The following is a 72,089-nucleotide window of genomic DNA, read 5'->3' on the forward strand; positions in this document are numbered from 1 at the left end:
CCCACCTCAGCCCTGGCTGGCCTGTCCTCCCCACGCATATCCAACTGGCTCTCTTTAACTTCATCCCAGTCTCTGCACCACACCATGGAGGTGTTCTCCGACTACATAGAACAGCACCTCTCTCATCTGTGTCCCCAGCTCTGTTTATTTTTCTCTTCAGCACGCATCTCCACCTGACACATTTTATATTATTTATTTTAGTGTCGTTCTCCCGTTACCAAAGGTAAGCTCTATCAGGACAAAGGCTTTGTCTCATGTGTTCACTGTTAAATCCCCAGAGCCTAAAAGAGTGCCTGGCATTTTAAAAAGTCCCTTGGTGTGATGGAGGTGTCAGCTAACATAGTGACATAAAAGAGAAAAGCACTAATGTCTTTCCTATGTCACCCAAATTCCTCAGTCACCTATAAAACAACCCGCTGTGGATTTCTGCATCATATGAGGTATTTAAAACACCAATTACCTAATTATTTGACTCCTAATGAACTCATTAGTGAGTGTGTTTGTAGCAGTATGCTGGCATACTGAAAGAATGACATTTTCCCTCTACCTGGACAGGAACTATATACTGTAATGTAAATAAACAACAAAATGATTTGTTAAAGACATAAACTCAGTGCAAATATAATTACCTAAATAAAATAAATATATTTTTTAATGTTTGCTTACCGAATGAAGAGTTACCTGAGTGAGAGATGGAAGCCAGTGCTACTGTGTGGTTGTGGGGAAAAAGAAGTCAAGGGAGCTGGGGAAGGAGGAAGACCAGTGATTACCCAAAGCACATCCATTTCCTAACCTGGGAATTCATAGGCGGCCTTCTCTTCTTGGCATTCAGTAACCTGGAAGTGGGTTAGTGACTATGGATCATCATTCAAAGTCATAAATGAGCCCATAATGTTAAAACACACACGGGACACTTGAGTGGCTCAGTCAGTTAAGCATCTAACTCTTGGTTTCAGCTCAGGTCATGATCTCAAGGTTGTGAGATCGAGTCCCCCCTCGGGCTCCATGCTGGATGTGGAGCCTGCTTGAGATTCTCTCCCTTTCTCCCTCTGCCTCTCCCAACCCTCTCACTCACACTCTCTCTCTTTAAAAGAAAAATACACACACAAAGTCAAAATAGACATCTGTTTTAACTATATAACTATATAATTTTTGAAAGTGAGAGACAAATAAAAGTATGAATTTTAAAGTATGCATTTATAGATTGCCTATTTTTTTTTAAGATTTTCCTTATTTGAGAAAGCATGAGCAGGGGGAGGAGCAGAGGGAGAGGGAGAAGCAGACTCCTTGCAGGGAACCTGACTCAGAACTCAATCCCAAGACCCTGAGATCATGACCTGAGCTGAAGGCAGGCATTTAATTCACTGAGCCACCCAGGAGCCCCAGATTGACAAGTTTTTTATTTTATTATAAAAGTAGGTTATAAAATAGTCCTAGTTAAAAATTATTTTCATAAATAAAGTCATTTCAAGCAAAACACAATGCACAGGAAAGCAAAAATTTCTAATTATTTAGACTGATTTGTCTGAACAGTTATAAAGAGCAAAAGCAGAGTATTATTCTCAGTTCGTAAACACTGTAATCCATCATAGAGTCATATCTATATCTAATACCATGTCACAGGTGTCTCTCTAAAGAATATATTTTTAGTATTTTTTAAATTTTTAAGTAAAAATGCCTGCTATCTTTTCAAAGTTGCATTTTATGGTTTACAAATTTGAAATTGTTGACGCCTTCGATTGACTTCTCAGTTAACCACAGTATCTTTAATTAAGAAAATATTCCTCCTAGAGGTAAGTGAAGAACTGGTAAATGAAGAAAAATTCTGATAAATGGAAAATATTCTCAATTCTAATTCTTTCCTTATTGAAATGTGTTAATATCTAAGTCCAAATCTTTTCACAGGTACCTTTTTTTTTTTTTTGTCATTCAGAGAAACATTCTTTGACCAATTTTTTATGAGATAAAATTCATCAAATATGTTCTCTGTGATTCTTTTCAATGTTGTGCCAAATTTAGATGCTGCAAGGTCATGAGATATTTTGAAACATAATTATTTACTCTCAAATTCAAATTATTTAATCTGTTCAATATTTCCTTTGGTTTTGTAGGTATGAATGTTGTTCTCAATGATTGCATTTTACGAAAAGCTTCCAGAACCAAAATCTTTTGGCAGATTGTTCCACAAATACTTGATTCAAGATTACCAACTGACTCTGAACAAAATGCAAACAAAATTTAGAGGACTTATTTGTTCACGGGGGAGGGGGGGACATCAGTATATATTGTAGTATGTTTGAGTTGATTCACAAAAGTAGCCCGTTAGAGGCTCAAACATTGTTAAAATTTAGGAACTTACAGAAAAGAAAAAGCTTGTTCTGTCAGGCTGAAGCACTTTTCCGCTTTGACATCAGCTCCATTACAAATATTTTGTAGTTTTGCTTCTCTGTGTGTAAATAAAAATATTTATGTCTGTCAACTATGGCTTCTATTTTGTTGGTAGACTAGCACAGCTTGTTTGGATGCAATTATGAACTATGAACGCACTACATCTAATTCCAAATACATTTCTGCTCCACGGATTTCTTAATTTAGTAATGACACTATTTCTCTCATGATGCTCAGCTCCACCAAAAACTGGATTTGTAGTACTACCACCATCTCCCATTGTTGGATCATTATTAAGTGAAGTGATAAACTACAATAGTGGCAGATGCTATATCTTTGACAGAATGAACTTCCAGAAGCTTTACTTTGAGTCCATGAACTGAGTGAGAAAAACAATCAAACCATTATTTATATTAACTGGTTTTCTCTTGAAGAAACAGATATAAAACCACATCATTTTAACCATTTGTGACGTTCTTCTTCTGCTACTGGAGCCATCCCACCAATAATTATCACTTTGTACACATGAAAAAGCGAAATCGACTTAGAAGAATAATCATCTTACCTAAACTGAAAAGTCATGCTTTCCAACATGATCCAGACACACAACAGCACATGTGACATCATCATCATTAGGCATAACTATCTTAAAATAGCTACTCATTTTTTAATTAGATGGTGATGTTTTTTTATAAGATTTCATTTTCTGGGTTTAACTATGGCCGGTGATGTTACTACAGTTCCCGGGTTTGGTGGCAAATGTCAACAAGCACTGTGCAGGTTTCACATTCATCACCAACATTCTCGAGCAAAGGATATTCAGTACTTAATTTTTCATTAAACTTGCACCCTTTGTTTTTTTAGCTCAATGCTGCAAGGGGAGAAAAACAGTATTCTTACACAATAAGGTAAAACCATAGATTGTGGGTTTATCTTATAACTCTGAGGTAAGGGCTACACGTGTGTTCAGACCATTTTGTCTACCTTCCTCTGTGGGACTAACTACTCAAACTCTGTGTATCCACCGAACCAACACACCTCATGTTTCCTTCTGACTGAATGACTCCATCCTGACGACCCCAGGGTCTGTCACAAGCTGAGACTCCTAGCCCAAGCTTCCAGCAGGGGCAGCAACAATTGGATACTCCTATCATTCAACACTTAGAGAGAACCATCCCTGGCCACTGATGTCCAAAGGGAACAGGCTCTCCCTCAGAGCCCTCCAGAAGGAATCAGTGTCATGGACACCTTGTCTGGCCTCCAGAACTGTGAGAGAATACATTTCTGCTGTAGAAGCCACCACCTGTGGCAACTGTTATGGTGGCCCCAGGAAACCAGTATGCTGCCTTCACCCTTGAAAGGTGCTTCTGAATATCATCAAAATCCAGTCTTGTTTGCATGTGGAGAGCCATATTTTTCCGGTGTGACAAGTTGGCTCTTGCCATTCTTGAAGCTTCTGGACTGTTCTGGAACCAACCTGACATAGGAACAGTTTCCACATTTTCTCTCATGGCACCCTAGGACTTTAGCATCCACTCCTCCAAGGGGAGGTGAAGAGGATGCATTGAGTCTGGATGATGAAGGCAATAGAATGACGTTGAACACAGCAAAGTTTCTGGGTGACATCAAGTTCATTACACAAAGCTATGTGGGCCTGCCTCCAAATCCAATAGCCCCCTGAGATCCTACCTTACCTTAATTCTTGGATAAAATAGCTTTGCTAGACATCCTCGGATTCATAAAACACCCAGGGTTTGCATTTTCCAGGTCACTTTTTATTCCAAACTCTTGTCTTCATTCCAGGGGCCATCCTTTATTATTTCCTCAGCATATTTCATACGAAAAGGAAAAGTTTATGGAAGGTTTGGGAAGAATGGAGAAGATGGCAAAGCAGAGAACGAGAAACAAAACTGAATATAAGGCATGCTTCTCAGGATGACCTTGGACATCCTCTTGCTGTTGGGGAACGTCACACGCACCATCCTCCTCTCCTTGTCTCTGGCTGGCACTCCTTCTAGTGCTCTTTTCTCTCTGTGCTCCTTGGAGGCAATGTTCCTTCGGGACACACGAGCTTTTCAAATAGTCTCCCAGGTTCAATTCCCACCTCTGATATCTCCTCTTTGTGTGATCTTGGAAGCATCACATGCACTTTCTGTGCCTCCGTATCTTCATTTGAAAAGCAAGTATAACATTATTCAGCCATAAAAAGAAGTAAGTATTAATGTATGCTATAACCTGAATGAACCTCAAAAGCATTGTGCTATGTGAAAGAAGCTGGACATGAAAGTTCACATATTGTAGGATTTCATTTATATGAAATGTCCACGGTAAGTAAATCCATAGTAACAGGAAGCAGATCGGTGGTTGCCAGGGGCTGGGATGGGGAGCATGGCAAAAGAAATGACAAATCAGTCCTTAATGCATATTATGAGTTAAATCATGTTCCCCTAAAAAGATATATCGAAGTCTTAACCCCAAGTACCTCAGAATGTAACCCTATTTGGAAATACCAAATACCTTTTACAGAGGTACTCAATGTAAAACAAGATGATCAGGATGGCACTTAATCCAATATAGGACTGGTGTCCTTGTAAAAAGGGGGAATTTGGGGGCACCTGGGTGGCTCAGTGGTTGAGCATCTGCCTTTGGCTCAGGTCGTGATCCCAGGGCCCTAGGATAGAGCCCTGCATCAGGATCCCCACAGGGAGCCTACATCTCCCTCTGCCTGTGTCTCTGCTTCTCTCTCTGTGTCTCTCATGAATAAATAAAATAAAATCCTTTTTAGAAAATAATAAATAATAAAACAAAAAAGGCGGGAATTCTGGTAGAGACACAGATAGGGAAAGGAAGGACAATGTGAAGAACAGCCTCTGAAGGTGGAGGCAGAGAATACCTGAGGTACCTGGAAGCTGTGGATCACCAGAAGCCATAGCAGAAACTGGAAGAGGCAAGGGGGGATCCTACTTAGAGTCTCAGAAAGAACATAGCCCTACAGACACTTTGATTTCAGACTTCTAACCTGCGGGAAGGTGAGACAATACATTTCTTTTCTTTTTTTTTTTTTTTTTTAAGCCACTGCCCACCCAAGTTTGTGGTACTTTGTTACCAAAGCCCTAGAAAACTAATACGAATGAATACAGGATTTTCTTTCAAGGGAACCAAGACGTTCTGGAACTAGACCAAAGCTGAGGTTGCACAACCTTATGAACGTATTGAATGTCACTGAACTGTCTACTTTCAAAAGGTTCATTTCATGTTATGTGAAATTCCCCTCCATTTACACCCGTGTAACACAGATAATAACACCTACCTGCCACGATTGTGAGCATTCGGTGAACCAACACACAGGAAACACGGAGAGCAGCCCCTGAGACATAGTAATCACTCAGGAAAGTATTGAGTAAAGAAATGTAAATAAGTAGAGATAATATTACTATCCAACAGTCTCTTCAAAATTCTTGCTTTTTACCATCAAATAAGGAGGGGCAACTAATTATCCATGACTGTTTTCTCTTTATGCAGAGCATCTTAGCACTCTCCTGCCAGACCACACTGTGCAAGTACTGAGTCTGAAATGTCTTCCTTTTTTTCTATAAACTGTCCCAGCAAGTCCTTTCCCCCAGAATTTCTCACCCACGAGACGAATTGAATTGTCCCCACCACCGAGCATTCAAAAATTAGCAGTGGACAGATTTATGAAAATTGCAATTATCTGGGGCACCTGGCTCGGTTAGTTGTCTACCTTCAGCTCAGGTCAGGATTTCAGGGTCCAAGGATTAAGTCCCGCATCAGGCTCCCTCCCTGCTCAGCAGAATCTGCTTCTCTCTTTCCCTCTGCCTCTACCCCGACTTGTGCTCGCTCTTTTTTTCTCTCTCTCAAATAAATAAAAATATTTTTTTAAATCGCAATTATTTCCATCCTATCCCACCAACAGCTGCATAAAAAAATCAACCCATTTCACTTCCACTTAAGGACAAGCACTCTTCAGGGATCCTTTCTAGGGGATGGAAGTGACACATAGGGAGAGATGATTTTATGAGACCCACTTACACTCTTGCCTCCTGCTCCTGACCAGAGTCTCTCTAGGCTGTGATGGCTGAAGCCAGCAAGGCCAATTGCCCCACATGGAAATCAGACACCTAACCTAGGATTCTGGGCAATAACCAGGTGGATTTATTGTCCTCTGCTCAGTTCATCGCATGAGGAGAAAGCCCAAGTGGATGGGCTGTCAATGTATTCAAATGGTGCAAGATCCAGAAATACTAAGAATTTAGGTCTTTTGTTTTTTTATGAAGGTCTTGATTCTAGAGGATTAAAACACCCACACACAGAAAAATCACTCACTGACTTTAAAGTCTTCTTGTTTTGTACCCTTCCCCCTAGAATACAGAATAGAAAGAGGGAAAGTTCTCCAAGTATTAGGAAACCAGCCTGTGAGAGATTTGATGCTCTGTGCAAATGGGAAATTGATCACAGAAGGAAAGGCAAGGAAAAAAATTGTGCAAGTGAACTGGAGCAATGAAAGGAAAAATTTGAGGAGACACGTCTGACCACAGCAGCCGATCTGAATCAAGCATGCCATAGATTTGGGGCAGGCTTTTTTGAAAATATATGCCTCAAATTACATTTCACAGAATTGCTGTTAATGCCCTACAACTTGTCATAACACGCTGCATCCTCAGGAAGGCCTTTTTTATTATTAATATTTTATTGTTTTTAGAGTAGGCATCATAGGAGAGAATATGTGGGAGTAAAAATGTACCAGCAAGCTCTCAGCCATGCATCCAGGTGGCAGTGCAAAGCACCAGTTTGAACAACTCTATTATAAGCTAGATACATATTTATGTCTGAGATGCTTTCTTCTTCATAAATATTTTCTCTGGTGTCTCTGTGTACCTCCTTATCCATTTAGAGATCAGTTAACCTCATAATCAAACACTACTGGGCAAGCCATGGAAACAGACAGCTGTTTCCCAAACAATTACAAAAGGAGGAGAAATACATCAAACCTGCAATTCTTATCACAATTAACTGTTGTGGGAAAGACTATCCCCTCCCTTTCATCTGTTGAGATAATCAGAAAAATAGAGGCTACGTTTAGAAAGAAAAGGAAAACAATCCTTACTAGAGGATAGAGCAAGTGAGACATTTTATAAGTCAAGCAAATAATAACGATGATAAGAATAATTATTGAAATAATGGCAGCCAACATTCATGAAGCACACAGGCCAGGTCTTGTGCTGAGTGGTCTACATGATTTATCTCATTGAAGTCCTCCGGCCACCCCCACGGGGTAAATGTCATTATACCCATTTCACAGATGAAGCCACTGAGACTCAGAAAACATTGCCAAGTTCATAAGCTATTAAGTAGAGCCAACCCTCAATTTAGGTTAATCTGATTCTGAAACCCATGGTTTTAATAACAATGCTTCTTGCCAATATGAGAGCTCTCACGGACCCAAGGAGAAGGCTACTAGACCTCTCAAGTGGGTCCTTATTCTGTTTGTCAAAGGATACAATTTCGTGACTGCAAATAATCTGCAGCCTCCATGGCTGCTGTTGCCCCTGTGGCCAGGTCTTCTGCTCTGACATAACTAGAGGTCATTTTCCTCTTGTGACCAAGGTAAGCAAAGCACACTGAATCTTTGGGATTTAAAAGAAAAAAAAAAAAAAAAAGCCGAGATAGAAACAGGTGAATATAGTTATTGTGAAGACAAACAATAAAAATGAAGCCCCTGAATGGAAATATGAGTGCCCTGCAGTCAAGACATAATTGCTAGAGAGTTAAAGAGAACAGAAGGAGGGAGGGAAAAATGGGGAAAGCCAAGAGACCCTCTCCAAGCACAAGATGAAGGCAAGGAAAAGTAAATGCTTTTCTTGGATAATTAAAACTGGGATCGCACGAGATATGAGGTTAGATACTTGGTGAATTATATATTTCTAATTCCTCTACCAAAGCGCCATAGGCTAGAGACAGCCTCCCAGGTATTAATGAAAAGGCCTCAGCATGGTGCTCTGAATTCACTGCGGTGTTCCCAACCCAACAAAACGAAGCCCAGAAAACCCGCAAAAAAGGCAAGAGTCAATTCCTTTGATCAGTTGATTTATCTTAATGGTAACTGTTTGCTAACTGGCCGCCTCCCACCATCCCACATACACACATGTACACACACACACACACACACACACACAGAAGGGAAGACAACTCTAAGAATATTTTCTGGATGGGCTGCCTTGCTTTTGAAACCTGTTTCATTATTCTTCAGTCGAATGTAAGACAATAACATCGTCCTGCTGATGAATGGAGGCCTGAGGACTGGCCACACTGAGCAAGAAGGGGGTTGTCGGGACCCTCAGATGGTGGAGGTGCAGCCTGAGACAATAGAATTCCACTTCTTCAGGCAGCTTTGGCTTCTTTCCCCAAAGTGGGTGAAAGGCCAGCCCCCCGAACACTTTGAAGTAGGCAACTCACTGCTTCCCGGTGCTGTCTCCCCCCTCAGAATCCTCCAATCTCTGCGCGCCCCTCCTCCAAAACCTCCTGCCCGACATCTAAGGCCTGCTCAGATCCTGCCGGTGGGGATGTAGTTGGTACCATTTTCGCAGCAAGCCGTTTGGCAGTGTGCATCAAAAATCTCCGTAATATCCTTCTCCGCGAACTAGGCAAAAATACAACCCAGACAAAAGATTTGTGCACCAAAATGTTAATCACAGAATCACTTGACAGAGAAAGGGAAAAATAGAGTGCCCAATTATGGGGGAGTGTTGGGGTAAACGATGATCCTCTCCTGTACAGAAGGCTATTTTTATCATAAAAATAATTATAAGATGGTAAAAGTAAAAAATAGTTATAAAGTCACGTACAGTATAAGCTCAGCAGTATGAAAACACCACCCACAGGATGAGGGAAAATGCTACGGGTAGTTACCTCTAAGCAGTAGAATTATGTTTATATATAACATAATCAAATATTTTTTTGTCTCTTAGCTACATTTTGTTTTGATTGTCTGAGTTTTCTACAAAGAGTGTTAATGTTTTAAAGGCAGGAAAATATAGTGGTTAAGAGCAGCCTCTAATCAGAAGACCTAGCTTTACATGCCAGATCCCCGATCTACCACTTACAAGCTGCATGACTCCAGGCAGGTTACTTAATATCCTTGAACTTTGCTTCTCCGATCGATAAAATGAGGATAATTTTATTGTCAGGAGGATGAAATGGATTGCCAGATGCTGGGTGCTTAAGTCAGTGGCACAGAGTAAATGCTCAGTAAATATTACCCATAGTATTAAACACATACTGAGTGCTTGTTGGGTGCAGGTTGAATGTCAATACGATGGATAAAAGGAGGGCTAGGACTGGCTCCTTGTTCTTGAGGGAAAACAGATATGTAAATAGACGTTCACAATTCAGTGGGGTTGGTTCTACAAACAAGATAGGAAAGACATGAGACACTGTGGAAGCAAAGAAGAGAGTCCCTGCTTTGCCAGGGCAAGAATTTCACTGCCCCTGGAATTAGAATCCCTCTAATAGCTCCAGATCCTAATATTACTTCATCTTCATATATTTTAGCAACTCACTGGGAAGTGAGTATCTACAGGGTAATTGGCCCCATTAAGGAGGAGATACCTGGCATCTTAAGTCTGGAGAGCATTTGATAATGTCCAGACTGCTCTCACCTGCACCATCTCACTGGCTCCCTATAAGGCTATAGGGACACCTATAAGGACACTTATAAGGCTGGCTATTTTTTAGCCGAGCTTAGATGGGTGAGGGGTCTGGCTAAGGCTCCTCAGCAAGGAAGGGCAAAGATGAGACACAAACCCAAGTGCTCCAGGAGAGAATCTGTCATGGCAGAGAGGTCACAGAAAGGCTTCTCTGTCAGAAGAAGCTCATGTTTTATTCATTACCTTTCTGTGTGATGAGTGAGTCTCCCACACCACAATGGCGGCATAGGGGTTTGGTGGACCAGTGAGCTCATGGACACTTGGGAAAGACTAGGCATGAGCCCCTAGTCAGAGGTTCAGACAAGCTACCACCAAGAGCTCACACTTTGTATAGGAATTCTAGAATGAGATGCAAACTATTTGTTGACCCAAAAATGGTCGATCCTCTTCTTCGTGCCTGATAATCTGACGTAGGCTTACATCTGCTGACGTCGGACAAGCCAATCATCCGGCATTAAGTGTTCATCCGCATACCCAGCTGCCGAGAAGCAGTGTAGTCTAACAAAGGTAGCAATGAGCTCAGGGACCAGTGGCCTGATTTTAGGTCTTCAGCCATTTATTCATTGTATGACTTTAGCAAATGACTTTAACCTCTCTGAGCCTTAGCACCCTTCTTTATAATATCGAGGTAATAATAATACCCACCTCTTAAGATGGTGTGGAGATTTACTGAAATATATTATGTATTTTGGGAACATTCAGCAAAATGGTTTGGCTCATAAATATCATTTATTCTTCTGAATAATGAATTCTTCGTGATTGGCAACCACGTCATCAGCATCATAGCTTAGACATGTTCCGTGAGTCACATGGCCCTGACTACTCAGCAATAATGCCCATCAGACCCTTGCTAAGTCAGCAACAGAAACTTTTTCCACTCAAATTGGAGCCACCCCTCTGACTCACATAAAAGGAAGAGTATCTTTGTTATCCAACTCCCACAGCCTTTCCCTAAGTAGGTGGGTTATCCACTGTTTTTGGACATCTAGGTCAATATTCTTTATTGTTGTCATAAAAAATCAAGAACTGCTATAGGATAAAATAAATGTCTACCAGGACCTACGTTTCTGTATGGAATCTGCAATCTTATGAATTGCTCTTGATCAACACACTTCCCATTGCCAAAACGGGCCTTCCTCATACAGTAACAGCCATGCAGACGCTCAGCGATTTCACCAACCATAACTCTATGCAGCGATTGTCAGGAATGATGAAATATGATTAGCAAATTACAGCTTTGGTGTTTTATTTTAAGGGAACTTAAGGAAAATGAATGGACTGAGCTATTTTGCATTTTTCAGTAGAATTGTTTCAAAGGAGCGGGTAATAGGGAACTTGAGCGCCATGGCCAAAAGAAAAGGCACAAATAATGTTACCACTTCATAACCTATCAGCATAATTTATCCTTGCTTCCTGCCCTGAACAGTGGTGCAATGTTGTACGTGGCTACACAGCCTACTATGTGTTGCTGACCCCTTTAGTCTAATACTGGGTACAATGACCTGAATTGTTTCTTTATTTTATAACCGAATGTGTAAAAAAGACATAAGATCCTCATCATAAAATCTCATTGTGCTTTCTTTGTAAGTTAGGTCACTTATAACAATATCCCTGGGACTTGAGTCATGAATGAGAGTCTTTTGTAGATACAGGGTGTTGCCTGTCTTATATTGCCTCCACTTTACAATGAACTGTATGGTGATAAAGTTCAGGGTCCTTGGAAATCTCCTTAGAAATAAAGGTGCTTTTCTACTTTTCCATATCTTACTTTGATAACAATAGTGCTATGACATTGCTAACTTTTTCCCATCTTCAAGTTCTAGGCTTATAATTTTTTTATCCCTCCCATGGAGTTGGCAGTAGAGCAAAATTCCATACTGCCTCTTTTATTTCCCCACTGATATCATTATAAAATTAGAGGTACATTTCTATGGAAATAATTTGGCCCTGAAATATAATCAGAAACACACTTAAGAATGCAGCACATATTTTAAGCATAAAGAGTGAAGATAACCTTTATTGAATAATATTCAAAATAGCCATTAAAATAAGGGGGAAAGCACTGAACTTGGATTTGAATCCAAGCTCTGCGACTTACCAGCCATGGGATTTGGGGGTAATATTTTTTTAATTGGACTGAAAACTCTTATACATCATAGGGTCATTGTAAGAATTAAGAGGAGAGCGTCTGGGTGGCTCAGTCGGTTAAGTATCTGACTTTTGATTTTGGCTCAGGTCATGATCTCAGGGTTGTAGATAGGGCCCCAAGTTGGGCTCTGTGCTCAGTGGGGAGTCTTCTTGAAATTCTCTCTTCCTCTCCCTCTGCCTTCCCACTATCTTGCTCTGTAAAAAAAAAAAAAAAAAAAAAAAGAAGAAGAAGAAGAATTAAGGGAAACAGTAATATAATATCTGATGTACAAAATGGGTTTAATAAATATTCCTCAAACTGAATGAACAACTGAAAATAAGCTATAAAAGTAGAAGGCTTAGGGATGGCTGGGTGGCTCAGTCTGTTAAGCATCTGCCTTTGGCTTGGGTCGAGATCCCAGGGTCCTGGGATTGAATCCTGCACTGGGTTCCTTGCTCAGTGGGGAGTCTACTTCTCCCACTGCCTCTTCCTGTCGCTCCCCACGCTGTGCTTGCGCTCTCTCTCTCTCTGACAAATAAATAAAATCTTAAAAAAAAAAAAAGAAAGTAGAAGGCTTAAACTGCCAACAACTGGCACTTTGCTTCAAGAAGTGGTAGCACTGGGGCGCTAACTGCCTGGGTGGCTCAGTTAGTTAAACATCTGATTTAAGCTCAGGTCATGACCCAGGGTCCTGGGATCAAGCCCCACATCGTCAGGCTTCCTGTTCGGTGGGGACCCTGCTTCTCCCTTTCCTCCCTGCCTGTGCTCTCTGTCGCTATCTCTGTCTCTCTGTCTCCCTCTCTCTCAAATAAATAAATGAAATCTTAAAAAAAAAAAAAAAGAAGTGGTAGCACTGATTAAAAACCAAAATGGTTTTAGTTTCTAAATGTTTTTAAAGCACAAGTGTCACATTATCCATATTTTTTAAATCTTTACTGACTTTTTAAAAACTGCACATGTCATAAGAAACCAGACAAAAATGAAACATTTTAGAAAAACATGATATAATGAAAGTATCTCATAATTAATGTATCTAGGGGTTCCTGGGTGGCGCAGCGGTTTGGCGCCTGCCTTTGGCCCAGGGCGCGATCCTGGAGACCCGGGATCGAATCCCACGTTGGGCTCCCAGTCCATGGAGCCTGCTTCTCCCTCTACCTGTGTCTCTGCCTCTCTCTCTCTCTTTCTCTCTGTGACTATCATACATAAATAAATAATAATAATAATAATAATAATAATAATAATAATAATTAATGTATCTAGAACTTTAGAGCCTGGATTCAAACCCAAGTCCCATCAGGGCAACCTTGCCTGACACTGCCAGCATATGCCTCTCATTCTGGCATAACTATTAACATTGAGCCTTTCACTTTCAAACTGTCCCCATACAGATAATAAATATGTGGCCTCTCACCCCATAACCTGCCTCCCAAAAAGAACATACCATCAACAGTTGGATGCTATGTTTCTCATCTCTCTCTCTTCCTCTTCATTATTACTTACCCTTAAAAAGCATTATTTGCTTGTTTTCCACAACTTATTTCAACTTTTCCTGTATTTTATTGATTGAATTTTTGTAGAAACAAAGTTTTCCATACATGTTCATTTTCCTTCTTGAAATTGGACTGCATAATTTTGTTTTAAATGAATTTCCTATTGCCCAGAATGCATGCTGGTGAGTAAAAATGACACCTAAAAATAATTGATGCTAACTTTTTAAAAATTCCATGAAAAAAACCTATTTTATCTGAGGTCTGCTGTGTATGTCTCATCCAAGTGAACACAGATGCAGGTGGGATACAGTAAAATCTCACCAGTTTGGAATCCAGCATTTTAGAATTTGAGATCATTTGGATAGGATCTAAATTGAAGCTCCCCATTGCTTAAGGAGTCATTCCTCTATGACAATGAAAATGATTATTTTTTTCAAAAAGATTTTAGAGTCAATTGTTCAAGAGATCAAATAGAATGTTCTAAGAGGGTTATAAAAGAGAAACATGTGATTTAGCTTGGTTTGACTAATAGCATGAGGTTGAAAGTTATTTGATGATCTGTTACACCATTCTGCAAGTCAACCGTTCCTTAAGGAAGGTCCATTGAGATGCTAAGACAAACACCATTGATGAGCTGCTCAGCTACTATAGCCAACTTCCTTCCTCCTTAAAACCCAAATATATTCTCAGCCTGTTTTACAACCAGGAGTGACACTGTCCCAGCCAAGTCCCTGGAGGGTAGAGGGAGAAGGGAAAGGCACAGGGTCCTTTAAGAATAATTGGCTTCCTGATAATGGCAGACATGGTTGGTGTCACCTGTTCTCCATGTCACCTGCCTTGAACATTTGGAGTTAAGACTGTCCTATGGCAACCATGGAAGAAAGACCAAAAGCATGCAGACTCCGACTTGGATGATGTTAAGCAGGTAAACCAACTGCAGCTGCCTCGCTCCAGACTTCTTGCTGCACAGGGGAAAAATAAACCCTTATTTGAATCAGGTACTGTGAGCTGGATTTTGCGCTACTTGGGGCCAAATGCATTCCTAACCAACACAATGGCTTAGGGGGCTGAGATAAGCCTATTTTACTTTAAACTCATGTTTTGCATCCTCCCAAGAAGTGATGTGGTTTCTTTCCAGCAGTAAAATAAGAAAGAGATCCCCCCTGAATCACGTTAGCCTTTTTATCTTATTTCAATTTGAATTCCACTTTTTTTATTTCGAAGTAAATATTCTCAGAACAGCATATATTTAAATCTAAGTGTTAAACCTATTGCAGATACAATGTTCTTAACAACTAACTGCCATTCCTTGGAGTTGCGATTATGAACACAGGCTCTAGAGTTGGAATGCCTGGTTACCAGTCCCAGATCTTCCACATACACATCCTATGAACTCACACTTGAACTTCCATGCCTTAGTTTTCTCATCATAAAAATGGGGAGAAATAGAGTATATGCCCAACAGAGTAACTGCGATGAATAATTGAGATGTGCAATGTGTAAAACAGTGCGTGGAGTCAGCACTCAACAGATATCAGGCTTTTTGTGGGGATTTTAAAGTTGATTCTACATCACATAGACAAATACATATAAACCACGTATATATGTATCTGGACATAAATCGGTATGTGCATGTACAGTTGTTCGTGTTTCACTTTGTATTCTCAAATAAAACATGGAATGAAATGAAAGTCTGATCATCCAATCCTTTAGACACCCCAAATATAAATCCAGAGAAGCCCCAGTGAATAGACTATCCTTAATCTCTTTTGCTTCTATTTTTTAGGTTTTGAGTCTAAGCCCATTTGGTCAAATTTGTATAATGGAACTGTCAAACTCGTTCACTCTTATTTCCACAAATACTTGAAAGAATATGGCCACTTCTTGAAAAGTCTTCTTGAGCCAGTCTTCCTGAGCATCAAATGTTGCTATTTCTCACCAACAATTGGCAACCGTATCTTTTGATTTGGGGTTGGTTGATTTTTGTCTTTTTTTTTTTTTTTTTTTTTGCCTTCTTCATTGTAAAATTGTTGTCCTATCCTCTGTGCTATCTCACTATCTCCATTTGTGCCTGAAAAGCCTTTCCGTGTGAATGCCTAAAGGCACGCACTGCTCTTTCATCCCTCTATGCCACTTGCTCTTCTAGATGCTTTACACAGCATTGCTTGAACTTTAGATGTCGAAGAATACATATCTTAACCAAGTGGGTCACCCCTGCAGTTCTGACTTTTTCTTTTCTTTCGTGATGAAATTTCTCTCCCTCTTTGCAACAGCTTTTCAAATGACCAGCATCCCTCCTGTCCTCTACTTCCCGGAATCATCATTCATACCCTGCTCCCTCCAGTGTCCTGGGCTTATGGAAGCCTGCTCTCTCCTTCCTCGCTCCCCAGCATTTAGATCCTGTGTGTTGCCACGGTGTGATCCCTATCTTCCAAATTGCCTTCCAAGCTGCGACTGCCACCATTCCTCTGCCGTGGCCAGAGTCGGGCCTAAAAGAACTGTCCCCTCGCTGGCTTCCCTATTTCCCACAATAAAAAGTTGTCATCGTCGTATTTCACTTGTCAGCAACATGATGCACAAATCAGATATTTCTTTTTTACTCTTTCATCTTTACTGCATACAAGAATTAGTGTCTAATGACACAGAGGCGAAAAGTTAATGGAAATTTAATTGAAAAAAACTACCATCCCAGCAGGAATTGAACCTGTTGGCCTGAACACAGGAGGTAGATATTTCATCCACGAGGCTTTGGGGTTTGGTTTAGCATGCTAGGATATAGATGATATCACTTTGGTAAACAGATCATTCCCATATTTTCCCAGTATTACTTTGGTCAACAGAAAGAAGAAAGGAGTGGATTCCAATTTAAATGTCAGGGCTATCCACTCTAAGGAGGGGAGTTATGATAAAAATAGGATTTAATTTCCTATAAATGTTTGAGTTCTTCAACCCTCATATATAGAAATAATGAATATTTATACATGTAAATACACCGTCCTCTCAGTTAAATCAGCATTTTCTCAAACTCATACCGAAAAGGAGTCGGGAAGAATGTTTTTAGGAATTATGAGTCCCATCTCAGATTTTTCCAAAGGAAATAAAATTATCTGAAGACTTTTTTCTCGACCTTTTTTCATATCTTCCTCCAGAAGCCTAGGCCATATAAAGAAATGGGCAAGGAGGGAGGGGCACCTGGGTGGCTCCACTGGTTAAGCATCTGCCTACAGCTCAGGTCATGATCCTGGGGTCCTGGCTCAGCAAGGAGCCTGTTTCTCCCTCTCCCTCTGCCCCTTCCCCTGCTTGTGCTCACTCTCAAATAAATAAATAAATAAAATCTTTTAAAAAAAGAGGGGTGCCTGGGTGGATCAGTTACTTAAGTGTCTGCCTTTGGCTCAGTCATGATCTCAGAGTCCTGAGATCAAGCCCCACATCGGGCATCCTGCTTGGTGCAGGGTCTGCTTCTCCCTCTCTCTCTGTTCTCTCTCTCTCCCTCACATGAATAAATAAATATTTTTTAAAAATGGGCAAGGTATACAGTTTTGATGATTGATGGTTATAGAATCCTGGAGTAATTCAGACCATCAGGATATTATTGTGTGTTTTTATTTCAAAACAAGCTAATTAAGCTTAACAAATATATCATATCCAGATTAACCAAGGTTTGTTACCTAATCTGCAACATTCAGGATCAGTGAGGCTTTCTGAGAAGGTTGAGAGCAGTATCTCTCCTCAGCTTTTTGCTCCCTTTCAACATTTAGAGCATTTAGCTATTTTCTTGTGCCTAACTATGTGACAGAGTCTGTATTCATTACAGTATGTGATTTTGACTAAATTGACCCTTAAGTCACTGAAAAAGCTGTAGAAGGGATGCCTGGGTGGCTCAGTGGTTGAGCGTCTGCCTTTGGCTCAGGTCATGATCCCAGGGTCCTAGGATCAAGTTCCACATCAGGCTCCCCATAGGGAGCCTGCTTCTCCCTCTGCCTAGGTCTCTGCCTTTCTCTGTGTCTCTCATGAATAAATAAATACAAGAAAGAAAGAAAAAAAGAAAGAAAGAAAGAAAGAAAGAAAGAAAGAAAGAAAGAAAGAAAGAAGAAAAAGAAAGAAAGAAAGAAAGAAAGAAAGAAAGAAAGAAAGAAAGAAAGAAAGAAAGAAAGAAAAGAAAAAGCTGTAGAAACCTCAGATTGGAAATCCTACAAATAACACAAACCCAAGCAAGCAGTGAGAAAATAACACAGCCAGTACTTCTCCCTCACCTGGACAAGCTCTTCATCAGTCCTGTTACAAGGTGAAAAACATAGATTTCATTTCCAAAAAGTCAACCAATAAAAAACCCTAAAATTGTTTTTTAATTGATTTAAAATAAGGAGGTATACCCACAATCATTAATGGTGAACCTTGCACTAAGCATCTATGATACCTTAGGTTATTACTTAGTGATGATATAAAATCAGCATGTGCACAAGACATTAAAAGAAAAGCATGCAGAACTAAAAACCAAACACAATGTTTTTAACTAGGTTTCAGGTTATGTGAAACCCAGTCACGATTTATAAAACATTACTAAGCCTAATGATAATTTTTTTTAAGATTTTATTTTTAAGTACTCTCTACACCCATCATGGAGCTCAAACTCACAACTCTGAGATCAAGAGTCGCATACTTTACTGACTGAGCCAGCCAGGTGCTCCAATAATAAATATTTAAAAGCTTTTTTCTGAAGGCAAAAAAAATGGCTTTGTAAACTGCTAATAAATAAAAATTATGTTTCTGAAGGATTTTTTTCTTTACCTCATCCTTGTTAAATTTATTTGTATAAAACACACAATATATTAAAACCACAGCACAAACATACACACACAAATTATTAAACCTGTGTGAGCCTCAGTTTCCCTATCTGCAAGAAATACCCATATCCATCTCATTTTTTTCAGACAAAGCACATAAAATAGCACAGAGGTTGGTACATAGGTAGGAGTCCATTAAATATTAGCCATGATTGTTGCTGTTACCAAAATTGTTATTATCCCTCCTAAAGGCACAATGTTTTTGAGTAATGCTGAACCACTCACTGTCTCCTTACTTGCTTTTTTTTTTTAAGAGTTTTTATTTATTCATTTGAGAGAGAGACACAAGGAGAGAGAGAGAGAGCACAAGTGGGGGGGGCGGCAAAGTAAGAGGGAGAAGCAGACTCTGCTGAGCAGGGACCCTGACATGGGGCTTGGTTCCAGGACCTCAAAACCACGACCTGAGCTGAAGGCAGATGCTCAACTGAATGAGCCACCCAGGTGCCCCTCCTTACTTGCTTCCAATCACTCCTGAATAATTCCCCAAGCTCTATGTAGTCAAATATTATCTGTGCTTTTCAGTCTATTTTAAATACTATCTGTTACATTAACGCTGCCCAGGCAGAAGCAACTTTCTCTCTTCTCCACATCAAAAAATACTCTATTTGCATCCCTCTTATGAAACTTATAGCTTTCTATTCTGTGTAGACATACAAGACATATATTACAGACACATGAATCATTGGTATACATATCATACTCCTTCGAGAGAGTGAGTTTCTTGAGGATGGGGGTCATCTCCTATTCATGTGAGTCTTTCTCAAAGCATTCAGCATTGACCCCTGCCCTTAGTGACAATCAATACATATGAGTTAAATTAACTAATTAATATTTCTGTCCACTCAGTGCAAAATGTCTACTTGAAAGCAAAAGCTGGGCAATGAGGAGGATCGTCAGGTAGTAGGTGTTTCAATCTCTATGTCCTGTCACATGTTACAATTAATAAGGTGATACAAAGCTTATCTAGACATGAATGTGAACCTTCCTTCCCCTCCTCACTTCCCACCATTAAGTTGGTGATCTTGGGGAAGTAATTAACTAGGTGTTGGTGCTCTCCCTGGTGAAAATAGGGAGTTGTTTTAAATATCTGAGGAGTCTTCTGGTTGTAAATCCAGGGTACCACATTTCAGACATCTTGTGCCAGCAAAGATAGAGGTATGGAGGAGGGAGTTAAAGCGTAAAAACCAAGCATCAAGATTGAGGCCAGAGAGACATAGTCCCCTCCGGGTGGCTCAGTCAGTTAAATGTCTGACTCTTGACTTCAGCTCAGGTCATGATCTCAGGGTCGTAAGCTTGAGCCCCATGTCAGGCTCCATGCTCAGAGGGGAGTCTGCTTGAGATTCTCTCTCCTCTCCCTTTGCCCCTCCCCCCACTTCCATGCATGCTCGCTCTCTCTCTCTCTCTCTCAAATAAATCAATGAATCTTAAAAAAAAAAAGAAAATAAATAAGGCCAAAAAACAATACTAAGATAAATGTGAGACACCACGGGCTGATTAAATTTAAGGTCAGGCTAAGGGCAAACCATGAGTTTGAGAACAAATCAAAAATGGAGGCTAGAGCACGGGTCAGCATTTCTCAGGGTCTGTGAGAGCAAGCAAACCTAACACAACAATGAAAACAGTCTAATCAGGTAGCTCAACATAGAAATGTGAATATGGGGATCTTGTCACAAAGATGTTGGAAGAGCTAAAAGGAAAAACCCAAGAAATGTTGGAAGAGCTAAAAAGAAAACCCAAAATGGGTGGTGAGGCGACCCAGGGATTGGCAGCAGCAGGAAGCCATGACCCTTTCCAAGGCTGAGGAAATAAAGGGAGAAGTGGTATTACTGGTATCCAAGGCTGGAGAGGTCCAGCAGGAGTTGTAAAGAATTACAACTGCACGTGAGACCCAGGGAGAATACACCGAATACACCACCCCAGGGAGAAAATGAGACAGAAAGACCTCAGCTTCTATCTTCCTCCTATCTTCTGATGACTCTAATTGGCCAAACCTGACTCTATGACACTTGGCAGGAGAGTCTGAGAACATAGTCTATAGGGGTCAGCCCATGCAATATCAAACAGAGCAGAAGAAAATGAGAAAAGGAGATGAGAGCAAACAGACAATTAACCAACCCAGATGGTCTTGGAGCTAGCTTCAGAGATGATTTTTCCAGAATAAGCTCTCTCTTGGTCTGTGACTTCTTTCAAATTCTCCACCCCGCCTGCTGCCATCACACTTTGCGGTAAAGTATTGCTGCTTCGGAGGAGCTAAGGGGAAAGCTACTGACACATGATCGGATAAAACGATGCATAGAAGTAAAGACCGTGTCATTCAACACTCAGTTGTATATGTTCCAGAATTCTTCTCTGGATGCTTCCTAACGTGTGCTACATTTGCTCATAAGCAGGGCTTTCCTGGTGTAACGCATCCCTGAATACAGCACTAGCTGTGTTTTTTCCAAAAGGACATTGATTTGGTTGGCTTAAACAATGTAGCATCCCCATGTAAACTACTAGGCTAACATAAACTATAAGCCCATACTCGGATGAGAGTCTGATCCTTCCAACAAAAACATAAAATCTGTCAGTGTGGTTTCCTGCTAATGAACTAGGAAGCAGCAAACTTTCCTTTTTCTTATATTTCACAGTGACATTCACTGACCTCCAACTGGCATTTGTGCCACATTACATGCATATTTACCTTATATGAAGTCAACTCTATCCATTTAGGGGGGAAGAATAGAGGGAGACCCACAGGGTGGGGGTAAGGAGAGAGAGGGAGATTTTCCAGTAATGCGGGCAATTTTACTTACCATTTCCCACCGCGAGCAAATGCTCTGGAATGAGCCGAGATGAGAGATGTGTATCTACTCTGCCCTAAATCAATCTTCGCTCCTGCTTATCTCTCAAAGCCTCTTGCCGGGATGCTAATGTGTAAAGATTTGGCACTGAAAAATTAAATGTTGCTTACATAGTCTTAGCTGTATTTTTATATATACTCTGCATACTTATACTGTAAACTACATGTACTACACAAAATAGGCAAATGAAGACTTTTTTAAGGGTGGATTTTTAAAAATATAATAACTTCTCACTTTCCCTGCTGATGTTAGAATCTGGGCTTTCCAATGTGAATGCATGGGACTTGAAAATTCAGTTGAGGGGCACCTGGGTGGCTCAGCCAGTTAAGCATCCACCTTCGGCTCAGGTCATGATCTCAGGGTCTTGGGATTGAGCCCTATGTCAGGCTCCCTGCTCAGAAGGGAGTCTACTTCTCCTTCTCCTTCTGCCTCTCCCTGGCTCATGCTCCCTCTGCCTCTCTCTCTCTCTCTCTCTCTCTCTCATGCTCATTCTCTGTCGAATAAATAAATAAAATCTTTAAAAAGGAAGGAAGGAAGGAAGGAAGGAAGGAAGGAAGGAAGGAAGGAAGGAAGGAAGGAAGGAAAGAAGGGAGGGAGGGAGGGAGGGAGGAAGGGAGGGAGGGAGGAAGAAAATCCAGTTGAGAGGCTGGCAGTAGTGCAGGAACCAGGAGAAGTTTTGCACCTACCAAAACAGAGTAATAACCTTAGCTTCAAAAAGGGAGCAAAGGAAGGGAAGACAGTCCTGGAAATCAGTTAGAGCTGCAGGATTTATCTTCACAGTCTGTCTCCCCTGGATGCCCAGATACTGCTCTGAGAGTTCATCGTATGACTAAACTAGTGACTTCCTTTGCTCCACTCCAGCCATCCACCTCGAGAGATGGGGGCAAAATATCTGCTTCCTGCTTATTGTCACAAAAGAATACAATCTAATTCCTAATTTGATTCCAAAAGAATTCAATCTAATTCCTAAGTAACCCATTCTCCAACGCAGAAGTGGCTAAGAGTCCAAGAAGACAACCAAATTTGGATCGGAATAATCCATCCCGGGGGCACCTGGGTGGCTTAGTGTTGAGTATCTGCCTTTGGCTCAGGGCGTGATCCCAGGGTCCTGGAATCAAGTCCCACATCGGACTCCCCGCAGGGAGCCTGCTTCTCCCTCTGCCTATGTTTCTGCCTCTCTCTCTCTCTGTTGCTCATGAATAAATAAAATCTTTTTAAAAAAAAAAAAAGGAATAATCCATCCTGGTTCTGTTCACATCACAGGTGGCCAAACATTGGGGTGTCACTTTGCACAACAAACATCACAGTGATGTTCTTACTTAATCCAAGGTACCAGAAGAAAGTTTATCCCCACCTTCACCCCAATCTAAATGGCTTTGTTTGAAGTCCTTTAGATTCCTAATCTCAACTGTGTAATATCCAGAATACATAAACAACCAACCAACCAAACCGGGAAAATCTTCTCTGAGCTCCTGCAGCCTGAAAAGCTGCCATCAGTAATAAGCCTTCCCTCACTCACCCTGCCCTGAACCCTGGGCCCCTGCTGTGTTCCACAGCACAGCTCTCTCTAACATGCCAGGTTAATGCTGAAAAGGAACTTAAACCACAAAGGACCAAAAAGCAAATATTTTTGCCCAAAGCTAATGTAGCAAATTACATGCAAGATCTAAACTCCAAGAACCTTTTAAATGGCGCAAGTCTACACAAACACATGGCATCTAGCTTGCCAAGACTTAAAAACTAAATTAAATCTAAATCATGTCCCACTGGGGGATTTATAGAACCCAGTTAAAAGACCAGGGTTCAGGTCTTGGCAGGACCACTGCTTTACACTGTCCCCCAGGTAACTAATTTCTCTCACTGGGCTTCTGTTTGCCTGGGAAGCATATATCCTGCCCTGAGTGCATAAAAATGGCAAGGTGAGAGGGTGTAGGCAGGGAGCTCAGAGCTCCAGGCAAGAAAGGTGTCTCGGGGTGATCAGAAATTCACCCTGAGTGTTGCCAGCCAAGCGCTCTATTGCCCCTAACTGGGCTGCTGTGGATGACTATGTAGTGTGTGATGTGCAAAGGGCCCTAGCGGAGCTAAGGTCAAGTCCTCTCTCTGCTTTGAGCAGGGCTTCCCCCAACCAGAGGAAACCACCTTGCCTTCATACATGGTGCTAGCTGTCTCCAGGCCCAGAAGCCTCATCAGCTCAGAGGTACTGACTTGTTCTAATTCCCTTAAAGATACCCCCATAAACAGTGACTTGAGCCCTAACTAGAGCCAGAGCAACTCTCAGAATCAACATTGTTTTGCACAAAGCCATGTGAGGGAAATGTTTTCAAAAGAGCTGCTTTGGGGGAGTCATATCCACAGTGTACATCTGCAGTCAGAGGGCTGGAAACAAATGGAGCCACCTTAGCAGCATGGCCACACTACCTAGCATTTGGCCAGATACTCCATGTCCTGCCTTCACTTATGGCTGTGGCCCGAAGAAGCAATGCGGATGAAACTGGGAAAGCTCATTTAAAATCGGTGCAGTTGGGAGACTGGCCCTGGCAGCGTTGCATAAGAAAGCCAGGAAGTTAATGGACTGCATCTGGCTTTGTTTTGCTCACATACTCAGTTGGACACCAGACAGCAGTGGTGGTTATTTTTTGAGCACTTGGGGGAAAATGTATTTTTTTAGGTCAATGGGTGCTATCAATTCTGCATCGCTTTCATCCCTGAATTTCTTTGTGTGTAGGTTTCAAACTGTATTTCAACAAGATGTTTTTGACCTTGCCTATCAGTAGGGAAATGAATTACTGCCAATGATTGATCGTACACTTTCACAGATCCTGTGGCTACAAATGTCACCCTGAAAAACCTGCCTAGCAGACTGTCCTGCAGTGCCTGAGAAGAGAAATGAGACACCAATCACCAAGGAAAGGTCCAGTGGCCTAATTCAGACTCAAGTGCAAAAGGCTAGCACCTACAGAAAAAAATCTACACAGTCCATGCCGGCCAGATCCAAAGAGTCATCCAAGCCAACATGGAGATCTATCAACAAACTGTTTTTTAGATATGCCTATGGATTTGGAATGTTCTGAACTGAGGAGAATGAGAAGCAAAGGAAGGATATTCTTCACCCCTTGCCATAAAGCCATTCTTAGGAAGTGAGCGTTCAGAATTATGCCTCTGTCAGTGAGCCATTTCATCTTTTATCTCTAGTCTTCTCTGTGAATTCCTAATTTTCTACAGTAAATAAGTGGTTTCTAGAAAGTAAGAAGTGGGAGAAGCACCCCTTGTTATCTAAATTTATTTGACTCCTAGGTTCAGAGAGCAACTGTTTGGATAGTGAGTTTAGAGAGTAAGAAGTCTATCTGGTGCCAGAGCTTCAGAAAATAAGAACTGACATTTCAGAGAGTGATGGATTTATCTGAATCAGTTTGCTGGTTGAGTTCCAAGAAGGAAAATCTGGATGGCCAGAGGTCAAATAGCAAGAGACATCTACATTGAACTTTTGATAAACAACCTCTCCCCGTGCCCCTTTATACACATAAGTACCAAAATTATACTCTGATGGGCAATTTTTTCAATGCCTGTCTCTGGAAAAGTTTTATACCTCAGTACTTTCATATGACAAAACGTCATATTCATTTGGGTTGTTTCTTAAAGTAAGGAGGTTTCCAGGGTGAGTCATAGAAGCAAAGAAATTGAGGACAACACAGGTGAGTTGGGCATCTTTGTCAAATTCACACAATGGAAATACTTGAGCAAGGATTATGTTTTAATGTAATCCTGTGTTCTTTCAACTAGTCTCTCAATGAGCTAAGAATCTGAGATCTATAGGCAATAAGTGTTAGGCAAACATGAAGAATGATTTCTTGGCCTCAGCCCACAAAGTCTTCACTTGTACTTTAGACAAATTAAATTAGAGAAAACAAAATCCTGGCCAAACCCATGACTATTACAGACTTTCTGTGCCAAGGAAGTAGAACTCATCAAAGAATACGAACTAGAACTTCAGCCTACATACTGCACTCAAAAAGAAATACCATGATTGTCAAATGAACACAGTATTGCTAATATACTTCAAGCAAAGATGTAACCAGAGAACCAAATGTTTTCCATAAAAAGTGAAAGGTGAGATCAGACCCCTTGGAGAATTATTTTCCCTTTCTTTAATATCTTCCAAATACACTTGAACCTGTTTCCTTCTTGGACTCATTTAATTTTCCCTGATATACTTCACAGATGTGAGTTACACTGGGAAACACCACTCAGAGACTATGTGGTTTTTGACCCATATGTTGGGCTCGTGGAGCTCCTCCACGGTTTCCCACAACACCAGCATCACTCTCTCTCAGAGGCCTTGCAAGGGCTGCCCACTTCTGTCCCAGCAAAGAGCCACATTACTCAGCACACAGTGACCTCTGACTCAGTCACTTTAGGAGGAGACTGCCACCAGAGCCTGGGAGAGGTGTGAGCCTAGGAGAGGTGTGAGTCTAGGAGAGGAAGATCCCAACTGGCCTATGAAGACTGGGGATTTGCCAAGCAGCCCTGACCCACAAGGCTCATTCCTTCTTCTTTTTCTTCTTTCCTGATCCTGCTTAAAAGTGGCATCGTTTGCAACTTATTTTTAAAAAGAAAAGAAAATACTGGCTTACTTCCAGTTACCTATTCCAAATCACAAATGTAAGTAGACGTGTTTACTGAGTGAGTGAGGCGTAAAAGAGAGAGAGAAAGGAGACATGGAAGTGAAAAGGAGCAGGGATGAACAGCAACCCACACTGAAATAAACCCCTCTGAAAGTCTAATGGTAAAATAACAACAGTCCCCATTTGTGGGAACCCAAAATTTATCCTCACAGCAGCCCTGAGGGAAAGTATTAGAGTTCCATTTTACAGGTGAGAAAACCAAGAGCAGAAGGTTGGGTAAGTTGCCCAAGATTTCACGGTTAGGAAATGAGAGAGCTGAGTTTCCAAACTAAGTGAAATCCTCTTTCCTCCTCTAACATCTGCCAGATATATTAACCAAAGGGTGTTTCATAAAATAAGTCTGGGTAGAAAACAAAGAAAATCTAAAGAAATTTGGAGAACGGTTTCTTCAAAGATCTTTGAAGTTAGTTCTCATTGTCATGTTATACACGCCACTATTGACAACCTCCTAATTCAACCCAACTTCCTTTATGTAGAGAAGTGTTAGAGAAAACACATATGCTCTGCTTTCTTCTTAAAGAATCTTCTCCTGGATTCCCTTCTTCTTCCTCTCTGCTCATTGCTATCTTGGCCAGCAAGGTCTCCCCAGGTCCTCATCAGCACAAGGCTGCCTCTGCCTCCACACTGGCCTAAACCAGCAGGGTCTCCTCCCATTCCCCAGAATCCCACCACCACCACCACCACCACCACCACCACCACCACCACCACCTGCAGCAGCAGGCTCACCAAACCTTGTACTCTGCTGAATAAATGCTACTTCCTTTAGCGACTGAGATTGGAGTCTCTCAGATCCTCCCTTGGAGTCAGCCCCCACCTACTCCCAATCCTGACCTTTTGAATCACAAAACATGACTGGAGAGGGGCCCATAACCCCCTCTGGCCCACCATAGGCTCACACCATCCAAATATAGCTTGGCCCTGGTAAGTGCTTAGTAATCCTGGTATTTGTCCTTCATTCACTCCCTGGCTTCATTCCCCCAGGATAATAGTCACAGACCTTCTTGTCGTGTCTGAAGACCCCAATCCTGGTCCAATACCTATCTCCTTCTTCACCAAGTAGCTGGAGACCTTCTGAAATCAGCTTTGTGCTGTTTCATCCACTGTACACACTTTTCTCCTGCCTCTCCTCCTTCCTAAGATCTATTAGGGGTCTGATGTTCCTCTACAAAGCCTACCCTGCGTGTTTCCTCCCTCCCCTGGAGTCCGGAAGCACACCCGTTCATACCTCTTATTTGGCTTTTAAGGTCCAGTTGCCAAGTATTTCTTATCTTTTTCCCTTTGAATCTTCTTTTAATATTTTAAATTGCACAAACAATCTGACTTATCTTTCTTCATGCACGTATCCTGTCTATCCAACCAGATTGGGTGTCCTCCAATGCTTTGTCCTTTCCCATCTGCTCATCTTCCTTTCTAATAACTCCCTTGGAGAGAGCTCATCGACTTGCGAAACGCCGTGGATGCTACATGTGTTCGTGCCATGAAGCTCCAGCTCAGACTACCCCTGGTCTTAGGGTCCTTTCTCCTTCTCCCTGTCAATCCAAATCCACACTCTTTGCTCAAGGCCACTTTAAATTCCAAGAAGCCTTCTCCACCAAACATAGATCCACAGTTACCTGTTCTTTCTCTGAGTATCTATAGCACTCCTGTCTATAAACACATTTTCTTGCTTAAGTATATTTTTGTTTTACTGTGTCTATGAGTGTATGTACCGTCCACCTCCCTACCACTTCTGGAGTCTCCTCAGAACAGTAACCAAGTCTCTGGTTTTCTACTCCCCCATAGTACCCGGCACAGTGTGATATATTCTAAGTATTTATTAATTACATCCTGCATGCATCCTACATTTCAAAAGTTAGAATACAATTCAGATATTTTTGTTGCCAATATGGTATAGTAAAGTAAGGCTGGGGTGGTGCTAAACTGAGCTAAACCCCTGAGGTGAGGGGGTCTATGTATTTTAAGAACCTCTTTTCAGAGGACACCGAGTGCAATGACGGTGTAGATAGTACTCAAGCTTCACAGAGTTGTCTTGTTTACTTACCCAAACTCAGAAATATAACACCTTGAAAGAGTCTGGCTGAATCAAGGATTCAGAGCTCATTTGCCCAAGTGGAAAGTTGCATGTGGCCAAGCAAAGCTGACCTGATGAAAGCCAGCGTGTTCAGCTTCCTTTCAAATCAGCAACCATAATTGCCACTACCATTTAACATGGCACCACTCATACCTGTGTTCTGAGGCCAAGAACAGTGGCCAGCTCAGCACCTTCTGAAACACGGGTGGCTGAAATCCAAGGCAAACAAGACCAAACAGATGAATCACAGCAGCAAGAACCCAGCAGCTGCCATTGTAATCCAGGGAGCTTACCCACAATCCAGCAGGGCAGGGTATAGCCTGTAATGTGCTGGATATGGGGTTGAGTCGACCTTCAGCCCTAGGAAGCTGGGTCTCGACTAGCTGCCGATGTTAAGAAATTCTCTTGCCTCTTCTTGGCCAGAAAATGCAGTTAGCCCTCCTGGATTAGGGATCCGGGCCTCATTTTAGAAGTAAGGTGTGGCAGTCCAGAGCCGACCCACTCACAGACACACAGATGACAACAGAAAGCCAATAACCTACAAGCTAGGCTCTTTCATTATGAACTAAGCTCAAAGGAAGCCAGTAACTACTTAGAATGTTCTATAAAGTCCTCAGAATAGGGGCACATGCATGGCTCAGTCGGTTAAGTGTCTTTCCAAAAAAAAAAAAAAAAAAAAAAAAGTTCTCAGGATGGTATTATGGAAATACACCCCCCCCCACCATGTCCATCAGTTCGAAAGCCAGTCAAAATGGAAACTGAGGGTAACGTTTAGTCTTGGGAACTTCTAAATTTTGTTACAGCTTTCCTGCCTCCCTGCCCCCCCCCCCCCCCCCCAGTGCTAGCAATAGCAATTGGGAGAAACAAGAGAAAAAAATACAACTCACTTTTCAAAAATACATCCCAAGCCCATGCACACCGGAGTGCTGACACTGCCAATCCTGCCCACCCCACCTCACTCGTCCTTGGCAAAAGCACCTATATTCATTTTCCTACAAAGCCAGCATCCTGTCTGGGATTCACTCTGATGCATGAGAACAGTGCCACCTGAGCTTGGGGCACCTTAGTCCTGAAAGTCAAGAATTCCAATTCATTTATTCATTCAACAAATACTTATGGAAGTATTTAGTACAACAAATACTTATGAAGCATTCAGTATGTGTGAGGCATGTGTTCTAAAGTCTGGAAGGTAGCAGGGGCTCCTGTGTGGCTCAGCCAGTTGAGCATCCAACTCTTGATATGGGCTCAGGTCTCAGGGTGGTGAGATCAAGCCCTGCGTTGGGCTTCTTGCTCTGAGGGGAGTGTGCTTGTCCCTCTCCCTCTGCCCCTCCCCTCACTCATGTGCTCGCTCACTCACTCACACATGCTGTCTCTCTCTTCTCTCTCTCTCAAATAAATAAGTAAATCTTTTAAATAAATAAAATAAAGTCTGGAAGATAGTCCTCATTAAAAAAGGAAAAGTCTCTGCCCATCTTGATCTTATATTCTGTTGGCAAGGGATAGGTAATTACCAAATAAATGTGTAAATATATACAGGCTACAGACTATCAGATGGTTGTGGGTGCTCAGGGGGAAACCAAGCAGATCAAGAAGGATGGGAATCACCCAGGGGTGGGGAATGTGGATCACACAGGATGGTCAGGGAAGAACTCACTGAAGAGGAGACATTTCAGGGATCCTAAGGAGGTGAAGGAGAAGCTACGTGGAATGGTAGGGAGAGATCTTCAGGCAAAGGTATCAGAGAAGGCGAAGACCCAGAGGCAGGAGAAAGGGTTAGTGTGTCTGCAGAATAGCAAGGGGCCAGCGGAGCTAGAAGAGCAGAAGCAAAGCAGAGCAAGGTGGAATGGAGCTGAGACTGGGGAGGTGGCAGGAAGCTAGTTCATGGAAGACCTTACAAGCTGCTTTAAGGACTTTGGCTCTGACTCTGAGCAGGGCCCAGTCAGGAGGCAGAGGCCACATCAGTTATTTCCACAGAGCTAATTTAATATAAAGACATGGTAATGAGGAATAAAGTCATTAACCAGGTCACGGACAGGGTAAAAGAGAGAGCAAATGCAGGAAGCTGGCTCCACCCCTAGGGCTGGGGTTGTGAAGAATGAGTTACTAAAATTCAGAATCTCAGACGAGGGTCCCATGGGGCAGGAGCCCAGACCATTGAAGAGGGGATCATGGCAGCGGGTTCCAGCAACCCAGAGGAAGCACAGTGAGATTGGCTGTTGAGCGTGGGTTCAAGTTGCCAAATGGATTTAACTGTCTACAGGACGGATCTCCCACTGCTGGGTGAGGTGGTGGGGCCGGGGTGCCACTCAGAGGGCTGCAACCTGACAGGAAACCCACAGAAAACAAAACAGGAAAAAGTGAGTCCCCTCTCGCTCCTCCAGGGGTGCGGCCTCCTGCCAGTGCCCCCTCCTGGCCGATCCCAACAGGGAGCAGGGGGACCCAGGAGAAAGGTGTTTTTCAGGGGCCCAGCCCCAGGAACATAAAATCCAGTATAGAGGGATGAGTTTATAGAGTCGAGTAGCAATAACTTAATAACTGCCACCCTCTGAACAAGACAGGAGGGCATCAGGGAATTTTGAGCAAGAGAGTCACATACGCTGACTCACTCTGATGGCTGTGTTGAGAGAAGATGGTGGGAGCGTGGTAGCAGCAGAGGTGGGAAGAAGTGGTTGGCTTCTGGGTACTGCAAGTCCCATGGGATTTGCTGATTACTTGCATGTGGGCTGTGAAAGAAAGTGAGGAGTCAAGGTGACTCCCACATCCTGACCTGAGTAACTGGAGCTCTGAGTGGAGTGAGTTCGGGTAGAGGCACCTGTTAGAAGTCCAAGTGATGATGCTGTAGGCAGTTGGATACCCAAGTCTGGGTCTAAGTCAAGATGTAAAGTTGAGGTTCACTCACCACAGAGATGGATTTTTTAAAAAGATTTATTCATTTATTTAAGGGGGAGAGATTGAGAGCAAGCAGGGGTAGGGACAGAGGAAGAAGGAGACAAACAGGCTCCAGGCTCAGAGCTGGACCCTGGGATCATGACCCCAGCTGAAGGCAGATGCTTAACCAACTGAGCCACGCAGGTGCCCCACATAGATGGATCTTAAAGTCACGTGCTTGGATGAGATCAGTAGTGACATGTCAGCATGGCTCACTGCACGTGATGGCTAAGAATAAGATTTGGAGTCAGAACACCGTAGACTTGAAGCCAACTCTACCACTGCTGGATATTCTCAGGCAGCTCCTCATCATTCCAAGCCTCGATTCAACGTCTGTAAAATGGGGATGACACTAATCACACTGATGGCATCTGTCCCATGTGAAGATTAAGCACCGGTGAAGTAAGTAAAGCCCTTACACCAGTGCCTCGCACCCATTGAAAGCTGGAGAATTGGGGTAGCAGTAAAGCCTACCCCCCCTTCAGTGAGGAAATTAAGGACAAAGGAGGTCAAAAGGGGAATGTGAGTACCTTCTGAGGTGTGTGGAAACTAAGGTGGATGGATTCTTCCTCTTACTTGGGAAGAACTGACCAGGGAGTAAGAGGAGATGCCAGACGACCATCAGACAGAAACAAAGAGAGGAGACAGATTCACAAAAGGATTCTAAATAATAAAATAATAAATAAAATAAAATAAAATAAAATAAAATAAAATAAAATGAAATGAAATGAAGTAAAATAATAAAATAATAAAATAAATAAAATAAATAGCAATTCTTTAATACGCCAAAACTGAGCTTACAGGGCAACGCCAACATAGCAACAGAATCCTTGCTGCAGGATGAACTACTGAGACATCCACGGGTGCCTGTCGTGAGCTGGGTGAGCCGTGGATGAGTCAGGACAAGCCCTGCATCACCGTGACTCTCGGGCCCACACACCACCGTCACCACTGGCTCCAAGTCCGCCTGGGAACGGAGCCCCATCTTCCCATCCGCTCTTCACCTCTCATCAAGCGTGTTCACATGAGGCAAGTCGCTTCTTTCCAAGAGCTCAAATGCAGGGTTATGTAAGGTTGTACCGTGGTTGTCGCCCAGGAGCCAAGGCCAGCTGCCTGCACCGGGCACTCCCTTCCTAGGGTGTAGGTCAATCCAGGAAACCAAACCACAGATTTCAAGGCTTGTAAAAGAAGCTGACTGTCCTCGGCGGTGGCTCTCCTCGGGTGCAGTAAGCACCCTGCCCATTCTGGAGCCCACCAGGTGCAATCAGAGCTCTCCACCCCCAAGGACTCTGGGAAGGACCTTTGTCACAGAGTTTCTCCATGGCCCCCTCATTTGGTATCAAAAGCTCATCACATCGCTCCGCTTACGGCAGCCTTTTTTCCACTCAACTTCCCAACACTTTCACAATGTAAACCACTCTACTGTCCAGGGATTATATTCCAAACAGCTGTTCCTGGATGCTAGGAAGGATCCATTGGAAACATGGATTCTTGACCTCAGCTGCAATTCTTCAGGGGGTGGGGTGGGGGGAGACATGAAAAAGTCCTGCTGCCTACGCTCTACACGGGCCAATCGGCAGGAGCTGCATGTTGTTATCCCTAAAACTGTAGCTCCCAGTACTTCAGAATGTGACTGCCTTTGAGGTGAGGTCTTTGAAGAGGTAATGAAGGGAACATGAGGTCATTAGGATGGGCCTGAATCCCAAACGACTGGTGTCCTTATAAGAAGAGGAGATGAGGACACAGACGAGGACGGAAGGGAGACCACATGAGGACACAGGGAGCAGCCTGCCATCTACAAACCCAGGAGAGGGGCTTCAGAAGAAACCCACCCTGCCCACACCTTGATCTCTGGCTTCTAGCCTGCAGACCTGAGAGACAAGGACAGGCTTGAGTTTCTCAGGCTGTGGGCTTCTTGTTAGGGTTGCCTTAGGAAACTAAGATACCCATTGAATCAGAATCTCTGGGAATGAGACCGAGGCATCAGTATTTATTAAAGGTTTCTTGGTGTTTTAACTACAGTTGTGTTTTAGGACTCAGTCTTCTGATTGTAAATGCTCTTCGGTCTGCTAAAACCAGTGCTGACTCTTAAGATGACTTCCTTGGGAATCTATCGTGTGTGATACCTGGTGTAAGTTCCCTTCCTTCCTCCCTCTCTCCCTCCCTCCCTTCCTTCCTTTCTTCCTTGACCACAATGAACAGGACAGGCCACCACCTCACCTCAGCCTCAAGCTCAGCAGAAACAAAGTTAAGTCCCATCCAACAGCCTTCTATTAAAATCTGAACCACTGAGCAGCCCCTGGGAAAACCTCTAATAAAGCCAAGGACCTAGAAAAAGGCTCTAATCTGATGAAAGCCTCCAAGGGAGGAAGAGACCCAGCTATAAAAGCTAGCCGGGAATGCCAAGTCAATGCCTTCCCTCTCTGGGCATGCCTCTGTCAGGCAAAATATTATTTTTTAAAAAATTTGTGTCTCATTCAGCTTTCTAAATGGTCCATTGTCTGCAGCAGCATCTTCCTGTTAGCAGCCATCCAGCTACTACAAGTGCAGGAGGAAACAGAGCCACAGATCTGTGGGAATGGCCAGACCTCCTTTTCCTGCCAATGGTTCGTTCAAAAGAAGCCACCAGTGGTGACCTGGTCACTGCGGGTCTTCTTTTTCTTTTTTAAGATTTTATTTATTTATCCATGAGAGACACACAGAGAGAAGCAGAGACACAGGCAGAGAGAGAAGCAGGCTCCCTGCGGGGAGCCCGATGCAGGTCTCAATCCCAGGACCCTGGGATCACGACCACTGAACCATCCAGGTGCCCCATATTGCATGTCTTTAAATGATGATAGCAAGGTGGACTCGCGAGTTTGCAAGCCCCATCCCCTTCCCTGGGCCTGTTTCCCCCACGTGTCTCACAGACACGGGACATGCAGACACATGAGCACCACTCCGGACCAGGTGACACGGTGCAGTTCTAACCATCCTCCCCATCAGCCTCCGGACCTATCCACATGTTTCCTGGGCTTGTGCTTGCCATCCCTTCCCCCTCCTTTTTTTATTCATCCCTGAAAGCTTCTATTATCAATCACTGCATGGGGTAAATTTTCAAATCAGCAGTCAGAGTTTTTAAGCTGCATGACTTCTATTACAGCCAAAGGAGGCAGGTGACCAACACCAATGCTGTCTCAAAAATCCACTCAGCGGCGTCCTTGCTTGTGTTCATTCACTCGTTTTCATGGCGTGTATCCAGGTTGGGTTTTAACAAAGCCTTCTAGGAGGATGGGTCTGTATTTCCCAGAGGGTTCAGGGGAAGAGGGAAGCGGAGACGCTGAACCAGAAGAGAGAAAGCCTTGCAGAGTGTTTCTCTTAGGCATTTGGGCACATTTACCAGATCTGGCTGTGCTGGGAAGGGACAGGTGTTACGAGGGGTGTCTGAGGCTTGGTCACCATTCCAGCTTCCCTTTCCCAATCATGAAACTGTCCCTAACCAGTGCCTTCCATCCAATGGCCCAGGCCATCCCTATACAAAAGATTCTGGCCCCCATTCCTACAGCTCGGAGCCCTCCGGGCACTGTGTCTGTCCACCCTCTGTGGAGGCACCATCTTGGCCTCCACTCCCTTGGCCTCTTGGTTTTTCTTCCCACTTGGCCATTTGGACGAAACATTCATTCGCATTGTGTCTCTGGTGTCTGACCCCATCTTTACAGCCAGACCCTGCCTTATATATGATATGTATAGGTCAGTAATACCTCCCCATCCCTCGGAGATACGGGCAACCCCTAGCCCCTCCAATTCCAGCCTACCCAATGTCCAAAGTCTTTCCAGCAATATTAGCCTTTGTTTCTGGCCCCCACACCTTCACAGACTGTTTCTGGGCTGTGTCACACTGTGGCCTGTCACCTTGGGTCCAACAGCACTGGTGCACAATAATGACTATAGACAGGGGTGCAAGAGGAAAGAGGTACCAGGCACAAAATAAGAATCCATGATACATGTTCTCAAGCTCCTCTTGGCAACGTCGCAGTCTGGGGGAATCCTCCTCAGACCCAGCACCCAGCTTCTGTGCCTCTCCAGAATTTCACCCAGAAAGTCTAGTCTTCTTCCCTCCTTTATGTAAAGACATTCAGCACACACAGAGACACAAGGGCCTAGCACAAAGGTCTCCTCTTTCCAATGGCCCACAGCCTTCCTCTGAGGCAGGGGCTCACCTGGGCTAGCGCCTGTTCAAAGGTCACCAGTGTCTCACCAGGTTCTGCTTCCATCCCCTCTGATGAGGAGCAGCACCGGAGTCAAACAGGAGCCAGCTGGTGGCCTCTCACGAGGTGGGGCAGGAATACTGCCAGAAGGGGAGCCTCCACACTGTGTAGAAACCAATCAGGCCCCAGTAGATCTCGGCTCAGGAGGCTGGATGTTGGGAGTCAGACATGGCCAAGAGCAGCAGCCGGAGCAGCTGGTGCAGCAGCAAGGAATCCAGGAGGCTTCACCAGAAGGAGCTGGTGAACAGAAGCCAGGAAGGCACACAGAAGCAAAAAGGGTGAGGTGGAAACAAGAGGCCAGAAAGCTTGCGGTAGACAGCGGCAGGTGAGGCAGTGAAGTAGAGGGAGAACCCTACGTGTCCAGCCGAGGCCCTTTGGAATGGAAGGAGGCATCGTTTTCCCCACCTGGCCTCAGCTACCAGCTGCAGACTTGGGGTCTCCTGCTTGCTCACTTCCCTGTGTATGCAGGTGGTGAGTCCCCATTGGCTCAAGTACTTAGAGGCTCCTCTGCTCCTTACACCCTAAAACAACAGGTTGGCAGCCCCCATTCTGTGCACATGCTTCATGTCGATCTCAGAGCACGTACGGGGCCCACCCAACTTGCCCTGTGGGTCAGGGAGTCTTACTCAGATTCGTGACCTCATGTTCATAACTGCTAGCACAGCGCCAACGCTCAAGGCTGATTTCCTTCAGCTCAGCCCTCTCCATTACACTCGTGACATTAGCCTCCCTCATTTCTTTAATGCCTCCTACATCGTTAGGCAAAAATCAACACTCTATAAAAATATAGGCCCACTGTCAGGTTCTCCTGCGTTCAGATAAACTGTGGGAGGGTCAAGCTTGAAAGTCCTCAAGTTAAGTACAAATGGCCCAGTTCTACTTCCACCGTCGCGAGTCTCCACAAAAACAAAAAGATCTACAGAGGAGTTGATTCTGTAAAACTCAGAGAGCCGCAGAGCAAATCAATTGAAAGCTATGGAGTGAGGAAAAGAAGCTGCTGCGGTGACCCTTTCTGCTGCATGTGGCTGATGCCAGAGAAAAAATGCCAGCCTTTGGTGCATGTATCAAAAGGAGAGATTTTTATCTCTTTTTTTCTGAAGAAGGACTTTCTTCTCTATTTTCTTGCTGAAAATCTGTGACTCAGATGATAACCAATGTCTGAATACAGCTTGTGTTGGTTCACTTTATGGGGCATTTATATACATAATAATAGTCTCAAAGGAATCTCCACCTATGAAACTCCAATTAGTGGGGATTAAAGTATAGAGACCCCATACTCTATCTCCATGCTCCTTCCCTACTCACCAGTAACTGGAGTGGTCTAGTGGGTCTGTCTCCAATGGAAACCAACCACATCCCCTGCAGGCATGAGTAGTGGAGGCCTGACCTGTCACGGCAAACCTCTATGTTTCTTCTGACCCAGTTCACAACCCAGATTATATTCACACCAACATGGCCCCATGAGCATGCCCATGTGCCCATGCCCTCTATCCATTTCTCTCCCACTTGGAAAATTATATCAGAATGCAAGAGCCTAAAAACAGCACCCTCATGGGGGCTCTCTCTGGTATGCCTTGTAATTTATCAACAAAGCAAATTATTTGAAACTTTGATATTTCAATTCATTAATTATTGCACGCAGTTAATTCCTTTTCGCATGCAGCGTGGACACCATGGTTGAAAGCACTGACTTCTCAGACACCCTAAGATGCCTACCACTGAAACTCTTGACAACAGACAACCAAGCACTGCTACTGTGAACTGACTCATAGAAGATTCCAGCACTTTAATGGGAATCAAGACACCTCTCTCTTTCTTAAAACACACGAACCAAAATTCCATAATTTCCAATGACGATAACAATTGTATAATACCCAACAAAGGCTCTGTTACCCTCTAAACAAAGGAAATCATAAAACATTATGGACGATTACTATTTTTTGTTGTTTTATCCACTTTCCAAATCCCCTAAAGAAGAACATCCACCAATTTTAAATAAGCTATAGTTCAAAATGTTATGTAAAGTTTGCATTTTCAATACCAGGAGTAGAAAGTCACATGATTTGAGGAGATTCTTCAGGGCACAGTCTCATCCCCATATTGATTTAAGAAATTCCTAGAGCAATGAGAAGAGAGGGCCTTTTTAAAAAATATCTCCAAAGGGAGAGTGGGGTGATGGTAGAGATTATCACATTTTTACTAAAAGATTTCTTGACTGCTTCCCATTGTGAGACATATAACACTCCTACCTTCTCAACAAACCATTAAAAGACAACTCTTTCCAAGTGTCTACAAGACATGACCTCTAGGATCTATCATATCAAACGCATGTTTTATAAGTCTCCTGTCAGCTAAGCTTCTATGAGTGCAAGACATTGGCCCCTGGGAGACGTATGTCCCAGAATTGGGAATGAAAATGGATCAAAGCTGCATACACCACGAACCAACAAAATCTTATTTGGTGACTGAGAACATAAGGGCGTCAGTTATTTCTTTCCAACCATTTGGGCAGTTGAACCAAGATCAGGGGTTATGATACTGAAAACCCAGAGGACCATATAGAACAGCTTTTCTATATGGCTCGCCATTTCTGTACCTGGAAGGTGTAAGCTTTGAGGTTGGGTGGTGGGCAGGATAGAGGGGTGGCCGGCGTACCAGGAAAGTAGAGGGACAGTTACGTGGGGGGTGGGTAGTCACTGTAGGAATAAGAACGAGAATCAAGAAGAAGGAAAATAAAAGGGAGGAGGAGAGAGGTAAAACTGAAGCCAAGGAAGGCTAGTGTTCTTCACTGCCAATGCCAGGGAGATGATGGAGGTTTGCTCTTCCAGCCCATCAGGAGGACAAGCGATAATAGAGGACGAGGAGAGACCACCTGGGTGACCTAGACTTTGCATTGAAAACACACCAGGGAAGCAGACTTTGCAGACGTTTGTGCCACAAAGCTGGGGGAAGCCTCCACACTGCTTCCCAGTCTTCGTCCTGTCAAATGACAAATGTCTCTTTTATGTAAGGATCAAACAGTGTCGGAGGCAGTAACATAAGCAAAAACTCCAGTGACATTGATTTTGCATGTTAGTGGGGCTGCTTCTAAAGAGGAACTCCCACGGCAGCCAGAGAGTTTCTTCACCTGAGTACCACGATCCTGCCGCACCCTTAGCAGCCCCATACCTGGCCAACAGGAACACATTCATCCAGCCCCTCTGACACCATCACGTTGACACTTCAATTACCTGATAACTGCTGCAATGTTTTTCTAGCTGAGCTGGAAAACTCTGAAAGAGCTTAATCTTTCTCCCCTTTTGGCTCCGCTCACCTTCTACCTCCTTCTGCTGTTTCCTGGCAAAGTCTCCACGGTCAGGTTGTTATCAGCACACGAAGGGATGACCGAGAGAGTCTCGGACCTGAATTCGAATCCTGACTCTGCTATTTACCTGTGGCGTGACCTCAGACAAGTTGCCTAGATTCTATCAACTTCAGTCTCCTCGCCTGTAAAATAGCAATTGCTACAGAAAATCAAATAAGACGATGACCGTTTGGAACACACAGGTGCTGTGCTGGTTGTCATGATGCCAATAGCGATAAGTGAGGAAGGATTCAACTCACTCTAAAAACAAACATGAAACGTACATTTCTTCTTGTGAAAATGCTCTTGAAAACCTCTTGAGCACATTACAGGTAGCCAATCTGTCTTTAGTTTTATGGGAAAATATTCTGCTCCAATTATACTGAAGGTTTCTTGAGAGAAAATTAGTGTTTAATTTGATAACATCATCCTTCCCATGTAAGAAAAAAATCACAAGTTTTGTATCTGAGAAATAATTCTAGGTGATTCATATGATGATAATTATTAGTTAATAATGAAGAGAAATATGCTAAGGTCAACACCCCAAATTTACTCGTAAAGGTTTTTTTTTTTTTTTCAGTCTAAGGATGGCAGCAGAGAATATTGTAGATGTCTCTGGGCTCTACAGATACCTACTAAAGCAACTAGAGTCCTTTTAGGGCATTGGTTTGTGTGTCACTCACTGGAATTTGAGCTCCTGGCTAACATCTTAGCCATCTTTGTATACCTGGTGCTGCTACATAGTAGGCTAGGATGATGAGCAGATGGCCAGTGCACCTCACTGGCAGGCAAAGATACGATCCTAAAAAGAAAGCTATTTTAGAAGCTTGTATTATACTCACATCAATTGAGATCAATCTCAGCTGCCTCCATCCATACCGTAAGAACCTAACAAACCTTAATCAAAACAAATGTGTATTTCTCTTTACCCAGCCCCACTGGCCCTGAAGTCTAGAGGTCATCTGTCCACAGCTCCACAGCACCAGGGACTCATGTGCCTTGAGTCTTATTGTTCTACTGTGTATGGCCTTCATTCCCGGGTTTACATCTTGGTCCAAGATGTCTCTGAAGCTCCTTTTATTATAATCACAATCCAGACAGAAGAAAGGCACATTTATTTTTTTGTTTTTTTGGGTTTTTTTTTTGTTTGGGGAACAAAATGGGTAGACTGTGTCAAAGAATGCTGCTCTCCTCATAATATCTATTTCTCCTTTTTTTAATAACAGAACCTCAATTTTTATCTCAGTTTCTTGCCATCCATAATAGATATTATATTCCCCAGCCTGCCTGTCATATGTAAACATATGATGAACTTTCATACAATGAAATACAAGCAGAAATATTACATAGAATTTTGGGGAAGTTCCTGCTCTTTAAAAGGAACACAGATATGATGGCTGGAGCCCTAGCAACCACCTTGGATCATAAAGACCATAAAGACAAAAGCTGGATCCTAAGGATGACAGGTGAATGAACTATAAGGAAACTTTGTATCTGAGAACCTCATAGGGGAACCAGACCAACCCTGGGCTGAGAAGTCTGAACATCTTTTATGTGAGAGAGAAATTAGCTTTTATCTTTTTTAATGTCACTGTTACATTTCTGGCCCCTGGAAAGTTGAATCTAGTCCTAAGCAGTACAGGACTGGAAGCTTTTTCCTCCCTCTTCCTATTTATCTGTTACCCGCAGCATTATTCACCAACATGGCCATTACTGAATCTTTTTTCTCTATCTTAACCTTTCTCACAGGGAGTAGCAAATAAAGGACACAAAGCTCATAACTTTTAGTTTTGCAAACTATGAAAATTTTATAACAAAAGGAAATAAGACGTGAACCATCAACAATTCCCCATACAGCTATTGTGAAACAAAAAAGTTAAGAGAATTCACCTCCAAAATCCCAGAAGCACTTCTGTCACCGTTCAACATCTATGGCCATGTTCTCAGTGTGTACTTGATAAGAGACTATATCTTTAGGTAAATGGTTCCTCATTAACTTATATACTTAAAAAGAATAAAGTCAACAGGAAGAAAATAGTTATTGTTCTGTATCAAAGAGGCAGATCATGAGCTTTTTGCCATTTGACCTAAAACTTAGCTGAACCAGAAGATCACTCCATTTTCCCTCTTACAAATCCCTACAAAAACGTTTAAGCCACATGCGTTATCAAAGCAACTTCATAAATAAGCTGGTGTCAACATACCCACGAATATAAAAAATATTTTCCTGCCCAATAGTTGTCTTCTCTAAGATTCTATTGGAGTTATGCCTCTTCCAATAGCCTCGATTCTTATTTTATCTTATTTATATTTAAATGCATTCAGTGTACCCACAAGTATAAGATAAAGTGTTTTATAAATTGTCACCATGGAGAGATCGAAATTAGTAAGTTTAATGAAGGTGGTGTGTGGGTAGCTTCTCTGAACCTTTCTGCAAGGTGGTATCTGGACTCCATGAATCAATACAGATCCTATGACAGAGAAGAAAGATGGGGGGACGGTGCTTACTTCAAAGACCTGGATTCTTGTCCCAACTCTGATTTCCAACATGTAGTAAATATTTGGACAAGTATCTTAATCTCTCCAGCCTCTTTTCTGTTAAATGAGAATAATAACAATTTTAAATAATCTTGGGTCAAATGAAAGCAGTTTATAATGGTAAAGAGTTGCATAAATGTATTGTCTATATATTTATATGAAATAGTCGTGTTTAGGTTCTAAGTAGTAGAAACTAAACTGTGTACCTTAAGCATTTGTGTGTATATATGTATGTGACTAATGTATACAGAACATCCCGGAAGAAAAGCAAACAAGCCATTAAATAAAACGGTTATCCTTTGGGGTTGGGTACATTTTTTTTCCCTTTAAACACTTTAGGTGGTAACCATATATTATTAAATTAAGAAAAAATATGTACTATGACTGAAGTTTTTTTCATGATGAAATGGGAGGAGGCCAAAGCAAAAGGATTTGAAAGAAGCAGGATATTCTTTTAGCAATAATAATGAGTCCCCCAAATCTACAGCCCTGAAAGCTCTTACCTTGGTGACCCACACATTATATCCTTCAAACAGGTACCAACATCAGGCTGACCCTAGCAATTAAGCATCAAGATTTAAAAAAGGGAAATACAATTATTGGAAGATGCCCCCAAATATTCAATACGTAGGTGTTTCTGGCATTAGGAGCCAGCACTACACTCACATCACAGCTCTCATATTTCCAAGGAGTATCTTTTCATTCATGTAGCTCCCCTATCCCCACAATCTGTCAGGCAAAAAGCATATGGCTTCCACAATTATTTTGTGGTCCACCATATCCCTTCCTCTTCTTCTCCATCTATTCTATAAATATTCCAACTTTCACACCAAAAGCCCCGAAGAAGTTGTAGAGGTGATCCCCTGAACAGGAATTAGGCCTCAGAATACCAAGCCACCAAGAACCTCCTGAAGCCCTGACTCCCCCACAAATTAAAGCAGAAAGTATTTGTCTTTGTGCAAATCCCTCTCTCTTTCCTGAAGTCTCCAAATACCCACCACGACGGCCTTGTCTCCAGCCCACCTGAGTCAATTGGTCTAAATTCTCTAGGCAGGTTCACACAGAGTCTAGACCTCTATCCTAACAACGGCCACCACCTTAGTCCACACATCTGGCTCCTGCTTATGCCACCTGGGAGGCTAGTCAGCAAGAAGCAGACCAGGTGAAAAGGACACCAGGGCATATGAAAAATAATATGTCAGTTCCTCAAAAAATTAAAGACAGAATTACCACAGGCTCTAACACTGTTCACAACAGCCAAAAGCCAGAAGCAACTCAAGTGCCCATTGACCGATGAATGGATAAACAAAATGAGGTATATCCATTATTACTCAATACATACAATATTATTTGACCTTAAAAAGCAAGGAAATTCTGTTGCATGCTACAATATGGATGAACCTTCAGGATATTACACTCACTGAAATAAGCTGGTCACAAGAGGACAAATGCTAAATAATTCCACTTATATGAGGTCATTTGAGCCATAAAATTCGTAGAGACAGAAAGTAGAATGGTGCTTCCCAGGGTCTAGGGCAAAGGGGCGGGGAGTGTCATTGTTTGATGAGCGTAGAGTTTCAATTTGCAAGATGAGAAAAGTTCTGGGGTAGGGTTGTACATCTTTCTGCGTAAGATGGTAATGTCTATACTGTGTATATTTTACCACAGTGTTTTAAAAAGGGATGCCAAAACAGCCTACATCCTCCCCTGGAGCCAAAAGCACCACACATCAAGCCCACCTGGACCCCCTAAAGTCCAACCTCAGAATCCCTGCCTGGGTCGCATTAAAATCCTGCCCTGAGCAAATCCCTTCCAGCTAATAGGAAACTTCCCATCTCTGACCTGTTACAGCCGCATGATCAAGACTAAATCTCAGTCCCAAATTGTGCTGCAGAAGAATGGTTTTATACGTAATAGGGTTCCTACATAGGTAGAAATTTAAGAAGCTTCCAGCTGCAGTAATATTGTTTTTTGATCTGGGTGGTGATTACATGAGTATGTTTACTTTGTGAGAATCCATCGAGCTGTACAATTAGGATTTGTGCACTTTTCTGGATATAAATTTGGCTTTGATTTTTTTTAAGTCATTAGGGAATTTTCCAGCCCTCCTTTGTTATCACTTGCTTCATTCATACGATTCTTGGCCTCTTACGAGATGATGAGTTCCCGAAAGCCTCAAAGAGCCTAGCAGAGTGCTGGGCTTTTATTTCGAGCTTCACCTTTGCCTATTGATGTCACTGAAATGTGGAGATCCAGGGCTTACCAGAGGGAAAAGGGCAGTGGAATAGTTTTCCAAAATCCGTCAACATCAGCAAAACAGAAGCTTCCTAATCCCAGAGCTGCAGCTCAATAATACAGCCACGGCAATCAGCACAGGCTTATTGGGCAAACTCGCTGTGATGATAACCAACACTCCGCGAAGGTAACAATTTTGATTTTTTTTAAACTTTTATTTATTTATGATAGTCACACACACAGAGAGAGAGAGAGAGAGAGAGGCAGAGACACAGGCAGAGGGAGAAGCAGGCTCCATGCACCGGGAGCCCGACGTGGGATTCGATCCCGGGTCTCCAGGATCGCGCCCTGGGCCAAAGGCAGGCGCTAAACCACTGCACCACCCAGGGATCCCACAATTTTGATTTTAAAGAGATAGATGATTGATAGATAGATAGGTAAATAGATAGATGATGATGATGATGATGATGATAGATAGATAGATAGATAGATAATCGATAATAGAGATATACAGAGATACATATTTTTTAACATATTTTTGTGTAGTAGGTGTATATACACACCAAAAGCAGTGTCAGTAGAGCCCAAATCCAGCCTCCCCACAAGAAAAGTTAACACAATGGGGTAACAACTAGTTCCTATATTGAAAAGTGGCTTAAACCAAAATAGATTTGCAAGTGGCAAGCTCTGCGGGCAAAGTCTGTTGTGGCTGGTTCTTAAGGAAAGTCAAAATTTGAGCCAGACCTCTTTGGTCTTAAAAAATGCAGGTCACTATCATTACCGCAAGAAGCAGAAGGACTAGAAACAAAGTGCCTCCAAGAGGGTGAGATAGAGCCCCTAAAACCACTGGTAGGGGGTGTCAGTTTGAAGGCTCTCACTGGAGAAGTCCTTTAACTCCTGGATGCTGAGCCTTCATGCAGTCTCATGAATGGAGATGTGGAGAATGGGCACTGTTTGCATTTCAGCTGTTTCTACACGTGCCAGAGAAGAGTCCTGCCTGGCAGAGGGGGGCTAGCAGTATGTACAGAGCAGAGCTGGCTCAGAGGCGGTGGAAGCGCCCCCCACCCCGTGCTCCCCCATTGGCCCTCTGTACACGGGCAGAGGGGGCACATGGACCCGAAGGAAGCCAGGGGAGGGGGTGCCAGGGGGTTAGCTGGGGCCTGCCCCACACACCACGCCTGTGGGGGACTCATGAGGCCAACAGATCTGGAGACAGAGGCTGTTCTAGTCATGATGGGGGGAAGCCCTACTGCTCCTGATGCTTGTGAGAGAGAGTGTACGTCCAGTGGGTAGGTCAGTTTAAGATGGAAGGTGAGCCAACTCACCCTGGTTCTCATTTTTCTCTCTCTTTCCAAAGGCTTTCTCTGGTTTGACAAATCAAACAGGATCCCAAAGGAAAAGCATGAGAGGAGGGAAGAGTCCTCCTTCTCCAGGCAGATTTATGGCATTTTGGATGCAGCTTGCGTCTGTCAGGCCAAAATGGTTAGGGTGGGCTAATCGAGTAGAATTACAGCTTCCTATAATGGGGAAAGTTAAATAGACAAGCTTGCCTACCCCGAGGAGCACGAAGCAGAGGTCAGTGCTGCTGGCTTTGAACATGAATGGCCCCTTCCCCTCCGTCCCCTTTCACATGTGGCCCGGCAACAGTAGCAGACAGATGCCACACAAAGACAGACACACCTGATTAACCATGAATACAACAGCTGTCGCTTCCCCACCGCCGCCACTACCCACAGCCTGGCTCTTTCCGCTCACTTTTTTCCCTTTCTTTCAGCTAGCACGAGGAAATTAAACCCACCATTAAAACCCAAGTTAGTGGGAGGGTGTCAGCAGCCAGGCCTTTGTCTCTCTGCTCACAGCCCTGTAATAGGTACCTTCTGATTTGTCCTTTCATCTGAAGAGGAGTTGCGGCCTACTGCTGAGCGCCCAGTCAACTCAAAACCTGAGACCCCGAGAAAGGCCTGCAGTGGGTGAGGCGAGATGGAGCTGACTCAAACGGAGAGGGAGAAAGTACACAGGGCAGCGCGTTTTGTGTGCACCTGAGAGTTTCTGTCTTCGTCCCCCTCCTCCAGTTCATTCTCTTGCCTCCAGCCAACCAGAATTCCCTGCTGCTAAAAACACCCACCCTTAAAAAACAAATTGGCAGGCCTGAATCTACCGATGGGGAGTGGAGCTCAATGCAATTGTCTTCCCGTGAGAACTTACTTATTTTGCTCCCATTTTGAGCCATCCTTCACAAAAAAGAAGGAGGGCAGGTGTTGTTTTTTGGCTTTTTGTTTTCCCCTCTTAGGTAGCCAAATCCTTGAGTTCGTTTTAACTTCCAAGACCTCGAAGAATCAAGTACAGGAGGAAATCTAAGTGTTGAAATGCAAATAACTTCTAAGGACATAAATAAAGCGGAATGTGATTGTGCCGAGCTTCCAGAAACCTACAGAACGGTAATTAGAGCCCTAAGTGTGAACTCTGATTTTTCTTCAGGGGTTTTCTTTGTTTTGCTTTTTTCCCCCCCCCCCTCTCTGGTCAATTTGAGTTAATCATTTGACCTCTGTAAGCCTGCATTTCTAGTTCTTAAAATGGCTCTCTTAATTATCAAAAAGTCTCTTAAGCAGTTACCAAGAGAGACTAATAAAAATGATCAGAAATCACTCAGCAAACACAAAGCCTTATAATAATAAGGGGTTGATAACTGGGCAATTTAACTCAATCTCACAAAAATTCGACAAATACCCCTTAGTACCTCATGGGTGGGGAAGTAATGGAACGATCCAAACCTGTCATCTGCAGGCTGTTTCTAACGAAGCCCAGCTCTACTGTACACTTCTGACTTCTACTAAGAACTCATGGAGATCTCCATCAAGATAATTAGAAAGTCTAACTGAAGTGCCTAGAAGATTCTGTTTCAGACAGTATGACTAGAGCCACGATCATGTAGGACATTGGGATCTGTTCTAGAACACAAAGGTAGCTTGCTGTGGTTGATCATTTCAGACTCATCTTCCATCCAGTTGATGAATGGCCCATACTACACTTAGGGCCACAACCACTATCAAATCAACCGATGGGTCCCACCTCAGAGCAATTTGAAAAAAACGACCCTCGCTTTGCCACTGAAAACCTTCTCCACAATTCTTAGAGTATCCAAATATCTCTTTTTCTTGCTTCACAGAACCCACAGTTTAAGCAGAGTAAGCCTGTCTGTTTTCGATTCTTAACTTTTCACACATGGCAAACGAGTAGAACTTTTGAACACTGCGATCATCTGGCTGATGAGCAAGCTGTTTTCCGTTTCTGGCAACAAATACTTCTGGCTTATCTTGACGGGAAGAAAAGGGATGAAAATATACTCTGGTTGGATATCATTGATAACATTTGTCATCTTTGCAGCTAAAAAAAAAATAGCTTAGAAAAAGTCTCCCTTGGTGTTGCAGAAAATGGCAAAGAATTGGCACCACCACTGAGGTGCCAATTAAACTGAATTTGTAAATGAAGTAGCCTACTGTGGTCCTTTCCATAACAAATGCAGTATAACATCACGAAGTGAGATGAAGACCCGACCAGGACTAAGGATTTTAGGGTGCTGGATCTGGAGCCCCATTGGTGGACATAGTACCTTCAAAGGCTCATTTCATGTGTCTGAACCTGTCCCCCTCTATTTAAGTCTGCTAGAGGTGCTGTAACAAAGCAGCACGGTCCAGGGGGCTTCTACAACAGAAATGTACTCTCTTATAGTTCTAGAGGCTGAAAGTCAAAGGTCAAGGTGTTGGCGGGGTTGATTTTCCCCTAATGCAATATAGGCCTCTACTAAGATGCCCATCTACTCCCTGTGTCCTTCCCTGGTCTTCCCTCTGTGTGTGTCCATGTCCTAATCTCCCCCTCTAATAAGGACACCAGTCATATCAGCTTAGGGCCCATACTACTGACTTCATTTTAACTTAGTGAACTCTTTAAAGACTCTCACTCTAAATACAGTCACATTCTAAGGTACTAGGGATTAAGACCTTAACATACATATTTTGGGGGAACATTCCTCAGTCTGTAACACACCCTGAGGCACTCATTTAACTGAATTAGCTTGGATTTATCTCAATTCTGACACACTCTGAGACTATGGCTTGGATCCATAACCAAGGTGAGTGGAAAGCTCATATGGCATCCACCTTGCCATGATACATCCATGACAAACCATGAAGGAGACAAAATAGATGGCCACATCATTTGAAAGCAAGGAAGCCAATCTCATGAATTCCAGGGGCCATGAGAATCCTGATGACACCTCTCAAAAGAAGCAGAAAGACCGAGCAGCCCAGCAGTTTAGCACCACCTTCAGTCCAGGGCCTGATCCTGGAGTCCCAGGATCGAGTCCCAAGTCGGGCTCCCTGCATAGAGCCTGCTTCTCCCTCTGCCTATGTCTCTGCCTCTCTCTCTCTCTGTCTCTCATGAATAAATAAAATCTTTTTAAAAATTGTTTAAAAAAAAAAGAATCAGAAAGACCAATAAACAAGATCACTTCCACATTAAGTGAAGAGTGTTTTATGAGCATTCTCTCATTCACCAAACCCCTTCATTAAAGGGTTTTTTCCTTCTCTAACATTTAGAAATGGCAAAAAGTGAAGGAATGAATCATCAAACAGGCAGAAAATTCTTCCTATGACTCTTTTACCTGAGCAAAAATGTCACTTCCTGAAAGAGTAGAGAGAAAGTGTCAGGCATGACTAACGGAGGTGACGAGCTGACGCAAAGAAGTTCAGGACAGGAGGAACGTGAGAAATAGGCAAGGTTAAGTATGAAAATGAAGGTGGGTGAGTACACTCCCTCAGGGAAATAAGGCTTGAGGGGGAATTGTGAATAAAAGGTTTCCAAAAAAAGACATGTGTGTGTAATTTACTTAATCGTTCCACCAACGTGCAGCAGTGGGTTGGGTATGATGGTTCCAAACACCGTGTGACACATGTTTACAAAGGAACTGGGTGACTCTATTTTAAATGACAACTTCTTATTCATCACCCCTTGGAACGGCCTGTTTGCAACACTACTAATCACCAGGGCTCTTCTAGAAGCAGCACTGTTTAGTCATAAGCCATGTGCCTGGCAATGGCTGGGAAGTGACAAGAGGGCCAGCAGCTCATCATTTCCGGAATCCACAGAGGGGAAGTAGTTCCACATGATGGTGTACATTATGGATTGACTTACAGCTCCCAAAAAGATGTGTTAAAATTCTAGCCCCCCAGCACCTCAGAATGGGACCTAGTTTGGGAGTAAGATCTTTCAGATATAATTAGTAATGATGAGGTCATAGTGTTATAGGGTGGGCCCTCAATCCAATATGACTAGTATCTTTACAAGAAGAGGAAAATTTGGACACAAATAGAGATGCAGAAAGAACGTCATGTGATGACAGAATCAGAGATTGTAGTGACAATCTCTACAAGCCAAGGAACTCCAAGGATTGCCAACAAATAACAGAAGCTAAGGAGAAGGATTCTCTCCTGTAAGTTTCAGAAGGAGCATGGCCCTGCTGACACCTTGATTTCAAATGTCTAGTCTCCAGAACCATGAGAATAAATTCCTGTTGTTTAAGGCATCCAGTCTGTAGTATGTTGTTACGTGGCAGCCCTAGGAAGCTTATATAGCACGTCATGCATTTTGGTGAACGCAACCAGGTGTTCTGCTTGCTGCTCCATGACTTCTAAACAATATACTCCTCTGGGGGCCCCTAGGTGGCTCAATCAGTTAAGTGTCTGCCTTTGACTCAGGTCATGATCCCAGGGTCCTGGGATCCAGCCCTGTGTTGGCCTCCCTGTTCAGCAGGGAATTTGCTTCTCCTTCTCCCTTTGCCCCTATTCATGCTCTCCCTCATTCTCTCTCAAATTAATTAGTTAATTAATTAATTAACTATTTTTAAAATATAAATAAATGAATAAAACAATGTACCCTTCCAAAGGTCTCTACTCTCAGGGATTTGACCTTTTTCCAATTCTAAAAAAAAATATATATATATAAGACCTTTATTGACCTTCCAGCCTCTCGCCGCAATATGTTGAACAAAGACTCAGCAGGTCAGAGCTGAAGACTGACCATCTATCTGCTATCCGGGTGACTTCCTCTATCATTTTACCTTTTTCCTGATCAGCATGACAATGGGTGAGCCTCTAGGCCTCTGTCTCTCATTTTAAGATGAAGAACTTCAACATCAGTAATTTCTAGCCTGAAACATTGCAGATCATAATTCTTCTTTTTCCTCATTGATATTTTAGACACCACAATGATGAGTAAGAAAGGGAGTGAAGCTGTAGCATGTTTTCTTCTCCTCTGTGCTATTCCTAAGATCTTCTTACAGAAATTAAATGGAAAATATTTGTTGGATAAACTGTTTAGCAAGTAGCAAGAGGAAAGATAAAGGTTATCAATTCAAAGGAAATACTTCAAACCACAGTCAGAGCAATTAATTAATCAACCAACACTTACTGATGCCTATAGAGAGACTAAATATACAAAAGGACAACAACCAGATCTTTTAAAAAATAGACTTCTGACCTACAAGCAGCAGCAACCAGCCCAGGATTCCAACCCATTAACTATAGTAACCAGCCCAGGAAGTCAACCTACTGTAAGTCAGACTTGTAAGAAGTCAGATTACTATCTCCAGCAACCATCCAGGAAACCAAACAATGACTCCTGTAACAATTGGCCCAAAACATCCAGGACTTAATTAATAATTGAAAGCTTACCCAATTTTTGCCCCCACTTCCAACTTTGACCAACCAAACAAAGTCAAGTATGCACCCTTAATCTATCCCATGGGATGCTTGCTTCTAGTTAGCCCACCATCAACTTCTTCATATCAATAGTCTCCAATCAAAGTACAGCTAAAGCCTTCTCCTTTTTCCACTATAAATCTTTCCCATTCCTCTTCCTTCCTGGAGTCTTTGCCAAAACACAAGTTATGGTAGCTGACTCCCTTGCTATAGAAAGCTCTGAATAAACTTTCCTTGTTCTTATTTTGTTGGTCTTCATTTATGTCCACACCACTGAATGCAAGTAAATCCTATGCTAGACTCTTGGAGGGTAGGGAACAATACAAGGAGGTATAACATCATCCTTATACTTAGGAAACTTAAAATCTATGGGATCTGAGATAAAATGCACAAATATCTGGAACTACTACCACAACAACTAGGCAAGTCATAAAACCAGTCCAGAATACAAAGTCTAAGATGTAGTACTAGGCAGCTGGTAGAAAAGTTTGCAGACAAGAGATTACTTTTGGCTGGGGAGATCAGATATGAACTGAATTTCAGGACACAGAAGAAAATAATTCTAGTAGTTATTGAGATCTCCCTATTCACATGGTTATTTCAACTTGAAAGTTTGTGGGAACCAAAAGGAGCCCTAGCAGAAAATGTGTTTGTTCCATGACTACTTTGTCGCTTGAAGACAGAGTGATTTCTTGGGCAGTTCCCTCCTTTCTCTTCATAAGCCCCAAGTGAGTCAGAATGTTCCCTGAGTCACTCAGATGGTAGACATGACACCCTTGCCCAATTAGCCTCTTAAGTTCATCTGTGTTCCCATTCCCAACCCTTTCCCCTGAATTCTTGGCTACCCACCAAGACTTAGATCTTTATCCACACCAGGCCATTGTTAGAGGCCAAGCAGGGAGCCCTCCTGAAAGCTGGGGTTTTAGGAACACCAATAAATAGTACCCCGCCCCCCACTCAATTTCTAAACCAATTTAGAGGCATGAAAGAATTAGATAGCTAGACATAAAAATATCACCATTTGTTAAATGAACAAAGGCTTGGCTGGAGACTGACTTCAGGTCTGTGGGCTTATTAATATGGTACCACTGAAGTTGCCTAGCAGGTGCCTGGCAGTGCTAGAAGACAGGAAACTATGCCATGTGGGTTACTGCCCCTTAAAACTTCAGGCTTGAAGAAGCAGAGAATGTTCACCTTCTCCAGGCAGTTCCCAGAGAGTGAAGAGCAGGTGAATGCTGGTACTTCAGACCTGACCACTCTCTTCTTCCTCCAATGCAGTGAAGGAGAGGATGGGGAGAACCTAGGGGACTTACTCAATGGAAGCATGTCCCCCTAGAAACAATAGGAGTGGAAATAAATGGTCCCATGTAACACCCACAACAGGCAGGGCTTTGTCTCCACAGAGTTGAGGTCTTTAACACATGCACACATGCACACACATTCTCACACATGGCTGCCACTACTATGGTCATGCTTTGCAGTTCTAGGATTTAGGACAACTTTTAAGTCTGAGGAAAACAAATGCACTCATGGAGAAACCTCCCAAGTGAGGAATTGCCCTCAGCATGGATAGTGTTAGAGGTGTAGACCCCTAAGTCAAGCATCCTGAATTCCTGTCCTAGTACTGGCATTAAGTAGCTCAATAATTTTTCAAGGTCATTTGCCCTCCAAGTGCTCTGTCCCCAGCTATGCACTGAGAATCAGCACCTATCCTGCCACATGCATAAAATGGGAGATAAAATGGGTAAAGGGTCAACATATAACTCAACTCCATTTCACAGAGGCACCAAGGTGATCCCATATTAAGAGAAAATAGTAAATGAAATAAATGTGGAGCAGCCTTCTGTCACCACACAGAACTTTTCCAGCACTAGGGAGTACATCCAAAAGTAAATCCATGAAACTGAAATAGAAGAGCAGAAGGGAAGGGTAAGAAGGGTTCCTAAACCTGTGAGCTGCGTGTTACTGGATCAATTTGGACAGCTTATATCCAGGGGCTTAACAACTCATTTGTGATTCATTACATTGCTAACTCTGGAAGCTTTCACCCTCAGGGAACCTTTTACTGAATTATCCCTTAGGAACCAAAAAAAAAAAAAAAAAAAAAAAAAACACCCCACTGCAAAAAGTATTCATCAGAGAAAGGTAGGAATTTGAAAGGGTGTCCAATTTTTTCCTCTGAAGTTCTTGAGGAATAAGTATTGTTGGCTTAAGCCTCAGTCATGGCTTCTTTGTCATTCTCTTGGCAACAGAATGACCTTAGACTTAGGTTGGGAAATGGTGGAAAGAAAAGGAGGAAGAAAGGAAGTGTTGGATTAAGGAGAAGAGGAGAAAAGGGAGTTCATCCTGCAAAATAGAAGACCAGGGTAATAATTAAGTACAGAATTCTTTCAACCTCTGACTGGAATTTCCCAAGCCCACCCCCTACCCCAAGACCTCAAAGTCAGATCTCTCTTTATTGGTAGATGGAGAGGCTCAATAGGAAATGTAACGTCATTCAGAAGGACGTAGAAGGATCTGTTATTTCATTTTGCCAATAAGGCTTTGATTCCATTTTTCTGCCTATTATTCTCTCTACTATGTGATTCCCTTTCATGTGTACTCATTCAGCCCCTCTCCTCAGGGAGATCCCAGTCAAGTGGAAGAGACACTAGAACTGTGGTCTGTTGCAACACAATGATAGAAGTGTTCAAGTATGGATAAAGACAGTAGAGGAGCCCAGAGAATGGGCTCTAACTTAGGGAATGAAGTAAGGGTTCACCAGAGGGGTCCTCATTGGGTTCCCCAAGTAACAGACTCAGATGCTACCGGGACAGGACATGCTTACAAGGGAGAGAAAGAAGCAGGACTGGGCAGAAAAAGAACTTGGCCTGTGGTGCAGTTGCCAAAGGGGCTTTGGATGACCCCTCAGGGAGAGAGAAAGCTGGGATGGTCTGACAGCTGTCACTAATTGAGGCTTAGTGCTTTGCACTGACCACTCATTAGATGCGGGCAGTCCCACGGGAGGGAGGAGCATGACCTCAGCCAAAGATGCCCTCTGGGCAAAGGGCAATGCCAGGAAGGGATTCATCTGTGACCTGGCAGCAGGCAACACCTCAAGCCTCCACTCTAGGAAATTTTCCAGAAGAGAAGAGATCTGAGTTTTATTTTTTTTTTTTTAAGATTTTATTTATTTATTCACAGAGACAGAGAGAGAGACAGAGACACAGGCAGAGGGAGAAGCAGGCTCCATGCAGGGAGCCCGACGTGGGACTCGATCCCAGGTCTCCAGGATCAGGCCCTGGGCTGAAGGCGCCACTAAACCGCTGAGCCACCCAGGCTACCCTGAGCTGAGTTTTAGAGCACACAAATATTAACAAGGAAAGAAATGTGTTCTAGGCAGAAAGAAGAGCAATGTGCCAAGGCAAGGAACCTTCAGAGAACATCGCACATTTGGAAAACCATCACGAATTCAGCAGACTCATGAGGCACGTTGGAAGACAGAACCTAAGGAGAGGAGAAGGAGAAAAATGAGCCAGGAAAGCAGGCAGCCAGATCATAAAGAAGCCCATTTGCTGTGTTAAAGAGTCTGGATTTTATCTTAGAAATAAGGGAAAAGCCAGAAAAGGATTTTCAATATTGTTTATAGGGGTTTTTCCCCCCTGGTTTACTATGAGTTTGGAAAATGGATTAAGAACAAAGGGGAAAATAAAATAAAATAATCTCCTAATCCCACCACCCAGAGATAACCATAATTAACATTTTGATGGTTTTCTTTCTGGTATTTTTCTATTTATAGATACATGTATTGGGGCAAGGAGAAAGGGGTTTTCAAAAAAACCAGACAGATTATACCATAGGTACAGTTTTTTTTATCTTGTCTTATGATTGAGATCATAAGTATCTTCATGTCACTAAATGTTTTTCAAACATATGATTTAAATAATGGCATAGAAGTCTATTAATTGGATTTAACTAATGCTTTCCTTATTATTAGGCAGGAAGATTTCTTTCTTTCAAGAATCTTGGCCTATAATTTTTATTATATCTCTAAGATAAATTCCCAATAAGGGAATCATTGAGTTAAAAGATATAAACATTTTAAGATTAAAAGAGTTTAAGAGATGAAGCTGGATGTGGAGAAACATACACATTTATTTTCTGTTAACTCAGGGATCCCTGGGTGGCTCAGCGGTTTAGTGCCTGCCTTTGGCCGAGGGCATTATCCTGGAGTCCCGGGATCGATTCCCACGTCAAGCTCCCTCCACGGAGCCTGCTTCTCCCTCTGCCTGGGTCTCTGCCTCTCTCTCTCTCTCTCTCTCTCTCTCTCTCTCTGTGTGTCTCATGAATAAATAAATAAAATCTATAAAAAAAAAAGATATTTTCTGTTAACTCACCTCTTGGTCTTCAGTGAAGACAGGGAGAGAGAGTCAAGAAATTAAGGAGTGTTTCAGTTTACCAAAGGCTGATTACCCGGTTCTGACACCATCAGAGCTGCAAGCAGCATGTGAGGCAGTGCCTATGTGTCACATCTAAAACTGAATCTGTCCTGACCCTCAACCACTCAGTGTTCAGATTTCATTTTTTCCTTCCTGTTGGAAAAGATCCAAACACCCAAAGCCTAGCATTGGATGACTTTTAAAGTTCCTTTTCCCACTGAAATTCTCTGATTGTATCTTTGCAAATGTTCCTTACAAGCAAACTACATTATTAGCTGTGCTCTCAACATATTGCTTCTCCCCTAAGGCAGACAGAAGGAAGAACCTTTAAGCCTTCCATTGACATAGAAATTGTCCCAAATGCTCTCAAATTTATCTTTATTTGTGCTGCTGCCTATAAATTACTTTCTCATGGGATATGGTTTGAATTACAGAAACAATCCATTCCTTTCCCCATTGGTTGCCAGCCCTTCCCCAGGGTCACAGGATACTTCTTTTTGATGTTCATATCCTAATTTTAATCCAACTGTATGTTCTGTCAACGGTCTCTGGAGGCTACATCAGACATAATTCTCAAGCAACAGGAAGTTAGTTAATGTGACCAGTTCCGTTTGTTAGGACCCTTCTACAATCACCTCTCTACATAGCCTTCCTGACATGTGTTTGTAATCACGTGGAGTTATCTCTACAGCAGCTTGAGTTGTCTTCCATCTGAAGTGGCTGTCGGGGTAGTGCTCATTCATTGAGTCTGCTTCTGGTTTTGCTGTTGTTGTCTTAATCTGGCATCTCAGGAGGCAGAATGGTCTAATGAAAAGACAAACAAACTCAAATCAAGAAGTCTAGATTCTTGGCATAGTTCTATCACCAACAATTCAGGTGACAGACAGGACTTTACCTCCCATTGACCCATCTCTCAGAGTGGTTCTGAAGAAAAAAACAAAGGAATATTCATCAATACAGGAAACAATGGGCACAGTTGCTAGATCAAAGTGGTAAATTTATTGCAGCAATCTTGTTTATGTGAACAGAACAAGTAGTAATATCGTCCATAAAGAAAATACAGTCCTTCAAACAATGTTTATTAAGCCTACCAGGGACAACAGCAGGTACTTGGAGAACAAAGAAAAACAGAATACAGTCGGGATTTTCCAAGGTTGGTTGGAAAAGATACACGACGAATGAATACTTACAGCAATGATAACCACTTTAGTGGGCATATAACGTGATGTGGGAGCACACAGGAGGAAGCAATACATCCTGCCTAGGAAAGTCAGAAAAAAATCAACAGGTGACACTTGAGCAGTCTTGAACAATGAAAAAGGCAATGTCCAGGCAGATAAGTCAGGAAACAAATCATCATTTACAAAATCTCCAAGAAGAGAAAGAACACCGCATGTTCAGGGAACTGTAAATCCACCAGCGTGCAGGAGTGCAAAGTGTATGTCAGGAGGTAGCAAGGCTGGAGTCTTGTTCCCCTATTGTGTCTCCAGGATCATGCCCTGGGCTGAAGGCAGCACTAAACCACTGAGCCACCCTTGCTCCCCTATTGTGGAATGGTGCTTTGTCCTCTGGGCAACGTAGAGTCAGTGACAAGCCTTCAGCATGGCTGTATCAGTCATGGTCCAGGCAAGAAACACTGAAATCAGTAATTTGAGAAGAGTTTACAACATGATTATGTTCAAAGGTAGGGACAAGGTGTAGGGTGTAGGGAAATCACGAAGAGTCTTGTTGCCATCCTTAGGCCTGGATGGGTGAAAGGAGAAACAGTTATTGAAACTTGGAAGCTAGCTATGTGAGAATCCAGCTGATGGGAGCAGTGAGCATCAGGTCAGGGATGCTGTGTGCAATGACCTCCAGGGATGGACTTAAGGAGATAAATGACCCCTCTCACTACTCCCACCTCCTCTCACCAGTGCCCTCATCGGTCAAACCCTACCAGAAGCCAGAGGGCAAAGGAGCTTTGGAGGAAGAAGGCAGGGTGAAAAAGGATGGCTCTGCAGGGACAAACAAAATCAATCTAGCACCAACCAAGTCACGCTAGATTGGAATTTCAGACAGCTCATCAAGCAGCAATATGGAGAAAGGAAGCTGGAGAGAATAGGGAGAAGTAAAACCTAATCCGGATGAGAAATGCTGGGGATTTGATAAGACAGTGGTTGGCATTAAGGAAGGGGTGCAATAGATTCAGAGAACATTTAGAAGATACAATCTAAAGAACCTGATTGTCACTCACTGGTATCTCTCAGAAACTCTTTCTCATACAATAAATAAAACAAGAAACAAGATGATTCTGGGAGATACGGCCTGTCACTTCTGATATCTGAGATTCATCTTTTTTAAGCAGTTCATTTTGGTGATGATACCCAGCCTTGGATTTGGAAGCCAAGAACTTATGACAGGCAGTTCCATCCTTGTCAATTACGCATTACCCACCATCTGAGAAAAAACGAGGCCATTGTAGTGGGCTGAGTGGTGGCTCCCCGAAAAAATGGGTTCATGTCCCAGAACCTGTGAATGTAAACTTATTTGGGAAAATGGTCTTTGCAGATGGAACTAAGGATTTTGAGATGAGCTCACCCTGGATTGTCCGGAGGGCCCTAATTTCATGACAAGTGTCCTTATGAGAAACAGAAAAGGAGAACACATGGAGACGTAGGGAGTAGAAGGCCATGTGAAGACAGAGGCCTCCCCTTTATCCTCAATGTCCTGGTTCTCGGATTTGACCCCTGAGCCGTTGCAATAAATTCTCATTTAGAGCCATGTCTCAAACTTTCTTGAGCTACAACACTGCCCTGGAATGAGATTGAGTTCAAGAGCCACAAGCCAAGGAACATGTGAAGTTACTAGAAGCTAGAAGAGAAATCGGGAAAAAGTGGAAGGATTTCTAGGCATCTCCCCTAGGGCCTTCAGACACTTTGGTTTAGACTTCCAGCCTCCAGTGAGATAATAAGTTTCTGTTGTTTAAGCCAGTTCGTGGGGATGTGTTATGGCAGCCCTAGCAGGCCAACACAGCAATGAACCCATATTCTGATGGCATAAGGTCTGGGCAATACATGAGATGAGGCCAAACTTCAACTTCATCTGTTTTCCTGTGAGGAACCTGTCTGGTGAGCTGAAGTAGTGCCCGGCTGGAAAAGTACGTGTTTAAGACTGATGAAAGCCAGAGAACAGTTTTAAAATTTTATATTTATACCCCCAGATGTGCAGACCTTTCATGACATGGCAACTCAGGCAAAAGCATCTCACCTGCAAAAAACTTCTAAAATTCACCAACACTCATTTATTACCTGTGCCCAAAGCAATCTGGCCAAAGCTTGAAGGAAACTTTGGTTCTGTTCAGCCCAAAGTGTGTCCTTAATGTCAGCTGCCTTTTTCACACTCAAATATTTGTCGCAGCAGAAAAATACAAGGACTACACTTGCTTCTTTGAGGTCACACATTCTGGATGCTGCAGTTGGCCCAAATGAAATGAAATCTGAATTAAAGACAGGTCATCCTAGACATCTTGAAGCTTGCTTCAAAGTGACACCAGATTATTTATATCAACTTTCACTTTGCCAACTAAGCTTCATCCCTTTATGGGAAGGAACTTCTAAGGCAACCTGGTGTATAAGGGTACAAGAGATTGTTAGAAAATATTCCAGTATGTTGCTTAGGTGCCTATGCAAATGACAATATCACTGAGAAAACCAGAGAACCCAGTGGTAAGAGCATGTTCGTTATGGTGGAACAAAGAGGATGATGGGTACCATTTTTAATATGTTGAAGGCAAAATGCTGAGGCCCACCAGGACTAGATTTCCAGTAAGCAGTTGGAAATATGTCTGAAGAGTGAAGTTTGAGAGGACATTTCTGATAATTATATTTTGCCCTGTAAAAGCAAAAATTGCCTTATCTCTTTGATGTATCTCGTTTTATTTTTTACTTTTTAGATTTTATTTATTTGACAGGGAGAGATCATGATGGAGTGGGGAGGCAGAGAGAGAGGGAGAAGCAGGGTCCCGCTGAGCAGAGAGCCTGACTCAAGCTCGATCCAGGAACCCTGTGATCATGACCTGAGGGGAAGGTAGATGCTTAACCAACAGAGCCACCCAGGCACCCCTTGATGTATCTCTTTTTAAGTACCATTACCTCATAAACCAAACCCAATATAGAACATAAGTTCATTTCTATATAGCTTGGGGTGTGCTCCTTTTTACTGAAAGCAAGATTTCCAATTGAATACACCTTGCCCTCATGCAGCCAACAAATCCCATTCCTACATCACAGAGTGTACACTTGTTAGTCTAAATCTATAAAGGGAGCGCCATCCATTCTCCTTATTAGAGTTGAAGATTGGTCATGTGACCCCATACTGGCCAACGAGATGGAAGGGCTAAAGGGTCCTGAGGAAAGCAGGTTTGTAGCTTTTCTATGAGAAGTACCAGCAGCCAGTTCTTTCTCACTAACTCCTTCTCTGGACAGGGAATGGAGCACTAGCACTGAGGCTACTGGCAGTCATCCTGTACCCACAAGGACAGCCAGCCTGAGGATCTACTCAACGCCACACACACAGAAATGGAGAGAATATGGGTTCTTCTGATCATCATTGAGCCACTGGATGGACCTCTTCTGAGTCAATATTCATCTTTGTCACTTAGACCACTTTCACAGTTTCTATTAACTGCCAATGCAACCACCCTAGCCCATGCCAGTGTCTTCTGAAGCTTTGTTCCAAAACCATGTCACCCCAGACCTCCCTTGGTGAGGCTCCTGTCTCTTGTCAGTTGTCATTTCTCAATGACGGATGAGAAAGTATGGTTAAAGCCCCTAGCTTAGTGCTTATCACACACTAGGCACTGGGTTAGCTTAGAGCCTTCTTTGCTTTGTCTTACTTCTCAGCTTGGAGCATTCTCTCTCTCTCCCAGATCCCCACCATTGTTTTTGAAATGCTTTGTGTGATAAAAGCCAGATCCCAGTTGGCATCTGGATGCTTGAGTGCTTAGAAGCCTAAACACTGCCTGGGAGGATGTAATTGGAAACTCCACGACCCAGAGACACCAGCAAATGAGTTACCTTCCTCATTGGATTGCCACCATGGCTAGTCAAAGAACCTCTTACTTTTCACAGGATTCAAATATGGTGGCACAACATGGAGACCAACGCCATTATAAGCTCAGTGAAATTTGGCTTTCGATCATTCAGAGCCAAGATGTTTCACATCTGAGTCATCATTGCCAGTATCAGTCCTCACCCTGCAGATGTGCAGAAAGACTGATTAATACAGAATTCTGATTACTATAATGTTCACAGTATTACTAAAGGAGGGCCCAAGAACTCTGATCAGCAGCTTTTTTAAAAAAGAGACCACTGGATTTCCCCTCCCCTTTACCCTCAATGTCCTGGTTCTCGGATTTGACCCCTGAGCAGTTGCAATAAATTCTCATTTAAAGCCATGTCTCAAACTTTCTTGAGCTACAACACTGCTCTATAATGGAATGGATTCTTCTATAATGCATCAAAGAAACCTTCCATTAGTGGTTTTGTTTTTTCCCTTTTGCTTTTTTGGGTTAAAAGTCATTCAAATTTCATGTGACTCTTACAGTAATCTCATGAGACACTTGGAGACACCTTGAGATATTGTAAAAACGAATGCTGAAAACGCTAGTCTGAGAATATCAGCCTGGATGGGAAGCGCCTTCCCCATCCTGCCAGTGACTCACTTTGGTGACTCAGAGCTTGTCACACAAATGCAGAGATCCACAGCACCTATCTTAGCTCACCTTCCTCTGCCTACTTGGAGGGAAATTAGCGATTCATTACATAAAGTGTACAAAGTTCTTTCAATTCCTCCAGATACAGTTTATATGAATACAAGGCATTACCGCTTCCCAGGTATTAAGGAGCATTCCAATTTAGGGGAGGGAAGGGGGAGGAAGGAAGGTATAAGGGGTGGGATCTTACTTTCACAAATGTCTTAACCAAAACTGAATGTTCTCAACAAAGCCAAGACCTAAAACTTCATAACATGGAGAAGATTCTGATTATTGTTTTAAGTATCAAATTTTAAAATTTCCTGCAAACCTTAAGGAAGAAAAAAAAAGGAAATCGTGATGTGCCAGTGCAAACTTCTATTTCACATATATTAAATCCCCTTTTCCCCTGGAAGACTGTCAAGTGTCCAGTAACATTTTAATATTTACCCTTTTATTCCTCTGCCATATAATCACCTCACCTTGGACATGATGCAAATATGTGAAATCTTCAAACATAGAATGAAGCCAAGTTACTCACCGAAGGGAAACCCTATGTCAGCCTTCATTACTGCATGCCAAAAATGTCAGGCAAACCCACTCATTTACTAGAACCGAGATAGAACTGCCCACCAGTGCTCAGGGGTTCCCTCTCACACACATGCAGGGCTAACAAAACACTGAACCCTAAACTCATTTGGAAAATAAGCCTATGATTTTTTTCCTTTAGCAAATGCCACTGGGTGACCCCACCTTCAAGGCAAACAGCTGAAACTCCGCTTGCCCTTTTTCCCTTGAGTACTGAGTTCTAAAGGCCACTCATTTCAATATATTTTGCCAGAAATAACTTGAAGACTTTCCTGAACAGACACCAAAGCCCTTCTAACAATGTAGTCACATTAAATTAACATCCTAACTTAAAATAACTAAACCTGATTTTTGTTTGTGATCAAAATTTATATTGGAACACCTCTGTGGAGGTTAAATCCAGTGCATTCACCCCCAGACAGGGCACTTACTGACAAACAAGAATTAGAACGGAAGGATATAAGTCCAGGTGCCAAAAACCCAATCCTGTTTCTGAAAAAACAGTGTATCTACATTGTCAGTCACTGGAGGTTGTCAAAAGAACCAAGGGATAAGTCTTCCTCATTTTACATCTGCTAAAAGTAGAAACCTGGAAGAAAAATATAGAAAGAGAGAAAATACTATTTGATGGCCCAAAACTAGAAATGACCAAGGTGTCCTTTAGTAGGTAAATGTACATCTATGTCATGGAATACTACATAGGAATAACAAGGAATCAACTATTCATACACACAACAACCGAGATGGGCTTTAAGGGCATTGCATTGAAGGAGAAAAAAGCCAGTGTCAATAGGTCATGTTCTATACAATATCATTCAGATAATGCTCTAAATGACAAAATCACAGAATTGTGGAACAGATTAGTGGTTGCCATAGGGTTGGGGATGGTGGGTGAGTATGATTATAAGCAGGCAGCATGAAGGAGATCTCTGTGGTAATGGAATAGTCCTGCATGTGATGGTTCCATGAATCTGCACATATGATAGAATGGCATAGAACTCCTCACACACATTGTACCAATGTCAGTCTCTTGGTTCTGACGTAGTACTCTAATTATGTAAGATGTGACCCTGGGGGAGGGAGACTGGGTGAAAGGTGCCACAGACCAGTCAGGGCTCTCCTTGCTCTCATTGCAACTTTTGACATATCTATAATTATTCAAAATTTTTAAAAAGAAAGAAAACAACAACAAAAAAGAATGTGAAAGGAAGCAAAAGAAGGAAAGAAAAAGAAACAACTTGGAGTGAATACTAACAACTTCAGAGATGAAAGGTGACAGGGGAGATATGGAGGAAGGGACAGACAGCAAGAGTAAACAGTAGAGGTCACGGTCAGGCAGGCTGACAACCAGAAACTGGCTGGACTGTAAGTTGTAAATGAACTCAGTGGACAGAGAAGGGGAAAGATCACTGAACTGTTACCCTGAATGACAAGGATAGAAATGAGTGAGCAAGGGCACATGGAGTCACTGTGACCACAGTAGCTACAGGAAGGTCTTGTGAGAGGAAGCCGAGAAGGGGATGGATGTAGCAGCTGATATTTCTTAGCATGTGACATGCATCGTATAAGGAAAAGAATGACCAGGGAAAATGTCTGACCTAGAAAGAAATATTGGAAAAGAAGATGCACCATAGAAACCAGTAAGTTGAGAGAGAAGAGGCAAGATTTTTGGGCTTGAGCAGAATCACCAATCAAATAATGATGAGGTGGTCAAAGAATATCACAGGCGGGTGAGTCAGAAGGAGAAAGAAAAGAATGACGGAAATGAGGTCTTTGAGGGAGACAAATGATAAGCAGCAAAATGCAATGCAACCCAAGTTTCCTATTGGGAACTTTCCAGATTTATTTAACAAACGTCTTTGATAGCCTGGTATGTATCAGGTATACTTTAAGCACGAATTTCACAGTCGAAAATATGACCCTAACGAGCACAGGTCAGGTACAAGTAACAGAAAACTGCAGGAGGAAAGAGTCCACAAGACAACTTGTGAGCAAACATCTTGGGTGTTCTGGGGCCACATACAGGAGACTCTTCACTGTCCCCAAAAGCATAAGCAACCAGTAACATTAAAATCTGAAAATTAACACAGATCTAAGAATCTGATTCTAAGATCTTAGAATCTGAGATTTTGTGTGGTCAGCAATCTTATCAATCAGATAAGATTGAATTCTTATCACACGAGGAAAGCCAAAGTTCAGGATCCTCCCAAGAGACATGGGGGAAATTCCAAGGAGGGCAGCCCCTAAAAAAAAGAGAAGGAAGAAAGATGGTTGGCCACTCCCCATGGCTGGAGAAATACAAAACAAAAGATCAGTTTCTCTCCCAGCTACTAGGGAAAATATCAACTCAGGATTTTTGGCAAACATTCACTCAACAGTGGGGAAAGAATCAATGTCATCCTCTAAAGTGATAGGACAGGAACCTATTCATCTCCACAGCCACCAAGCCCAACCTCTAGCTTTGGAGATGGAGTCAGCAAGTAACCTAAAAATAAAGAAACCCGGAGCAGATGGTAAACATTGCCAGATATCATTCCCTGATAAATTATGTTCCAGTGGTACTATGAAGATAATCCTCATTTTCCTCAGCAGTTTTACATGAATCCCTTGCAAGAAGCAAGAGATGTGCATTTTAAGGAGGAATGCTCTGATTAAACCCAATCTAAACCTGAGTGCTGGTGCCAAGGACCAAGAGAAGTGAGGAACAGCTCAATTTTTCTGCAAAAGAATCATGAGTGGTGGGGGAGAGGGAGAATCCACTAACAAAAAGACTTTGAGAAACTACTTTGTAAAAGGTTTAAAAATACAAAGGCCAACAGTTGAGAAGAAAATTGAGAAGAGTCATCTGAACAGCAAATTGAGAAGTGAAATCTGAGCACTGTGAGATGTAAATCCCCTCTTCAGTTTTCCTTATAAAATCTTCAGTACAGCTTATCTTGACAAGCACTGAGAAATGTGCAAAATTGTTGAATCACTCCATTCTACACCCAAAACTAATATGACACTGTGTATTAACTACACTGGAATTAAAATTTTTTAAATTAAAAAATAAAGGGGCACCTAGCTGGCTCAGTCAGTGGAGCACATGACTCTTGATCTCAGAGTCATGAGTTTGAGCCCCATGTTGGGTATAGAGATTGCTTAAAATAAAATATTTTTAAAAAATAAAAATTAGGGGCACCTGAGAGGCTCAGTGGTTGAGCGTCTGCCTTTGACTCAGGTCATGATCCCATGATCCTGGGATCAAGTCCCATAATCGGGCAGGGACCCTGCTTCTCCCTCTGCCTATGTCTCTGCCTCTCTCTGTGCATTGCTCATGAATAACTAAATAAAATCTTTTTTAAAATTAAATTAAAAAGAATAAAAAACAGTAGATTGAAATCTTCAGTACAATCTGCATTGTGGAGTGACTTTTCATTGAGGGGCAGACATGGAAGAGCAGAGCCCTGCTTCAAGGTCAGCACAAGGGCAAAAGCATAGGTAGAGGTTACCTTTTTATTAACTATTTATTCTTTAATTTAAGTTAAAAAGAACCTGAGCACAAGGGAAGGAAAGAGAGGAGGAAGGATTGAAGCTTGGATCCCTTCTTTTTTTACTAAATTTAAAATTCTTGAGTCACTTATTCTTTCTTGGTTTCCAAAACGGCTCTGTGGGAGAAGTGTGATCACCTAGGGTTTATAAGGCGGGTCTGGTCTCATTCTCTCCAAACCCTCAAGCAGCTTTAAGGATCACAAAGCTCCTTTTCAGCTCTGATATCCTTTTCCTCTCCCAGGATCTCAGAAGCCTTCCCATCCTCCTCTGAAACAAATCTAGATGTCTTTGAAAAGATCACACATACTTGTGTTGTTCTGTTGCTGCTGCTTTCTATGGGTTGTCATCAGATTCGAGTTCTTTTTTGTAAAATATGATGTTAACTATTTTACCAAATAACCAGATAATCTCTTTACCTCTGCCCTAAATACCATTTTTTCCAAAAGGGTTGGCCATCCTAGAAAGTTAAAAGATGGAAAGGAGTCTATGTCTTTATCCCTTTGCAAATAAACCATATCACAGAGGCAGACTAGATTATGCTGAATCCAGACTGTGAGTTTCTTTTTGTACCAAACAGTAAAATAAAGTACAATGCATGCACGTGAAAGCAATAGATTATCTGTGTGGTTTCATCAACAAGCACATCTGTGAAACTGAAGAGGCGGTTTGCAGAGTAGCTTTGCAGCAGGGAGACAGCAGCCTCAGTGGTGGATCAGGACAAGTCTTGGAGCAAGACAGACCTGTTCTCCAAATCCTGGCACTGCTCTTGCTGCTGGATACTCAATAAAGTTTCTTCACAGCTTGAAAAGTCATTAAAAATAAGACTGAAGTTTGCCTGGCAGAAACAGAAACAAAAATACGAGGCATAATGTTCTTTATCTCCCAGCCGCATAAATGTTAATTGATCAGGAAAAAAAAAAAAAAAAAAGATGAATGACACAGTAGTCACCAGCTCATCTACTTTTTCCTTAAGTCACTTTTTAAATTTTGTCCTCTCTTTGTCCCAATGGTGCCTTTTGTTTTTTCCATACCTCCCTCCCCTAGTATATAATTATTCTTCTGGTTCTCAGAAGAAACAGAGCAATCATAATTTGCTCCAAAAATCATGAGGGCTATAGGCACCCTAAACCATCTGATGCTAGGCTATGGGACAAGGAGGGACGGCCATGTCAGTGCGGATACTTAGGCAGAGGCCACCCATCAGAGCAGACCATTTTTTCCCACTTATCAGAGGGGACTTATTCTCCTCATTCTCCCACACAACACCTCTGAAACAGTCTTGGTAAAATATCATTCATCATGCACTTTCTACTCAAAAATTTGTCACTCATCCAATCCACAAGTACCTATTGATTGTCTGCCCCAGTTCTCCTCAATCGTCAATCAAGATGATGTTTGCTTTGCCTCAGCAGTAAAAGACTAAGGCAGGTGCTGTGTCCACAAGCCTCTTTGTGTGTTAGAGAATGTTATTCTCTAATCTCTCTGGCCTTCCCCTGAGCAGTGAAGCAGAAGCCCTGCTTGCAAGAAGCCATCACAAAAGGTTATAGATAAAGAAAACTGCCAGAAACATTTTTTTTTTTTTTGCCAGAAACATTTTTTAATACTCTTTTGCTTTTCTATAGTCCTTGAGCCAAACTTTCTGCACTAGCACCAAAGTGTCTCTCGGGCCTGTGGCCATTCCTCTCCTATTTTCTCACCAGATCTGACACTGTTTTGCATCTCCCACAGCTGCGAGCACAGCACTTTGCAAATACTTTGGCTTAATGGAGACATACTGTCTTGATTTGATTTCTCCTAGGATCTCAGCAGCTTGATTGGCTTGGTTCTTTAGCCCTTGACTCACCTGATGGGTAGGGTTGCCAGATTTGGGAAACAAAACAAAACAGGATGCTCAATTAAATTTGAATTTCAGATAGATGATGAAAATTTGTATATGTTCTATGCAATATTTGGAGCATATTTATACTAAAAAAATGTATCGCTTATCTGAAATTCAAATATAACTTGGGCATACTGTGGTTTATCTGGAAGCCCTACTGGTGTGACACCCAAAACTGAGCAAGGAAATATTCCATATATTCAGTTGCTGATGCTTGGACAACAGAGGTGGCTTCTGTGCAGCAAAACTCTGATAATCCCTGACTAAGAAACGACAGAAGGAGAAGGGAGGATATCCCAACACTGGCAACTTAGCCTACATAAATAATCTGTCTGGCAAAGGAGGGCTTTGTCACATTCTGAGTCAAAGTGGCCAATGGTATTTTAAGTGATCATGCAAGGTGGTGAGGCAGGGAGGTGGTGTGGAGGCAGAAAGTATTGCAAATGGGTGGCATCCAGCTACCGCTGCCCTTCTAAGAAACTGAATTATTCCACAAGGGTCCCCTCTGGCCCTGCCTCAGAAACACGTCCGAAATCAAGGGTGAATAGAAGTGGGAAGTGTAGTTGAGTGGGCTCCCTGGAAAGTCATCACAGCCCACTAAGCCATTCCCTTCCCAGAGTCACAGCCTTGGGTATTTTCAACAACAAAAAATAAACACCCATGCCCAGAAGCCAGGAGCATCTCCAGAGATTCTGGGCAACTCCCACAGTATTCAAGAGAGTTGGCAGCCCATTTTCTACCTAGGGAATAAGGGTCCTTTTTCCTTTGTAATGTGATTTCTTGGCTGGAGTGGAACCGTGAGGCACCCTGAGATGCTCTGTAGAAATGCAAGATGATATTGTATTGTATTAATGTCACTTAATGGTAGCTGTCAATGATGGTGATGGAATAAATATGGAAAAGGAAATTACAGTAATTGATTGACAGTCTGGAATCTTCGATATTCGACCTAATGAGAGAAACCTATGAGCAGCCGCTTCCAGGGCAGGCTATTAATGCAAATCATATGCACCACCCTGGCATGCTGAATTATGCAATGCTGTGTGAATGTCTAATCCATTTCACCAGGCTTGTCTTTATCCAGAAAAAAAATATTTCACTGACATGCTGATTAGTATATTAGGAGAGTTTAAGAAGTTTGGTGCTAAAGTAGGTGCCATCGTGGTGTTATTAATTTAGTTCTGAACAAGACAAACAGCTCTGTGCAGCCATCAAAATCACTACATAAGTCTACAAGATAACTTTGTCAAGACTGATGGGAATTTACAGAAAAGTCTTGTGATATGTGGAAAGAATTAGCAAATAGATAAGGAGCACATCATTTTTCTAGAAAACCACTGTCAAGGACTCAGTACCCATGCAGAACCAGACACCTGCCAAGACACTACAATGTCTGCATGATCGCTTGCTCAGACATTCATAAACTTGTGGAAACTTAGAAAAGAACCAGATGTGGGAGGTCAAGGGAACAACAGGTACAAACATGGTTTAGGGCCTCCTCTGGGGATTCCATGAAGATTTAAGTAGTGCCCAGGCATGATCAACAACAACAAAACACTCCCTGGGGGAATATACTTTATATGGGAAGAAGTCTGTCGGGATAGAAAAATAAGTTGCCAATTACCGGTTACTTACACATTCTAAGAACTCATAGCTTTGAGAATTCTGTAGCCCTGAGTTTTATACTCTGCCCATATCAACTCCTGAAATGTGGGCCAATGGAGGAAGGGCCTAGACTCCTAACTATGTCTCCCAGAGCTTCCTACGAGTTAACTGTGGCCTGGCTGCTCACAGGTACCCTACGTGTCCCCAGATTGGAAAACCCAGGAATAGAAGAAAGAGAAAGTGCCATGCATTGCAATTTTCCACTGGTGGTCTCAAGTTTCTCTTAGGTCTGTACGTGGATGAACTTTTTATCTAATTGCACAAAATGTTTTTGAATGCCTTCTATGTACTTCCAGGTACTCTGCTGCATAGCCTGGATGTGCAAGCCCTGCTCTTGCCCCCATGGTGCTTACAGTCAGGCGGAGGAGGCACGTACAAAGTGATGATTACCAGCAGGTGGAAAGATTGTCACAAAGGAAACAAATGTATGCAACAGGGGAACAGATTCAGGGATGGGGGAGAGCTGGAAAAGGTGTTATTGAGAAAGGGGTGTTTAAGCCAGGACTCCTCAAATGTTTTTATTCTTTTAATTTCAATGAACATGTTCTGATACAATGTGTGTCAGAAAATATGCTTGACAAACTTATAATCTGGTTGTCATATACATATAAATATATATATACACACATATATATACAGATGCATATTTTTCCCTTTTGAGTAATCATATATTTTTTTTTCCTTTTCGAGTCAACCAATCTAAATTAAAATGTGAGCCAGCCCACTTAAAGACAATACCATTGTTTATTAAAGACCAGCAAATTAAGAGTGCAATCGGTACTCAAAGACTCCATAAATTGTGAATTTGGGACACACATTGACTGAAGTCTGAGTGAGGGAAAGGTGACAAGAAAGGTGAGGGGCCACCAGGGAGGGAAGGGTCTTGGGCAAGAGTTGAAATAACAAAACGATGGAACAGGAAAGCAAGGCAGAAAGTTCCTCAATGTGTTTTCCCATATATTATCGCATTCTTTCACCGATCACCAGTCCCCTGTGGTGGAATGTACTCCGTCAAATTTTCTGTAGAATAATTGAGGCCTTTCCAAGGTGAAGCAAAACACTAGAGGTCACCCAGCAAATTAGCAGCAGAGGTAGAGTTACAACGCAGGCCATCTCTCGCCCCATGGAGAACTGTGTCTTTTGCCTCCAAGTTCTGAGTGTGCAGCAAGATGGAAAAGGAAACTTTGTAGAAAGCAAACTAAGTAAAACAGAGGACTTGTAAGGGAAAAATAAAAGCTACAACTGGCTTAAAAAACAGAACAGTATTTTCATGATTAGATGTCCTTCGAAAGGAAGGACCTCAATTTTAAGGTCCTTGTAGGAGTTTGTGGAATATCGTATACCTTTTCAAGGAAAAGGTAAGCCTCTAAAGAGCAAGGATGGTCACGCTGGGCAAGTCTAGGTCCCAATCAGTCCAGTTCTGGCTCTCACAGAAACATGAAAGGGCACTCAATGGAAGGTGGGTTTGTCCTCAATGTCAACTTTACAGTTGGGTTTTCCCCACGTAAGCCCCAATTATCCAAATAACCCATTAAAAAACAACATGTCCACCATCATCCATGAGCTCCTCTTAAACTGTAGAGGAACTGGTTCTATTTTCCAGGCTCCACCATTCTGGGAATAATGAATTCCACAAGCTTATTCCTTCCTGAATGAAGAAGAAAGGCCACTCCAGCCATGGCTCCTCCAGGAACCTGTGGACTCTTGTTTCATGGTCCAAGAACAGTCTGGAAAGTCCAGCTGCTGTTAAATTCTCTGCCCTTCTTACCTCTCCTACCACACCTCACCAACCCCACCCTCTTCTGTACCCTCTCCCTTCCCATTTCTTCCTTCCTCTCTCCCCAACTCCCAGACTTTCACAGATTTCCAGCTTCAGGGCTCATGATTGGTTTCTTCAGTCAACATTTATATGTGAGCACCATCTACTGTGCTAGGCTCTGTCCTAGATCCTGAGCATACAAACACAGTCCTTGCTCTCATGAAGCTTACATTCTAGTGAGAGGAGACAAGCAAATAATCCCATAGGTTTTTATTTTTTTTAAACAAATAGTAATAATGCTATCTATGCAGGAGTATTTTTTTAAAGACTGATGTGAAACTGAGTGAACAAGTGAATAGTTTACAATCTGGAAAGCCTGTCTGGGAAGATCACATCTCAATTGAGATCTAAACCACATGGAGAGCAGTAAGGAGCCTTCCAGGCAGAAGGAACAGCTCATGCTAAGGCCACAGGCTACTCGGGGAAAGAGAAGGTTTACAGAATTGAATGAAGGTCAGTCTGGTGCAGTAATTCTCAGTGGGGCTATGAGTGTGGGATTGTTCCATGCGTTTACAGCATCTCTGGCATCTTCTCCCAATAAATGCCAATAAAGCACCTGGTTCTAACTACACAAAATCTCCCCGACCCCCCACCCTTACCCTTGACACCTGTATCAGTGTTGCCCCAGTTGAGAAGCATTAAGGCACAGTTGGTCAAGAGTGAGATTATTCAAGGCACTTTGCAATCAGCTTTATTAGGTTCCCTTAGGAACAGAAATTTATTCCTTCACAGTTCTAGAGGTTGTAAGACCAAGATCAAGGTGTCAGCAGAGTTCCTTCTGGGGCCTGTGAAAGAAAAACTGTTGCAGGCCTTTCTCCTACTTCTGGTGGCCTCAGGGATTCATTGGCTTATTGATGACATTCTCCCTATGTTTTCATATTGTCTTACCTCCCTGCATATCTGTCTCTTATCCAAATCCCTATCCCCTTTTAAGTTTTTACTTATTTGTTTGAGAGAGAGAGAGTGTGTGTGTGTGCACACAAGCTGGGGAAGAGGCAGAGGAAGAGAGAGAAGCAGACTCTCTGTTGAGCTCAATCCAAGGACCCTGAGATCATGACCTGAGTTGAAGGCAAATGTACCAGTGACTGAACCACCCAGGATCCCCCTGGAATTTCCCTTTTTATAAGGACACTAGTCATATTGTCTATGGCCCACCCTACTGACAACAACTTAATCATTTGCAAAGATACTGTTTCCAAATAAGTTCACATTCACAGCTCCTTGGAACATCAACACCTTTTGGAGAGGACACAGTTGAACCCATAACACAAAATAAGAAAGTTGGATTTTATTTTATTTTATTTTATTTTATTTTATTATTTTATGAAATCCTTCAGGGGATTTTAAGCAAATGCATGATATGATCTGATTTCTGCCTCAAAAGTTTATATTTTTGGAAAATGAATGATTTGGGACAAGAGTAGAAGCAGGAACACCAGTTAGCACAGAATTTCAGGCAAAAGAGAAGGCTGGCTTGGCAGGTGTCCTGACATCTGTATATACTGCATTTACCCAGGTGACCTCTCAAAGAACTACACCAGGAAATGGGCTAACATTCACCCAGAAAAACTCTGCTCAGTGAGCAAAAGCTATCTGGAGACATTCTACCAAAAGAGGTAAATTAGAACCTGAAGACCATCAGCCTTCAGAGAGAGTCCAGAAAATCACTTGGACAGTTTCTGAGTGCAAAGGGCAGAATCGGGTCATCTTTCAAGTGCCCTTCCACCTGCAAGGGTGTGTGGTACTGACAATTTCCACACTGATAAGTCACCACAAGACACTGCCACCTTCAGTGGGTCAGGCCATCAGAGGTCAGCGGTGCCCTCCCTCCCCATGGCTCCATTCCTCCCTCCTCTGGTACATACCAGAGCCGCACACAGTCACTTTCTTTTCAGAGCTGTACTGATACACATCCTTTCCAATAAATTAATATTTCCATCTCGGTGAACAAAAACAAGTTAACGCACCAACAGCATGGGCTACCTTCCAGGGTTCGTCTGCTGACAGATTAAAAAGTGTGTCAACATGGCTTTATATTAACAAATATTGCAAGGCAGTAGCCTTTGTTTGTTTTGTTTTGCTTTGTTTTCTGGTTCCATGGTAATGTCAGTGGATCCATGCCTACGCCCATGCAAAGGTAGACAGACCACGTGATGCCAGCCTGACCGAGACCTTGATATGTCAAAGTGTCAGTGAATTGCAGTGGTCAGTCTCCCACTCCTGCCAAATGAATCAGCCAGGA

At 42.6% G+C, this 72,089-nt stretch overlaps 1 long non-coding RNA gene across 4 annotated transcripts; it reads left to right on the forward strand.

The window, feature by feature from the left end:
• Positions 1–40,057: 40,057 nt before the first annotated feature.
• On the forward strand, positions 40,058–46,949 carry LOC102154955. 4 transcript variants are annotated; one of them, XR_005384167.1, is made up of 6 exons: positions 40,109–40,242; positions 40,438–40,665; positions 43,311–43,648; positions 45,752–45,899; positions 46,246–46,422; positions 46,628–46,949. It is a non-coding gene; the product is annotated as an uncharacterized LOC102154955 (long non-coding RNA). The 4 variants fall into 4 exon arrangements; XR_005384166.1 differs by having other exon boundaries at positions 40,058–40,154; positions 46,246–46,949; XR_005384165.1 differs by having other exon boundaries at positions 46,246–46,949.
• Positions 46,950–72,089: the final 25,140 nt, after the last annotated feature.

This window comes from Canis lupus, chromosome 35 (genome assembly GCF_011100685.1).
Source record: "Canis lupus familiaris isolate Mischka breed German Shepherd chromosome 35, alternate assembly UU_Cfam_GSD_1.0, whole genome shotgun sequence".
Lineage (NCBI taxonomy): Eukaryota > Metazoa > Chordata > Mammalia > Carnivora > Canidae > Canis > Canis lupus.